This window comes from Cygnus olor, chromosome 12 (assembly GCF_009769625.2).
Source record: "Cygnus olor isolate bCygOlo1 chromosome 12, bCygOlo1.pri.v2, whole genome shotgun sequence".
Taxonomy (NCBI): domain Eukaryota; kingdom Metazoa; phylum Chordata; class Aves; order Anseriformes; family Anatidae; genus Cygnus; species Cygnus olor.
In genome coordinates this window covers 18,171,283-18,240,994 of record NC_049180.1, presented here as the reverse complement: position 1 = coordinate 18,240,994, position 69,712 = coordinate 18,171,283, and the positions used below count along the sequence as shown (strand labels likewise).

Here is a 69,712-nt window from a genome sequence, read left to right as displayed (position 1 = left end):
GGGGCCGAGGGGCGGCCGCCCGGCGCTGTGCCCGGCGCTGTGCCCGGCGCGGAGCTGGGTGGGCTCCCCGCCGCCGGCCGCGCTCGCCGCCGCCTTCCCCTGCGCGCACGCACTTGGCGGCCCGAGGTGAGCGCCGCTTCGCATCGAGGCCGGGCCCGCTAGCTGCCTCCATGGGTCATCCGCTGCGAGGCGGCACCGCTCCTGCCTTCATCGCCGCTGCCGCTGCTGCCCTGGGTTTTTATTTTCTTTAGCTCTCGCCAGCCTCCCTCTCTTTTCTTTGTCCTGGCTCCTTTTCCTCCTCCCGATCTTGCTGCTGGGGCTGCAGTGCAGACACACATAATAAAGCCAGGCTTGGCTGGAAATGTAGCTGAGTCCCAGCAGGAGGATGTGAGGAGTGGAGTCCCGGCGGGGGAGCGCTCTGATCCCGTAGGGAGCCCCGCGCAGCCTGCGCCGATCAGACGGAGAGAGAGCCAACAGCACCGAGCCATGGACGGCCCGGGAAATACAGCGGCCGCCCGCAAAACGCGGACCCGCCGCCAGCGCGGACCGGACTCGGCGCCGCCGCCGCCGCCCGCGGAGCTGCGCGGAGCCGGGGGAGCTGCGGGAGCGGGGGGGGCCCCGCCCGCGGCCGCTGCGGCTCCTGCCAGCGGCGGCCGGGGGGGGCCGCCCGGGCTGGCTCGGCCGGGCTGGGACGAGCGGCGCCGGGCAAAGTTTGCGGGGCTCGCCGGCAGCCCCCTGCCGCCGCTCCGCGGCTGCGGAGGGGGAGGAAGGGGCAAACGGGGCTGCTTCGGCCGCTGGATGCGCGGGGGGCTGCGGGAGCCGGGGCGGCCCGCGCCTCGCCGCCGGGAAGGCGGGTTTTGGGGGGGGGTCGTTTTGCTGTTCTAGGAAAATCCGAAATGGTTTAAACCTTGTCACGCTGGGCGCCCAGCGAAGCCCCCGGAGTCGGGCAGCCCCGCAGCCCGCTGCCACCGGGCAGGGGGGTGCCGGGGCTGCAGCCTGCCCTCCTGGTAGTCCTCGGCGCTTGGAAAGCATCTTCCTGGGGGCTTTGTTTGGGTTCGGGGCTTTCTTTGGCTTTGTTTTTCTTTTTTCTTTTTCTTTTTTTTCCCCCACACCGAAAGAAACCCAAATAATTCCGGAGTGAGTTTGTCGTTTGACCCAGTGAATTCAGAGTGTAACTGTGAAGACGTTTGTTAGCACAGCATCAAATTTCGATGGATGTTCAGTGGTGATTTTCTGCTTTCTTAAGGTTTGTCAGAAACTGTTGGGTTTATTAATGTTATAATAAAGGTTTCCAGTTCCCTCCTACAGTATCACTCCACATTACCACCACGGACTGGACATACAGTAACAAATGTTTCCTATAACACCACTCTAATTAAGATACACTTCCTCTACATCACTGCACTAAGCATCATCAAATTGTGGGGTCAGGAAGGCAAATCCAGGAGAAAGAAGGATTTTTAAAGAGCCTGTGGCCCCAGTTCTGACACCGATACAAAATGGGGATAAGTCTAGTCAGCAGAAATTCAGCATTACAAAAGCTGGTGTGATACCCGTCTCTATAAAGACATAACCAGAGCTGACGGGGAAAAAAAAAATGTCATGATATTTGTATCCTGAAAAAAACAACCATAATCATTGGCAAATTTGGTCAACATGACCCTAGATTCATATCCGTTCAGCATCTCAGTTGGATCAGGAACTGAATTACTTCTGTTTCCTCGTCTTATTGGAGAGCCTTACTCCCCAGGCTATCAGATTGTTTCTGTTCTCTCACTGGCCCAATGAATATTTAATTATTCTTACAAAGCAGAACAGCTTCAGCAGGACAGATTCTCATCCAGAATGTGCCGGCAGTTGGGCACTCTCGGAGGAGTTCAGAGACCCACATTCAAATCCCTGTGCAATCAGGCAAAGAGGGGATTTCAACCTTAGTTGTACACGTTCCACTTGGCGAGTAATTCACAAGCCCCGTTACCGTCCTCAGTCCCTTTGCCATCCATGGCGCTGCCTTGAAATTCTCCATGCTTTTTTAAAAATATTTGTAAATGCCCTGATTAAAATGAAGCGTTTCTACAACTTCTTCCTTTTTTAAAAAGGAAAAAAACCACTAAGAAGCCTGTATGGTTTTGTTTTAATTGAATGAACAGAAGCATTTTTCACCTTCTCTCTTGCCAGAGGGCCAAAAAGAAGGTTTATTTGTGAGCGAGCCCCTACCTGGTTCGGAGCAGCTGCTGGCAAGGTGAGGAGCCCTGATCGGAGCATCCCAAGCCCCTCCACTGGAAGTGGTACGCGTTTACTCTCACGTCTGTCGTCAAAGCTGCAGCACCCTTGGAACTGCTGCTGTCCATGCTGGCACCTCCTGAAAGGTAGGCAGTTTATAGCTAGAGAGAAAGAAAGTGGGAAAACAGGTTCAGAATTTTCAAAAACTAAGTGTAAATCCGTCCTTAAGTATAGCACTTGTGTATATAATTATTAATTCATCCCTCTCTATTATCTTCAAACCCAGAAAACACAGCCTTCCTCTAGGCCCTGCTCTGTAAGCACATCTTTGTCCCACAGAGTTTGTCAACACGTGCCTAAGCGGTTTGCAGCTTGATTTTTGCGACGTGCCAGTCCCGTGTGCATCCCCTCCAGATGTATGTATAGGGCGTGGGTTCGCTTCCCCCCCGCCTTGTGGTCCTGCAGCAGCTCCTGAGCAAAGAAAGCCCAGAACCATGCCATGGCGCCCAGAGGAATGCAGAGCTCACCCATCTTCGCTCCGTTCCCAGCACCAGCACTTAAAATCGTATCGTCACTCAAACAGGTACATTCCAAAAACACTAATAACAGGGGAAGGCTTCACAGATTTTATTAAAACATTGAAGGCAAATGACACCAGCCTGTGTGCTAATTTAATGAAAATACATTTAATAATTCAATTTAAATATGGTAATTTAAGAGGGCAGTAAAAATACATTTTGAACCTACTATCAATCTTGCTTCCTCGCAGGTGCCTTCCCTCTTTATTCCGGGAAGTTTAATGAAAGCACAAAAAGCGGAGCTGATCTCTCTGGGAGAGAACCGAGTGCCTTCCCCCGGCTCTGGCCGACTTCCGTGCTCGTTGGGGCAATTTGGACGCCACTTTCTGCTCTGGGAAACCCTCATGGGTATGCTGCTGGTGAATATTATATACGATGCCGCTGCTGGTGAGAGGAAACCCATCCTAGAATGTGGGGGGACCCCCGAGCTCAGCACAACTTGTCCAAAGCCGGGGTTTGCTGGCGGTGGCTACTGACACCTTCCCAACATGCAGCACCTCCTCCATTTCCCACCAAAGCCCAGCGAGGTCCCACCATGCTTACACAGAGGTGCTGAGCCCCAGTCCGGGGGGACGTGGTGTGCGTGCATGTGAGTTTTAAAGTTTGGTGACATTTTCAGGAAGATGCTATCCGCAGCACTAGTGAAAACCAGCTCTTTTCTCTTTGGAAGGCCCTTACAGCATGCCAGTGTCTCGTGATATTATTCCACCCACACGTGGTGGAGAGCATCCAGAATATTAGCACTTTGGCTTAAGTTTTCTCAAAGCAATTATGCTTAAGACAGAAAACATCAGCTCAGGTAGTTCTGCCCTGGCAGTGGTATAGGAAACTGATGGCAAGGCCATACAGTGGGGCAATGTAGGCAGTACCCCCAGTATCTCTGCAGCATATAGAATTATTGGCATTCAGGACTGAGAGCAAAAACTTACACATTTCTTTATATAGGCATAATTATTTTAAAAGTCTGTCAGAATTAGCTTGAAATTACAAGTTGCATAAAAATAGCACAGTTGCGTGAAAGCAAAAATAAAAACTTCCTGAAAGCTGGGGTCTTCACGGAGGACCTTAGTTCCCTTAGTCCTGGAGTTAGGCACCCAATGGGCTGAGCCTGCTTCAAGAAACACAGCCCCAGTCAGGATTTAAACTTTCTAAAGTTGAAAAGAGGAATATTTTCAACCCATAAAATGACACTGAACAAGCAGGCAGCACAGGGAAAATCATCGTAATTGTGAAGCAGAGAATCAACCTTGAATTAAAGAATGTGTCACACATGTAGACATAAGAGATGCTTGTAACACCTAGGAGAAATGTGGCAAAATGCTAACACCCCCAGAAAAGCCAGACAGCGCATCTGATCAGAAGGTTTACAGGCAGACAAAAAGACCAAGCAGAGCATGAAGGGACAGCAGCGAGAGCCGGTGGGGGTGCCCATCTCCAGCCTCAGCAGTGCTCGAGGGGCAGGAGGCAGCTGGGCAGAGCCGAGGTGGGCGAGCACCTGAGCTCTCCATGGCAAAGGCAGCCAGGCACACGCAGGAAGCTGTTAAAGGCCTGGATTAGTTCTTAAAAAGAGATAATGTTTCCAAAACACATGGCACAATGCACTCATTCAGCTGAGAGTCGAATGTCACAGTGGATACAGCTGCAAGACAGTGTCGCTCTTTATTTACAGTAAAATATGTCAAATGGGGAGCACAAAGGCATCGTCAGGATAAACATGGGACTGGAGCACACAAAGGCAGGCGGCATCCACAGCGCATCAGACAACCTGAATAAAAGCCCCGACTACAATACCAGCCCAGTTTCTATGGTGTTTGTGAGTTAATGCCTCAGAACGTTTTACATAAATAAATAACCGGCATCCCACGTTTCAATCACAGCAGAGGACTGACACAGCCTGAAATTCAGGCTACCGAGAGTGGCAGAGGCAGGAACCAGAGGCGCTCCGGAGGGAGGACGAGCACAGGGAGGAAAGGCTTCATCCGAAGGGCTGCTGGTGTGGCTGCAGGCAGGACCCAGCGCCAGTGAGCGTGCCACTTTGTGCTTTGGGAACTTGCAGTAAAAAAGGATCAAGCTGTTATCCAAGAGAGCTGAAAAACAAAGGGGAAGTTACACTGCGAAACATTTTCCCATGCACAGAATTACGCGTGCCACGTGTACCGGCATTACAATTCATACATTTGTAATGATGATGGTGATTTCAAATTCTTTTTCACCAGTGTCTGGCACTTACCTCTATCAATCATTTTTCCTTCTATTAAAAAAGACATAGGACAGTCTAAAATCAAGACAGAGTAAGTGGCGCAGTTAGTGGCACTTTCTGAAAAATACTATCATACGCTGCCGCTGAATTTAGCTCAAATATCCCAAAATACCCATCTGTGGAGGAATCGCACATGCACACTCCTGCACAGTTACAGGAAAACAATCATTACCGATAACAGTGCTAAAGATACAGCCCATGCAGTACCCTACAAACACAAACAGGTATTTTTCCCCTTCCATCGCTCGCTGAGCAAAGTATTCATTTCAGCCTCCCTTCCAGTTAAGTGCCCCAGGAAACGGTGTGGGAGTCAGGCAGAGGATCTGTGCTTCATGACAGAATCACCTTCAGGACACAGGATTTTCCAGGCTCAACATCTGCCTTCTGAATGTTCCCATAAAAATAACTTATAGCCTCATAATGTTACTTACCAACTTATGATGTTTACTATTAAAAAAATACTGTGTTTCTGTACTTTTAATCACAACTCAGAGAAAGTATTTCTCTATCATCTACTTATTCCGGATCCCTTCCATTTCTGTTGGACATGGGTCTGCAGTGCTTCCCAGAGGACTTGTCTTAAGGAAAAAAAAAAACAACAACTTCGCAACCTGGGTTCATGAGAAGGGCTGAAGCCGCCATGTACAGGGGTGTGGTGGGCTGCCTCCAGCTGCTGGCTCCTCTGGTCTTGGGCCATCCACTTCAGCTCTCCCCATTTCTGTTTCCTCGTAAACCAAACAAAACCAGCAGTCTTTGGCCATTATTCTAAGCTGCCAGCATTGGTCTGTCAGATGCTGCTATTTCTTCTTAAGAAAGCACGCACCAAGTTGAGAGGCTGCCCCTCTGCACAAAAACCTTCTCACCATCAAGAACATCTCTACTGAAGAAACCATCACCAAGGAGCTTTTGGCAACTTCTTGTGGTTAACCCCGGCGGTACGAGGCTGATGCTCACCACCACGCTACAACACATCCCAGTACTGAGCCGTCCCTGCCAGAGGACGAGCGGTGTCCCCTCTGCTGCGGTGGAGGAACGCCAGACCCAAAGAGCAGCTTCGTGTTCCACCAGGGGACTCGGGGACGGGCCGGCAAACTGCTGCCGTCACCTCCTCTTGCAGCTCCTTCCCACTGCACCAAAGAAAAGAAAACTGAAACACAAATCAAATCCTATTCTACAAAATTAATAGCTTTCACTTGCTTCTTTCCTGTGTCTGCTTTCCCTCTGTAATTACACACGAAGACACGGCGTACTGCACGGTGCTATTGATGAACAAACCCCGCAGCTGCACAGGCAGACCCCCAGGCAGTTCTGAAAGCAGCGCTTTAAAGAAAGTTGGTTCTTTAATATTAAGATATTTATGGTCCCCCCTCTGAATTGATGTGATAACGGCGATGAGCTTGTGGTGGGGAGCAGGTGGCACTGTGAGAACACGCAGTTATTACTCTTGTGAAAAAGTTCTATAGGAACTAATAGAAAATTATCTCCTTACTATTGAACGATGTCAGATGAAGCCAAAAACCCAGGGAAAATATCTCATTCTCTACTAAATTCAGTAAGATTTGTCAAGTAGTTTCCAAAGAATCAGACCAGATTTTTACGGATTTCTCTCAGTTTCATCCCTCCACAGGGTTTTTGGAAGGGTCACAGAACACTTGCCTATTATCAGCCCTACTGGTGCCCTGTTTAAAATCGCGTGGTTGGCAGCATTTGCTCTTTTCTTACTAGGGTTCCTTTCCATCTATCAGTGATAACGGCTTACAGTCAGCTGGGCAAAACAGGAGAGGCCAGGGGATATTAAGAGAGTGGGGTTTGTTTACATTTATTTAAGGGACTTTTCTTTACGTCCTAAAGTACATTTTTAAATGCAGCAGTGCAAATTCTCAAAACATACATAATGCCCCTTGAAACAACCGACCTGCTGTTCGTTTCTTTCTATTCGCTTAACTTGCTGCGCTGCTCACAATTCTTGCTGTAGCCTCCAAAGAGGCCCTGAAATCTCAGGGCCCTGGCGCACGGCACTTCCCAGAGGCAGACGGCGAGCTGCCGAAAACCCCACGCTTGGGCCCGCGCGGTGCTCAGGACACCGCTGCTGCCCAGGGACCAGAGGGTGCTGCGGGGCAGCCCACCGGGGACTGCGGGGCGGCGCTGGGCTTTGTGCCCTTGTTCCACAGTTCGGCACCATCACGGGTATCCTCGCCTCGTGCCAGCGAGGCATGGCACAGCAGGGCACGGCACGGCGTGAGGCCAGTCTGAAGGCCACCCCGCTCCCCCCCAGGACACAGCGGGGCTCGCTTTGGCTGGCGTAGGCAGCCAAGCCCAGCGCAGCCTCTGGCTTGTGAGCCACCTCCGTGAGGGACCAGCACGATGTGACCAACTGGCGTCTCTTCTTGAGAGGGGAAAACACACCCCGGTGAAGAGACGCCGCGGGACAGGAGCCCGGTGCCTTTCTGCTTTCGTGCCCGCCAGGGCAGCGCGGGGGGGCTCTGGGGGCAGCGCGGCGGGGAGCAGCCGGAGGGGCACGAATTCCTGCCGGCGGCCAGCCTGGCGGGTCATGGCAACCGGAGCTGGGGGAGGAAAATGAAGCAGCGGGAGCTGTGAGAAAGCGGCGGCACGGCGGGGGGAAGAGGAGGGCGGGAGAGCAGCACGCAGCGCTGGCAGCTCTAGCTTTGCAGCCGGCGGCAGGGAGCAGCGGCCAGCCCCGCTCACGCGAGCGCTGCGCCATCCCGCCTGGCTCGGCCGCGCATCGACCGCCTTCATTCACGCCAGCGACAGGAGCCCGTCGCCTCCGAGGCGCAGCCTGCTCCGAGCACAAAGGGGCTCGGGGATTCAAGCAGCACACGCGGGCTTTAGGTTTGCGAACCCCAAACGCTCCCAGCACGCTCCCAACAAAAGCCGGCGAGGCCGAGAGCCCGTGGCGGCACCGCCTGGCACCAGCCCCCTGGGGCCGGGGCACTTGCTGTGCCCGTGCTGGCAGGGACCCAGCTCTCCCGCGGGCACACGCGTCTGGTTTGAACCACACGGGCAGCACAGCGACCCCGCTGCCGCACGGAGCCTCTGCTGCTCTGCACAGGGTGCACTGCCTAAAATTAACCGGTCCTCGCTAACGACGATCGCACTGCCACTGGATTTTGGGACAGAAAACTGTTTTACTGCATGCGAGCGTCGTTTCTCTGAGTGAGGAAAATTGTTAATCAAAGTGCAGAGCTGCTACGCTAGCCGTACAGGTACATTAAATGTCCAGTTACTCGGTGATGAATCTTTAATGAAGTTAATCTATTTGACCACACTCTGCTGGAGTCATACCCTCACAAGCCATCAATAGCAGAAAGATGCGAGGTTTCCACTAGCCCCCTTTTGCAGAGTGCCGTGTGAGCCTGGCTAAGCGAGGACTGGCTCCTCCTGGCGCCGCACGGGCCAGCCAGGCCTCGGGGAAGTTTTGCTCACGCCGGGGATCCCACGTGGGCTCTGCGAGGCGCTGCCACCGTGCCTGGCACACGCAGCAGGCACCGCACTGGTGCTCTCCGATGAGGTCAGGCCAGCTCAGCGCTGGGCTCCTGTCGACTTCCCGTGGAAATGAATTCCCAGTGAGTTCGGGCCTTTTCAGAACCTCACCCTTAGTATTTTGGGAGCTGCACAGATGCAGCGCCAGTTTTCTTTTTTAACATACTTTCCTACTTTTAGCCATGAACATGGTCCTCTCCTAATAAGAAAAATGGGTAAGAACCCGGTAAGAGCCGCAGAAGATGGCTTCATCGCAGGAAGCCTCCAGAAGCACCACAGCCTGCATTTCAGCCCAGCCAGCGTCAGCAGGCACACGCCTCACAGCGCTCTCGGCTCCAGGAACAGGGCCGGCCCCGCTGCCCCCTGGCCCCCAGGGGCCGGGCCGGGCCCCAGATGCTGCCCTTTCTTCACAGCCACCTCCCCTCCGAGCTGGGGCCCAGGCTGCCAGCAGCCACAGCTGCGGCAGGGGGAAGAGGAGGAAAAAGCTGCCCAAGGCGGCTGGTGGCAGAGCTGGCCGCAGCATCGCCCCTCCTGCCCCTGCTCCAGGGCTGCCCTTCCCCGCGCCGCTGCCACGCGCCCAGGGCACCATCCCCAGTGCCACGGCTGCGCGGGGGCGACTCAGCCGGAGAACTGCAGGGGGAAGAACTCGAGCTTTGTAGAAATAGGTATTGTTACATCGGAGTCTGTTTTACAAAAAGTCCCACCCGCCGTGTGAGGAGAAAAAGAGCCCTGTGGGCGTTTCGGACAAACGCACGCTACTAATGCAAACCGACGTACTGAGCGAGCGGGTCCGACACAGGAGCTGGGAAGGAGGCACAGGCCCACGTAAAACCTACCTGGGGCCGGGGGTAGAGGGGGCAAGTGACAGCAACAAAGGTGCTCGCGAGTGTGAGTGCCTTCGCCAGCTCTGCTCGCGACTGTGCCGTGTCGGCTTTTGACGCACTGTTCCAATGCCGTGAGCAAACCGTGCCATAGCCAACGCGGCCTGGATGTGGAAATTATCGATGGCAACTGCTGTGTGCATACACCTGGAAATCGATGGGATCTACCTGTCCGGCTGCTAACTAGCCGGTGTGGTGCTGGTGTGAAACTTTCAATCATCCAGTGTATGGCTTCAGGAGACAATGATTTCTGAATAACCACATTTCAGAAATTGTCGGTGAAATGAATTCCCAAGAAAAGAAACTTGAAAACGTAAAGCCCAACTCAGGGAACAGCTTTGTGCTTGCCCAGTTCTCATCAGCATCCACAGAGCATGCAAGGGCTAATAAACGCTGCTTCCGAGCCATCCAAGCAGCAGTCAGCACAGGGAGCTGGTGGCCTGACAGCAGGCAGAAGGCTGGGATGTGAGCAAGGCTGTCCCACATGAATACAGTCGGTTTACTCGGATGGCTGGCGTGGGCCGTGCAGGCGCTGATGGTTTCACAGGGGAGTCCAGGCCCCAGAGCCCCCCTCGGGACACAGGTGAGGGACACGCTGGGTCAGGTTTCATCACACCCCAAAAGCTCGGTGCCTTTAAGGTCTCTCCATTTGAGGTTAGCAGGGATATGCACACATGGAACAGGACCACAAAGTTCTGTGCACCCTGCCATCACTTTTAAAGCTCTTCCTTCGATTCTTTCCCACTCTCAGTATCTGCATGGATGTTGGGATACACTGACAAGTGTTGCAAGCCCAGTGGGGTCCCACCACAGGGTGGCCCCGAGAAGGTGTGGGTCCTTCCAGGCTGCAATGACAAACTGTGTCCCTGACGAGCCCAAGACCTTGCGATGGGCAGAAACACATCTGAAAATGGTGGAGGAGGCTTGGACACCAACAGAAACTAAGACATGGAAAGGGCTGGCAAAGAGTGAGTTACTACATGTTGCAAGTCAAAATAAAACTGACCTTTTAGAGGGCTCTAGTCCATTACTCTTGTGCAAATTACATGTGCATCCTCTGATACATACATCCACAGCCATAAACCTGAAACATGAGAGGGACGGAGAAAGAGAAATCTTGCTGAACAAGGGAGTTACACACTGTAGGAATGCAGGAGTGTGTGATCTGCGTTATTTCTTTGCTTAAGGCCACCTAGCAACAGCACACAGGTTAATCCTCCACAGACTGAGCAGACAGCATCAGCCAACAGGAAAACAAAACATCCCTGCCAGAAAAAATCAGAACAAGAATTTCCCATTTGTGAGAGGGTTGTAGAAACAGGTATACACGGCACTCCTGCAAAAGGCAGATTTCCTTGTAAACAGAGTTATTGTCCACCTCGTTATTAAAAATACAAAAAGAGCTTCACAACCTTTCCAGCACACCCCTGCGGGAACCGCGGGAGTCCTGCTCCGCGGGGAGCTGGAGGATGAGCTGGGCCGTGCTCGAGGCTGGTTGCCATCTCAGAGTGCTGCCATGCCCTCTCCAGCAGTGGCTGGTCCTCTGAGAGTCGTGCCCTCTGCCAGGGGCCTACAGAACCTGCAAGGGCAGGGTCAGGTTTCTACGAGCATCACCTGGATGTTAACACAGGCCGATGCCTTCTTAAAGCCACCGTTCGCAGTGGCTTGGTCCCCCCTGTGGTGGTCATCTTAGTATTTAAGATTTGGGACATCTGGCCAAGCAGTTTGTCCTAGCTAAAAGGGCATTCCTTTCAACAGAAGCACGGCAGTCCGTGCTTGTCCCCAGCTCCCCACTTCTGTGCTAGCACTGGGTGCACCAAGAGCCAGCTCTCCACGCCGTCACTTCGTTCCCTGTTTGATTCCTTCCCGGAGCTCTCGCCATTAACACGGGCTGGTACCCAGCCCTGTAAATGTATCAGTGACCGCCTGCAGCTCATCCCTCTGGGATGGACCAGCTTTGTTAGTGTTGCAGTGATTGCTTTTCCTCACCTCGTGCTTTTTCCAGGAGGACTACATCGGTCGGGTCCCTGCCATCACTGCCAGAGAACCAGGGAGCAGAGGGGAGATGCCGGGAGATGCTTCCCAAGCGTTCCATCACTGTGACCGCAGTTCCTAAACCTCCTCTCAGACCCATCCTAAATGGCATTTGTGTCATAATATGCTTGGAGACCCAGAATTCTGACAGCCCTTTGGGACCGTCCCCAGGGACATGTCTGACCCAACCCTTCAGCGAGGTCCTGGCAGCACCCTCCCCAGCGCCACGCGGGATGCGAGCTACGGACGGGTTTGTGGTCGCTCCCTTCCTGCTGCTCACCAACAGATGGTAGCAGCACCGCTGCTGTCACCCGCTCGCAGCAGGAGATGACTGCTCCAAAACTCTCCCTGGGTACGGAGAAGCCTCCCTCGCCTCACCCCATGCCCCACACCCCCAGAGCCTCCTCGCAGACAAGAGCATCTCCCAGTGCAGCGCACTCGACGCAAGGCTCTGGCAGGAGCAGGCGGCAGGGCTGCAGCTCTGTGCACCCGGTGGGATGCTGCCGGCACCGAGGGGCTCGCTGCCTCCTCCTGCCCGACGAGGTCTGCCCAGGGGGGAGGCAAGCACCGGCCTCAGGACCTGCTCCACGGCTGCAACACAACCACATACCAGCTCCGCTGAGGGCCTTCCCCCGACTCTGCAAAGTGCTTGGAGGCTCGCGAGTGTCTCACTGCAAGGGAAAACACTATTAACAAAAATGCATCTACCTCTGATTAAAACAGAGTCCGTTGTGTATCGCAGAAATGGCCGCATCGCTGCTTCTCTGATCGGAGGCAGGCCTTTCCTAGCGCCATATAATTCTTGCTCAAATCGCAGCAATAAGGCAGACTTCCTTGCAGCTGTTCGGAAGTCTTTGGAGGCTGCCATTACACTTCACCTTTTTAATGCTTTATGTATTACAGCTTTATTTTCACCTAAGGCTGTGATCCTAAGCTTCCTCACAGCCTTATCTACAACTCGTATTTCAAAGCTTAATTTTCCTGCCCCCAAACGTAGAATAAAATAGCTTGCAAAAACAGCTGCAAGGAAGCTGCAAGTTCTGTGCTTTCACAGCCCATCTCCATAGGTCCTGTACAGGTGCTATTCCTCACGGATCCAAAAACTTCCTGGAGAAGTACTGTAGCTAGAAGATATTTCTTGACCTGGCATAACACTCTGTCCACCCTGGCTGGTGGAGAGATTATGAAATTTTAATTGGTCTGAGAGCAAGATATCACTATAATTGGAGCCCAAGTGTCTATGCGAGCCCAGAGCCTGCACTTGCTGGAAATCCTCAGCCCCCGGCAGCGGCCCCAGTGCCCAAACGTGCCTGTGCCGCTGTGCAGAGGCAGCGCGCGCCCTCCCCTCTGCTTGCCCCGCAGCCACCGGCTCCCTTCTGGAACAAAAGGTTTCGCAAAGGAAGGATGCTCGGGCCCCTCTGGGCTTCCACCTCCCCGCAGTGCAGCCCGCAGCAGGGACAAGGGGAACATCCCAGCCCTCGGGTGCAGACGGTCTTTGTCACCAAGGAGCGGCCGGGGCAGAGCTGGCAGCGATCTCCTGCTCTCTGAGCTGTGGTCGTCCTCCCCATCGTACGCTCGATGGGGGGACACACCGAGCGCTGCCTCCTTCCGCCTCTGGGAGCAGGTAGGGGCTGTCGGATGGAGACAGGCACACTGGAGGAATGCAGATGACGGGATCCCAGCCCCGCATTACCACACCTCCAAGCCTGCCAGCTCACCACGGAGCCCACGGCGGCCCCAGCAGGGCCACGCCCCAAAGTTCATGCCCAGATTACCCTTGTTCACACACACAGTGCTTAAATCTCTGCCAGGCATGGTTAGAGATCTTTCTGCACCTGTCACATACAAAGTAAGGTCTCCATTTTACTAACAAGCCCACGTTGAAGAATTGTCAGGAAAACAAGCCTACACCATAACAGCCCGAACGCTCACAGAGGTGGTCTCTAGCTGGAGGCCAGCACAAACCTCCCTCGCATAACCCAGGCTTTCCCAAGGCAGGCCCAATCCTGGCGGCGCTGGAAAGTGGCTGTTGGTGAAATTTGTTGTTTAGGCCAAGGTGAGGTTCAAGAGACCCACACCGCCCAGCCCCTGGGGTCTCCGTACCACAGCATCACTGCCCAGCATGCGCTGTTCCTGGGATGGGCTCCCCATGGGATGGCTCTGAAAATACCGACCAGCTGCGGGGTCATTCCTTGTTGGGAGGAGAGGAATGGTTTTGGAAATATAATAATAAACCAAAGATGCAGATGGACAATTTAAAGTGGCTGGGTAGAGGCATCCTAGGGAACACCTGAGCATGCTTTCTGCTGCCATTTGCTGTGTCATAACCTCTGCACAAGTCCCTGGCCCCAACTAACGGCAATGGTGAACCTGGGCTTGGCTGCGGGCAGGTTGTGCCCCGCAGCAGTGCTGGAGCACACACCGGGACAAGGACAACGCTTCACTTGGTTTGTGCTCCTTCAGAATTGGGATTGCTCAACAGAAAACATCATTACGAAATAGATAGATACAGCATTCATCGAGGTGGAGCTGGGAATAGCATGCCTGACCCCGAGGGACGCCCTGTCCCGCTTAGCTCCGTCCTCTCCCCTTGGGCCACGACTGCCCAGCGCAGCCCAGCGCAGCCGGGCCCCCAGCACGCCCGCACACCACCGCGGGAAGGCAAACAAAGCAAGCAGGACTGAAAACTCTTGGCATCGGTGGAGGGGGTTTTCATCTGAACAAAGCGCCTTGCAAGCCACGCTGAACAAAATTACTGTAGCCTTCATTTCTTGATTCATTAAGAACCAGGCTGCTTTATGATCTCATAATCGAAATCAAGTTGTAAGATACTGACTGTATTAACTTCTCTCTTTTGTGAGAAAAATTAATAAAAAGGAACATTAAAGTCAGTCCGTATTGAGTGAGAATGGAAGGAGACCCACTTTGTTACAACAAGCTATCTGCACTTCTGCTAAGAATTCTTCCGCTGTGCCATCCAGGAGCAGCACCCCATGCGCCTGGCCCCAGCCCCAGGTCCCTGCCCTGGACAGACCCCGTGCAACTCCGGGAGGAGGACGAAGCTCTGCAGCCAGCCCGGGGGGACGGGACGGTGCGGGACCTTCCCTGCCTGAGCAACCCAGGGCTGATGCCAGGCAGTACCAGCCCCCGGGTAGCGTAAATAACACCACAAGGGCCCTGTGGCTGCTTGCCCACCGAGGAACTCTGTGCGACTAGGAAAATTAAAGGTTGAAGGTTCATTACTGGGACGAGTAGAGCACGAACTTTTGCAAAATGCCTCATCGATCAGCACCATGTCTTGACCTAAAAGAGAAACTCTAAGGAGACCTGATAGGAAGCTGATTCCTGCTGGGGTTTATTGCTATTAAGTACTATCATTATTGATCTCACCTCACTATTTTCCTTTATTAAAAAAAAAAAAAAAGAGGAAATAAAGTTCAATGGGTTTTCCATCAGCCTGTCTCTGGGTAAGGCTATTCATATTGCAAGGCAAAACAGAGTTGCGCATGCAGATGCTATTAATACTTCTTTTCTAATTAAATTCCACAAGAAATTGTGCAGGATATTTCTGTCCCCATACTCATTCTAGTCCCATCATCTCCTGATTAACCACACTCACGCACTAGGAATTAAGGTGTGACCTCTAACTTTTTTAGAGGGAGTTGTGCTGGTTTTAATATTAACAGCTCCATCCTTCCATTGTTCCTTGAGCAGGCTGGGAGGAGAAATATAATTACACACTATGGGGGTATAATTCATGCATTAGAAGTGACGTTACAATGATAGGTAGCGAAATGTAACAGCACAACAGCTTGCCCGCCGCTCTCATGGACTGCTGGCACCCTCCAGCCCCACCACAAACCAGCCCCGGGAGCGAGGGCACCACCAGCACAGACCCCACGGTGCCGGGCTCTCCCCTTCCTGCTCCCCAAAAGGGCACCAGTCCGTGAGCAGACTGCTTTGTGCACAGCCCCAGCGAGTCACAGCACCCTGACACCATCAGCTCGGGCTGAAAAGAACTAGAGAACGCCCACACCAGTGGGAGCTGTAGGTCCCTCCACGAGCGGGGCTGGTGCTGGAGAAGGATGCTGCTGCCCACTGCAGGTGTCCTCCAGCGCCGCTGGTTTCAGCGCACAACCACCAGCCTGCAGCAAGCTGCCTTCTGAGCACAAGACCCTCAGTTTGCCATCACCATGCTTCTTCAAGTAGGAAAATTAAATGAACTTCAGCATATGCTTATATCCCGCTGAAACCGACCCCTCAGTCACTTCAAATAAAGAGAAGTTTGTGGTTACTCCTCTCTCAGTAAACCTTTCTGAGTGAGTGATTCTCAGCCCTCAGGTGCACTCAGTGTTAAATAAAATTGCTTTCCATGTCACCAGAACTTTCATGTCAGACAGTAAATTGTGATCACATGGATTAGGGAAGTCACAAGTGTGCTGTGTCAGAGAACACAAATATAGAAACTACAGTGAACTGGTATTGCACCGCATGATAAAAGATGGACGAAATTTATGTAAACCTTCAAAGTTCAAAAACTAATGGACTCCCAGAAAATGTAGTACAGCCAGGGCCGAGTACAGGTTAAACATCGTGGCTTACAGCAGCTGCTGCTTTACGAAGCCTTTGAGTTAGGTTTCCTTGGACCACTGGTGACTGAGGCCCGATTCGTGCTGGCCAGAGGCAGGAGGAATGGTGGCTCCTGTTCCGAGCCTTCGTGGAGCCAGCTGCCTTGTAATTAAGGAGAATTTCCATCACGTAAAGGGTTTCATGTAGAGAACCAAACTAATCCTCCTCCAGGTCCATGGCGCCAGGGTGAGGATGCTCAGCTCTGATGACTGGGGAGATAGGAGTCTGGCCTTGAGGAAGAACTTTGTAATTATAAGCACTGGAACAAGCTGTCTCCAATGCCACTCCAACACTTTTTCTCTTTTTTTTCTTTTTTTTTTCCTATCAGGTGAGCAGAGAACTAGCAACAGTCTGGATACACTGATCCCATTTCACAGCAGGAGACGGACTGAGCCATTCCCGAAATCCCTTCCACACCCGCATTACTATGCTTATCTGGTCCTAAAGCTTTCCAAATCCTTTCGTGTCAAAGTTCACCAACAACTGCGTGAGCTTCAAGTGGATAATCCGCTCGGAGCTGCCAGGCCAAGCAGCCCATTTCAGCGCGTTAAGGCTCCTCGTCCTGCCGCGCTTGGTGCGGGCAGGCTCTCGCGCTGCCTGGGCCAGCAGGGCGGCATCACCAGGGACGAGCCCAGAGCCCACAGGTTTTCTGTGTTGTGGCTGGAAGGCGCAGTACAGTGCTTCTCCCATGCTGTAGGAACTAGTCTGTATTTCCATGAGGATCACTGTGAATGAGCGGGACATCCGGAGCAACCAGAAGGGTCAATGGCAACTGCAGGCACTGGGCTCCTCTGCACATGGAAGAGGTTCTACCTTTCCTCGTGCCAGGGCAAGAATTAACAGGGAAAGTCCTTACACACTCTACAGTGCATCGCAGCCTGGTGAAATGTAGTGAGCACAGAGGGCTCCCTGACTCCAGGAGCTCCCTGTCCCACCAAGGAGGTGCCACAGCCGTGCCACCACGACGGTCCTGCTGCCAGAGAGGGCACGCTGCCACTGCAGCTCTTGGCACAGCACGCTGCTTCTCAGCTGCCTGGTCCATGGACTAGCACAGGCACAAACCTATCAGGCGCATCCTGCCACTTCTCACCACAATTACTCTAAAAATACATTTTCTCTTTACAGAGCTGTTCAGTGGTTATGAGTATTTACTCCCTGTGCTACTCTTTCCCATGGCTTTAAGAGCCCGTGGCTTATGTTACCGCTGTCCACCCATTAGATTTCCTTCTCCTCAGGAACACAGGTGTCCAGAGAGGAGATGGTGCAGGCCGAGCAACTATGTGAAGCGGCAGCAGCAACAACTTGCAGCAAGTTTTCATTTTCTGCCTTCTTGAGCCAAGTTTCGGGAGCACTGACAGCCATTTGTCAAAAGGCATTATTATGAAGCGATACCTATGAACGCAGATATCGACTTGCTGTCTGGGCGAAATGTCTCCTCGTCTCCTTCCATCAGAGCTGAGCGCAGTGTGGGCACCGTCTCTGTGGAGCAATCCGAAGCAAGTTTTAAGCCGGTTGCCACCGTGGCAGGAACATTTCCTCCGCCTTTTCCCTTGTCCTCTCTGTCTGCCGCGGTCCCTGCTCGCTCCGCAACGCGGAGGTCAGCCAGACCCACGCAATTAGAGAGATTGTCTGCCGCTGACCCTGGCCCGCCAGGCCCTTTCAAGCGTGGGCAGTCTTTATCAGCACGGCACAGAAAACACAGCAGAGACATGCGGATAGGCGGGAGGATGAGGTTGTTAAGATGTTTTTCTCTCACTCTCTGCAAACTAAGACAGTACCTCTGCCACTTGGGTGAACTTAGGTTATTCCCACTCATATCTGGCAGCCCGTGGCTTCCTCCTTCATCTCAACTGCTGCTATTTTCATCCTGTGATGTCTGTACTTTGGCACTATTGGGAGTGGATTGTGTGTGGATCACTAACTTTTGGACAGGTCAGCTGTCTCGGCCTGAGCACCACTAGATGGATACTAATAAGAGGAAACGAATACATCAAAGAAAAGCCTCTCTTTTTCTCCTCATATCCCTCTCGCAGGCACACTGCTTTCTTCTGCTCTTGTTGTCGCTGCCCTTTCTCGCTCTGCACTCACGCTCTGATTTCTGCAAACGGTACTGTACCGAGGAGGGGGACAACTGACTTTTTAGATCTCCTGGAACCACCCCAACAGGGCTGCGTAGAGCCTCCCTTCAAAAGGGAGGATGCAAAAAAAGGTAAGGGATGGGACAAAACGCAAGAGAAACATAACAAAACAGAGCCATGGCTGGCGGGGTACGGGTGGAGGGGCTGCGGCGAGCCCTGGCAGCCCTCAGTCACTTCAAGGCATTGAACAGCCAGACGCAGCTGCAGCCAGTACTTGGCCGGACGGACCTGGGCAAGCACACCACCTGTGCTCCTTGCCTGCTTGGCCAAGGACGCGGTGCAGGAGCCCCGTCGGAGCTGAGCAAGCAGTGCTTTGCTCAGCACAGCTTTGGGGGACCCAGCACTGCAAACCTGGGAATCACGGCGGTCGCTGTAGCAGATGTTCTGAGGACATTGTCCAAGAGGATCGATTCCCCTTTACTTTGCAAGTAACGAAAGCCAATACCCATCACCAACCACGATAGCTGTATGAGGCTGCGCACTTGCCCCACCTGCCCATAGACCACACATAGCTCAGCCCAGCTAGGTGGTCACCCATATGTGATGGTGCAGCACTGTGCAGAAGCTCTGGGCATCACAGCCACACCGATCACAGCTGGAGACACACACACATCCCAGTGGCATTGGCACAGCTGTCTCTGGGGCCTAATTTGGGCAGAAAAGTCTTTGCCCCCAGTGGCAATGCCTGAAAAGGACTTGCTCCAGCCTGGCTGGCAGGCTGCTCCAAACGGCTGCAGTTGGGCTGACGCCCCTTCCCTGGTGATGATCCGGCACATTGCAGGTGGTCTGGTGCTCTGGACCTGAAGCTTTAAGGTAGCTGGGTGCCAGGAGCTCTGTGGAAGCATAACCATACTGGGAATCTCTCCCCAGAGCTGGCTGGTCACCCCCTTTGGATATGCATGAAGCCCAAAATTCCCCACATGGCAAAGGCCTGCCAGGCCATGGAGCACTTGGCAAGGCTCAGGGAGCAGAGTGACAAACCGCTTATTTCCAGGGGCTGAGTCAGTCCGTGGGGTATTGAAGGATGCACAGCATATTTGCTTAACTAATTTTGGTGATCCCTGGCTTATTTTACCACCCCACTTATTCCCCCTTCCCAACTGAAGTTGCAGCAGCAGCAGCAGGGTGGCACACGGAGCAAGGACGCACAGCTGCACCCAGCCCAACCCAAAGCACTCCCCGTGCCCTGGCGCTGCTGCCACGCAGCTGCTGGAGCTCCTGGGAGCTGCACAACACAGCCCTCACCAGCAGAGCTTCCCAAGCTGTGATTAGACACAGTGGGGAGAAGCAAACCAGGAATGCATGGTAAATCAATGGCTTTGCAACTTGCCACTGCAGCAACGCAGCGAGGCTGGGTGTGCGGAGCAGGCTGCCTGACACCAGCCTCAAGGCACGCTGTGCAGACACCGCATGCAGCATGCTCTTGGAAGACAGACTTTCAAAAATAGCTTTCCAGTCTGTTTTCAAGAAGTGTGAGCCTGCACTAAACTAATTGTTTGAATTACTCGTCATTTGTATTACCTTAGCAAAGGAGTGCAGAAACACCAAGCTGCAGTGCCCAGCTGCTTCTGGAGCCCTCCCCAGCTCCCACTCTCACAGCCCCAACTTCGCTCCGTGCTCTCAGCTCGTTTCTGTTTCCAAATACACACTTCATGCACTATTTCAAAGACTGAACACTGGTCACCTCCGTCACTATTTGTTTTTAAAACCTCACTCCGCATTTGTATGTGAGGTGGTATTTTCCCCGATGGCTGTACCAAAAAACTATATTACATTTAAACTCTTCCAACACAAATATTTTCGTGAATGCTTTCTACTAGCTGGGGGGGGGGGGGGGGGGGGGTGCGGAGGGCAAGAAGAAAACCACAAACTGCTAACAGCAGCAGGTTAGCAAGTACCTCCTGCACAGCAGGTCAGTGTCCAGGAGCTCACAGCTGCCCACCCATGGCAGACATCCCGGCCCAGCCCTCTCCCCTCAGTCATCAGACACCACCCCTGCATCAGGTGGATGCCCTGAGACAACCCCAGGAAAGCGATGCCCAGCTTTGCCAGCAGCTCTCCAACATTTTCCATGCATGCGTGCGCTCCTCCCTCCCTGCAGCAGGGAGGTTGATGTCATCCAAACACCGCTGGTGCGAGGTGAGGCAGGTGGACACACGATCTGAGATGGTTTTGGTGCAGGTGACAAGGACCTCAGACAAACAGCCATCCCGAGCCCAACAGAACCCGCACGAAACCCTACCAGCCTCAGCTGTCACTGCAGCCAGCTCCCAGCCACTACAGTTCCTCACCAGGCTGGCGAGCTCTGGCTAATGAGAGCCTACCCGGGTCTGTGCCCCAGAGAGGAACAGAGAGCCCATACCCTTCCACCTGCCAGCAGGGCCCCCTCTGAGGGGACATGGTGGAGCAGGAACACTCCCCCCCCCCCCCCAAGGAGATATCACCCGGGACTTGCACCCATCCCACCAACTCGCAGCTCACCATTTCCAGCAGTATCAGCTCTCCTGGGGCCGCCTGCAGCGAAGCCCTGTGGCAGCACAGCCCTCCTGCCCCACCAGCCCCACGTCACCCAGCTCCCCAGCCACTCGCATCCCCATTAGCTGGTAATGACAAACGTTTAGAGAACACACTTCCTCCCACACGCTTCCAGAGGGGTTTGCGAGCTGAGCCATGAGCGCCCACCGGGGACTGCCGCTCTCCCCGGGGCGAAGCGCCGCAGCGGCAGGGTCCCCACGCGCCCGTGCTGCCCTGGGACATGGCGCTGCCAGCCGGGGACGGGCACAGGGGACGGCACACGGAGCTGTCACACCAGCACCGACGGGTGCCCAGCGGGCGCAGGGTGCCCAGGACCACCTGGCACCGCGGGGGCTCTGCAGCAAGTCAGCAGCCGGGGCAAGCTGCTGCTGCTCTCCTAATTTTTTCCTAAACGTCCGGCCATTATGCATTTATTTTGAATTCCTTGCCACGGAGTCATTACGCATTCAGGTGGAGAGGAAAGTGAGCTCGGCGGGAGCCTGACAGTAATTCTGCATTAGTTAAGCATTAGTTGACAGATGTACAAAGCAAAACCATTACTCCTGTCATACGTTGGGCCCTGACTTTCTTTTCCCCATTGTGGTTCTCCTCCAATCAACAGCTCCAGAGCGCTGCACAAACGCCGAGACGAAAGCCTTGCAAAAGCTGTTATTGGAGGGGTTTTCAGCGGTAATTAGAGGTGAATGAAAGGGGGAAAAGGATTTTGTCTGGAACACAGTTTGGCAAAGTGTTACTGTTGCATTTATTTATTTCAGCGCTTTTCTGATAAAGCGATGTCAGGGGTACAAACCTTTGCAAACACACACGCGCCGTTTAGAGCCAGCACGCCAGAAGTAATGCCCACAAACTTCAGATTGCTGAATATTAATCAAATTGGAATTTATTTGAAATTCAGTCCATTAGTACTGATACCAAGAAACCACAAGAACTCCCTAGAAAATATGGCCTCCAAATAGCTTTTACTAAACCACTTACTGCATACTAATTACTAAGTCCTATTAATAGTGAAAGAAATACACGAAGAGATGACTGGGTGCCTTGCACTGAAACAGCCAGGATCCTTAATTGCATAAAAAGATCAATGTTATGTTTCTGCAGAGCAAACTTGAAAACACGCTACATATATAGAAAATCAATGCAAACTGCAATTCCCTACGATTACTCTTGTTGGGTGCAAAGTCAAAGATACGGGGAGCAAATAATTTGGTGGTACTTCTGTACACTTCCACCATCAGCCTGCCCGAAACCGCACAAGCCCAAACACCTCCCACCGCTGCAGAGACCCAGCAGATCAGAAACACGCTCAAGTCCATCAGGAAGAAATTTTCAGTACAGTTGAATCAAACCGGTGCCTCAGACAAGACCGTCCTTCCTGTCACATCCTACCCAATGCACAATTGTGTTCAGGAACCTACACAGCATGAAGTGCTTAAAGATATCGTAAGACAAAAAGAACAACTCCCACCCCAACCCTCTCCTCTTGGTGCTTACCAGATGACACCCATTTTAAAAGCCTTTGCACAAGCAGATGCCCAGGGAGTACAGGACCCACACTCCCTGCATATCAGCCTGCGTGCATATCCCCAAGAATACAGCAAATACAGTTCAGGAAGAATCAAAATGTACCCCTCTATGATCCCGATGAGACTCAGTTGAGTATTTATTGTCAAACATCTGAACAAGATCTGCTAACGCTCAAGTGTGAAGACAAGCTCCTGCTGTCAGCTGCTGCTCCTCGCCCCCAGTACTGACCCTGCCACACAGTGCCAGCCCACTCCCTCCCCGAGGACGGACCGTGCCAGCAGGGAGATGTTTCCCACCATCACCCCTCGCCGCCACGCCGACCCGGAGTGGCGAGGGCTTTTCTGATGGGGCTTTTATCCCCCAGGGAGCCTGCTGGGGCTCTGGTGTGCAGCGATGCCTGGGCAGCCGTGTGTGCCCAAAAGCCCCAGTGCCACACTGCCCGTGGGGCTGCTCTCTGGATGCCCAGCAGCCCCGAGGGAACCCAGCTGGAAGTGGAGGAGAGAAGGACCATTTTTGAGATCTTCCCACTGTACCTCTTCAGTTTTAAGGTTATATTAATTCCCAGAGGAAAGATCCCATTAACCCACCATCTCCTTTAGGATTTGCATGGAAAGGCACAGAACAATGCTCATATCCACTGGACTTTCCAGCAGTCCATGATGCTTCTCACCCCACGCTCGAAGCCTGTCATTCCACCTCTCTCCCATCTTTAACAGCTCGGACATCACCCACCTTTTAATGAGTGGCTTTAATATTTCATTGCCCTGTACTGGTTTCTGTTAAATCATCCTTTATTATTTCCTTCCCACCCATGAGAGGCTCCCCCTTACTAAATTATTAAAGCATTTATTTAGATCACAGAAGCAAAGAAATTAGATTACATTGATCCAGGATGATTTGCTCCCACACCGTTTCTTCATGAAACATCCCTGCCACATTTTGTTCACATCAGGCCTTGCCATTGCACTCCTGCATCCAACATCTTCATCAGCTTTTTTTTTTTCTTGCAGCATTTTTCTCAGACTTTCAGACTTTCTCAGACCTCAGACTTTCCCCAGATAAAACTTTAGATCAAAACTAACTTAAGTCAAGAAAAGGAGGGCCGATTTTCCTGGCCTCGTGGCATTAAGGAGCCTTTGGTGCCGCTGGTTGCCACAGTCCCAGGAGGCATCACGCATGCTGCAGCCTCCTGCTGCCCCCAAACTGTCCCAAAGCCATGACCACCAGAGTGCTGCTCACAAAGGGGATGGAGAGAGTACCCTCGGTTTGGGGAAGAATGAATCCTGCCATGCAGCTCTGCTTTCCCTCCCTGTTCTTTCCTCAGTCACTTGCCAGAAGACGCTTTGTACTGAGCAGGTAAAGGCACTGCAGAATGCAGCATCCACTACAGAGCGCTGTCAGGGAGAGAGCTCCTAGCATCCTTTTGGTGTAACCACCCCAATCTGAGCAAGACTCGGGTGCATTATTTCATCTTCTCTCCTTGCATTTCCCTCTTCTCCTTCCACAAGCCCCCAGCAGCAGGCTCTCACCCGGGACACCAGGGTCCCCACAGCCTGTCGAAGGCAGCGTGTCCTTTGCCTGCGTTCCCTCTCCTGGCCTCCCCTCACACAGCTCAGGGAGCTGGTGGCCCAGGGAGACCCCTCGGACCATGGGGCTCCTGCCCCTCCTGGGCCCTCCCCAGCTGCGGTCACAGCCTTGGGACAGTGGTTATCCCCGCGCAATGCCCTAAGGGCACTGGTGGTCTCCGGGCTTCATGTAGGAAGCTTTGCTGCCAGCAGCAGCCGAGGCACCTCGGAGCATCTCCAAGTTTTACTTTAAAGCCACTTTCCCCTAGCTTCCCGAGCCCTTGCTGCCCCTTCCCATGAAGGTTTAGAGCCTGTACCTGCACCTCCACCGACAGGCCAGAGGGAAGCAGCATGCAGGAAGGTGCACGGACGGGGGAGCAACTCAAAGAACCACCGGGGAGGGTGAGGTTGCCAAAGTGTTGGTTTTCCCTTATGTCACTGCGTTGGGACTCAAGACACAAAGCACGTTTTGAAGGAAAGGCTCAGCTCTGCAGGAGACAAAGACACTGAGCAAAGTGTTCAGCGAGCTCCGGAGAGGTGGAGAAACACCTGAGAGGAGAGGCAGGGAGCTGCAGGCACAGGCACTAGCTGTGCCTGCTAACTAGTGGCAGCAGTAATTAATAATGCCACCCCAGCTACTGCCGCACATGTAAGCCCAGAATCGCTGGGTTTTCTGCTCTACCCCCTCATCCGGATGACTTCTGTACAGCAGTTAACGCCTTGAAGCCCTAACCTATAGAAAAAGCATTGGAGAAACCAACATATCAATGGTGGCGTCAGCAAAGGCATAAGAAAAGAGCTGTTGATTCACTGGGTAAACACCTGGAACCTGGGGCACGTTACATCCTTGTCAGCAAGGGCAAAAAGCTTCCCAGTTATCAGATGTCTGTCCTCTGCTGAGGTACCTGAACACTCATATCGCCTCCAATCATCTTTCTGTGGGACAAAATAAATCTCATAAAACTTAGCAGCACAAGGCTTGTTTTCACGGGCACGGCTCATTTCTGCAGCCTCTGATAGGCTGCAACATATTCCCAAATCCTCCCTGAAATATGGGCTCAAAACAGGCGATTCTATTTTTTTCTCTGGAAACAGCACCAGTAAAAACTTTCTCCTTTCTGCTAACGGAATCAAAGAAAGTCATGCAAGGACTGTATTTTTCTTTCGCTGCAGCACAGCGCTAAGTCCTCAAGCTGCTGCATCTCCGACCTGAAACACAACTTGCCTTCTTTGTGCCCAGACGTGCGGCAAGAGCCAGCTCCTGCCTTGAATCACGTTTGCACATTGAGTCCACTCAGCCAGCTGAGTCAGACAGAAAAAGCCTTTGCTATTTACTACCTCGCTGCTTCGCTGTTTGAAAGTTTTGCCAGGAATAGGGCTTCTACCACTTAGAAGTGCCCTATCTATGGCACACAGGCTGTGCTTGGCTTGACAAACCAACTCGTCCTGTCCACAGCCTGTCCCTGGATCAGACCTTTCCACCCAGTGGCAGAATTTCGGTAAGATTTAACCGAAGAGCTTAAATGCACACAGCAAAAGATGAAGAGGATTGAAACCTCACAGCTTCCATGGGAAACGTGTCTGCTGTTGCAATTTCAGCATAGCTCACAAGAGGCAGCAGATACATGCCCAAGAATTTCTACTTTCATTCATGCCATTTGTATCATATTTGTCTTGCTTCAGCACATCTAATTTCATTACACAAATTACAGTCTAGCACTCTTCCCTCCACAAGTCAGACAGAAGGCCTGAGCAGACGTGACTAAACTATTCCATAGCTGCTTTGCACTGAACTGCGTAAGAAGTTGCTACCAAACGAAGTAAAGCAGATGTAAAGCAATACAATGATGCTTCTGTTTGCTCTTTTGCCCATGGAAATAAAAGGCAAAGTGAGGGCACCATTTCTTCTCCCCCCTCTGTTGGGCTGCAGCAGCCACTGAGCTCTCCCCTCCCGCAGCACCTCGATGTACTCAGGTGAGAGAGCAGCTTTAGCTCTTCGTTGCCCTCCATTATTTGTGTTTAATCCCCAAATTCTTGCTGAATGGCTGCAAGTGAGAACTGTTTTTTCCCCTCCCACAGCAGCTCTCTAACCAGTGAGATGCAGCGCAGCTGCCACCACAGGGGCACAGCAACTTCCCTCTCCCCAGCACTCCTTTTCCCTCCTCTGCAAAGCTCAGCAGGTGGCACGATGGATGGAACAAGCTGATACACAGCCTACAGGGCATGATGGTGGTACACTGCAAAAAGGTTACGGGCCCCAAAGTACATATTTTAAATTAGGAAGTCACTTTTTCTTGCCTTGATTACCCAAACTTCACCGGACCACAGGAGCCCCTATACAGAATCACCTGAAAATCAACATCATCAATTTTTTTTTCTTTTTCACCCCAAAACCTCAAGTTTTAAGGTAGGTCAGAGCAGCACCGGTGTTTGTCTGAGAAGCACTTCAAACCCAAGCTTTCTGTCAGAAAAGTAAATCCAGCAAAAGATGCAGAAGTATAGGATGAAAAATACAATGCATTTAAAATCTATCACCACAGGTGCCCCAAGGACAGCTACATCAACCGCAGCACTGGCAATACGAAAGTCATTCAATAATTCAAGCACCCTGGGCCATGTGTCAGCCTTAACTACACATGAAAGTTATCTTTCCTTTTTTTCACTTGATCACTAGAGCGGGTTTCTGGTTAAAATCTCATCTGATATGTTTTCTTCTTTGTAAAACATGACACAGGTCTCAAGTGACTATTACAAAACGAAGCAGCTCAGAAAATAAAACAGCGTATTCTGGAAGTATGAAAAGATTGAACGAAAGCTCGAACAAATGACGTGCTAAGAACTATTAGGTGTCCATAACATGTCTTCTGCGGGCCTCTGATACAGGCCACAGCTTGTGTTTACTCTCATCTTCACGTTTAATGTGAAGTTTTAAAGAATAGGAGACAACTGGTAAACTTTCAAACTTCTCCCCCCAGGTGGCTTCAGTAAGGTAGCTGCATCAGAGCTGCACAACTTGTAGGGTTTCTTTGTTGTCGTCGTTTGTGGGTTTTTTTGAGAATATGGGAATCTTCAGGAAGCCACAGGTGATTTAAAAAGGTTGTGAAAGAAGGTAAACAGGAATTTGAGCTCTTTTCTTCACTTTCCACAAATGAATGGCCTAACATCATTTGCACTGAGTATCTGTACACACACCTTTGATTAAATACCTCCCATTTCTGCTCTCTCTCTCACACACACACACAGTACTGTGAATGTTAAGGACAATTTGCCTTTTAGCCTGTTTAAGCTGATTACCTGATTTATGAATGAACATACATTACTTACCCAAGCATCCCATTTAAAAGTCAAACAAACATTTTTGTCTATAATAAAGTTTGAGAGCCCTTTTGAGAGTTTGCACATAGCAGACCAATGAAGGAATCTGAGCTACTCTAAGTTGCTCAGAAATATCCTTAGGAAAAGAAGTTCAAAGTTCACACACTTTAGCTGACAATTCCTACAAAAGGCAGTGGCACTTTTTTTGTCATGTTTTTTTTGGGGTGGGGAGAGAGTCAGGTAACGTTTGGGTTGTGTGTGTGTGTTCTCCTATTTTCAAATTTCAAATACAATTTCTTCTGTGCACAGGCATGCAGAGTTTAGAACTTGTTCCCCTCCCTCTAATTTCACATCAGTAAAGCTGATAACTTAAACCTAATTCTCTTGAAAAGCCAGCCTCCAAAGAAATGTCCCTCTTATCTCCAAATGCAGATGAAAACTGGTTTTGCTTTGATTAGCTTCCTTAAATTTCGTTATCATGCTTCAACTCAGAGGCTCAGAATGACTCCTAAAACAGCCATGTTACACCATTTTTCACTTTATTTTACTCTCATCTCCGTTCCTTACAGAAAACAAGTATGCACCACTTTCACCCTCTGTTCTCTGAGAACGTTTAGGTTAGCCTCTCCTTGCACAGAGGGATCAGGGTTTTTGTGCCCAAGTACCAGCCCTCCACCCAAGGCAGGGGCTCACATTGTGGGGCCAGGGAAGGCCAGTCCTGATCAGCTCCAGGCACAACAAAGCAGCACTCAGCATCTCAGTCCCTGCCTGCCAGAAGAGATTTTACATTATGACAGAGAACTCTTTAGCAAAGCCAACCTCAAAACCTCAACCTCAAGTGTTAAAAAAAAAAAAAAAAAAAAAAAAAAAGAAAAAACTTAAATGATACAAGTTATTACATTTAATCCCTTTGGGGCAAGTGGGGAATGATTTTGTGATTAAGGACCTACTATGGGGCTCAGGAGAATTAGTTCAATTCCAGGCTCTGAAACAAGCTCCCAGGTCCCCATGGAAAAGCCTCCTGCACTCTCCTACTCGTATGGACACCGACAGGGTAATTTGTAAGTGCTCACAGTCCTCAGACGATGTAGTACCAACAGCTAAATAAACGCCTGGGTAGGTGGGCTATAATAATTCTGAGGTTAGCTAGCTACCCAAAGAGGACACTGCCATTGGACTATCACACTGCCACAGAAGTCATATTTACATATTTAAAAACCAATATTAGAGGGAGCCTTGACAAAAAATAAGTTATAGGCTTACATACTCTTGGGCTGACAGCTAGTTCCTGATGGTTTTAGCTAACCCATTCAATGAGCGAAAAAAGCTGCAAGACAAAAATAAGCTGGCAGGCCTTGCAGAGAGACACCACTTTGTTCTCAAGCAGAGGGCTATTTTCCACAGCTTGCACTGCAGGGAAATTAAAATCTATATTGGTATTGTTTCTCAGCAAAATTAAATTTATGAATTGATTTAATTCATATAATGAGCAAATTCAATAATGAAAACTCATCTGTCAGCATACATTATGATAGAGCAAATCAAGCAAGCACCATCAGAAAAACATAACACTGAAGTCACCGTGTAACCTTCTAGATGGTGAAGTGCTACAGAAAACACAGTGGAAAAAGCATTATCCTGTTTTGCAAAGACAAAAAAAGTCATCACTCTGATATACTGATAAGCACACACATTAGTCAGTTCTTCACTATTCACTATAAGCAGAAATTTGTTATCTTGAGAACTACCAAGAAAAGTTATTATGGTTGCAAGTAATATCTGTGATGTATTTAGTGCAATTACAGAAGTTATTTTTGGTTACTGAATGTACAATTTTCTCTATGCAAGTAAATTTTCTCTTTTAGAAGTTAGAAACATCCATATAGCGCTTCAAGGTGACTGTTTCTGGCATTGCTTCCTTACGTGCAAGCTGTAGTCAATAATTTAACCTTGATATTAAAAACTTTTGGAGAGTAGCTGCTGTTTATTTTTCATGTATTAAATCCAAGTATACTTGATGTTTCAGTAGAATGGCTATTAAATATTTTTTAAACCTGGTATTTGACTGGCTTGTAGGTAACTACATATTAAGGTGATTCCTCATAACCAAATGGCTTTTTTAACTACAGTTATTTCAATATTTTCCTTATTTTTTTCCACTGTTACAACTTCAAGTTACAATGGAAATAAAAAGAAATGAAAATACAACAAATCATTTTCAAGCAAATTAAAGACATGAATTTAAAACTTTTTCAAAGCCGTTAGTTATGTGAGAACACCACCAGCAATTTTAGTTGAGGCTAAAGTCAGTCCTTTCATCTTCATCTCTCTCTAAGAAAATACAAAAAAAAAAAAGATCAACCTCACACATTGAAAGAAATTCCATCCATGCTCTACTATATCCTGAAAACAACATCTGACTGGACCTGCACATCTGAACTTGAATAAGTCAGATGAAGTTCAACCACAAAATGAAACTGATGACAACTACGTAAGGTAGGCAACCTTATTTTGTGACTGTTTAACAGCTTCTACTTTAAAATTATGTAGCTATGACACTGACACTCATGAACAATGGTTTTAACGAAAAAGCCTTCTTAAATTTTCAGAAATTGTCATGGGATGGAGTACAACAGAAGGTGAATGTACTCACAGTAACAGGACTTCTACTACGGCCAGTTGTGTCAGTGGTATCTTCTTAGTTAAGTAAAGACTTTAGTTTAGCTTCCTGTTGGTGCTGCACTGGTTTAATGTGAATACCTGTGAAAAAGCAAAAACAAATACTGTAAGACAGTTTGTGGTTTATTTATCTGGTCACCTTCCCCACATCTATTTTTATCTGAAAATCAACTCCCTCTTAAATCAGTGAAAGGCTAATTGACATTTCCATTTTACTGTAGTATCAAAACTAATGACTTGCTATAAACTTTTGATTGTTCCAAGTCCCCAAATATGTAATCTAACATCTAACTGCTCATTTCGATGCAAAACGCAGTCCAATATTCTTTTAAGTATTCTGCATACATGCGTACGGTGAGGGCCCACTGCAAAGATAATATTCTCCTCCAGCTGATATTGTCTAATCCTAACCTAAATCTTTATTACAAATTAAACCAATTATTTATTATTCTACCTACAATGGACATGGAAAAACGTTGTTTTCTTTAGAAACTTTTACATAATTAACTTTTACTATCATTTTTCTTTTCCATTTTCTCTTTCCTAGGTTTGAGTAAAACTAGCTTCTTCAACTATTCCTCATAGGGCAGTTAAAAAAAAATGCTGTGGAGAAGGGCACCAAGCCGGCTACACTCCTCTCAAACTGTTATGTAACAAGCTGGAAACTGAACTCCTGTATTGACACTCCTATCCAAACATGACAGAACGAGATGCTCTTTTTTGTTCTGCAGCATTATATCAGTTCATTCACGTCATCTTATATGTAAATATATTGCCCATGTTCACCCTTCTGGGTATACGAAATTGCTATTGATATTTTACAATTCCTTAGTTCAGATGTTCAACAAGGTTTTTTGTTTGTTTGTTTTTTTAATTCTGTTCTCACAAACTGACAGTGTCAGGACTAAGTATGCTCTCTATTCCATCCCATCACACTTACTGAAAACACCAAGCAGTACCTTATTTTCAGCTAGGCCTCTAAGGGTCCTTTCAGCAATGCCCTGAGAGTTTGATTGCAAACAAGTGACAGCTACCGTCTTAGAAGGACTCCAAGCTATTAGACCTTACCTATCGGAACAGACTTATCTACTCTACCCCCTACTCGCTCCTGTAGGTCTCTGACAACCCAACATGACATCCTTCCCGTGAGGCACTGCAGGGATGAGTAAAGTTCCTACTGCACATTCTCATGATTATTAACCTTTTCTCGAGACTCTGCTGACACAACGCCAGTTGATCAGCAGTCAAGCCATACTCTTGAAAGACTCAACCCATACCAAGAGGAAGAGCTTTGAAGAAAAAGAGAAAAAACAATTCCTCTAATGATCTTCTGCTCTTCTGAGAACCCCTTTCAGTTTCTGTCAGCTCACAGCTACCGTGCACTCAGGTAGCTCCATTGCACCACATGCCTAATAAGCTGTAAAAACATTCATTTCCATTTCATGACCAGAGAATAGCACCAGTTTGTTTTTATATATTCTAATAGTAACAGCTACACAGACATCTGAGGTAAACATCCTGGTTATTAAGAAAAAAGCCAAAGAAATCCACTGAACTTGAAATAATTACAAACTGCTTTCTAAAACATTCAATACAGAAACAGTATCCTTTGAGCTGAGAGTGGCTTAAAGAAGGCAGGCCATTGCTTTCAATTTTATTGAAGTTAAGTTCTTTAACCAGAATGGATGTACAGCTGTCAGCATCAGGAAGGTTTGAGCTAGACGTGATGCATGGTTATCAGCACAAATGGTCACAGAGGTGGTGTCAGCACAAGGCCGGGTTTCTCCAAGCAGAGCCCATTCTGCAGGTGGATGTGGAGAACATCCTAGAGGCTCAAACCCCTTAGCAGGTGCTAAAAGAGGTGGAGGTTTACCCTCCACATCTGAGGGTCCCATTTGAAAACTGGTTTTGTTTTTTTTAAAAAAGTGCTCTTACCTATGAGTACATGAAAACACTGAGCTTAAGCAAGGCCCACTACCGGCCTGAAGCGTACAGAAACCAGCATGGCAGATGAAGCAGCTTCACCACACACCAAGTGACGAATGAGGTAGCTGTTATCATTCATAGTGTCCTACTTTTAAAGACGTACAACCACTGAGCTGCAACAAAGCCTTCCTGGATGTATTTAACAACACAGAGCTCACTGGCCTCCAGTGTTACTAAACTTAGCATGAGCTACTACAAAGCAAGTCTTGCCCCGATACTAATGTTAACCTTGCACACACAAGTTAAAACACAAACTGACAAATTAAATACAATTGTCATGGAAAGTCAAAGCCAGATTCTATTTCTGACTGATGGTTCATGACAAACATTTTAGATGACATCTAAGGCTTGTTCTAAGCAAGGTTTTAATCCATGACCATAATGTAGGTCATGAGTCTCAGTTCAGTTTGTGCCTAGTGTTCATGCCAAGGAACCAGACTCAGCACTAACACCAACAGCTGTCAAGAGTGTACACGCAGCTTCTTTCTACACTACCATTTGATAAAAGAAAATAGTCCAATTAAGCAGATTTCACACTTTTTTAAAACTGATTTGCCTATTTGTTTCAATCATGAAAGCAGTATTTAATTGACGAAGCACCATACCTTAATCCTATGCATCTAGGAATATTCATGTTTAAAACCTGAACCGCCCTCACTGTTTCTGCCACCCTTTTGGTTTTCAATGAGCTTCAATAACTCAAAAGAATTGCAACCAACTTGGTAACTAAAAAAGAAAGCTTTGTGAACGGGAAAGTTCACAACGGGGGAAGAAAAAAAGCCTTTCTAAAATAGCCAGGTGTTCACCTCAACCCGTACCAACTTCAAACAGATGCAAGGACAGTAGTTGAATCCGATTTCAGACTAAGGACATAAAAGGTAAGCTTTATATTCCTATGCTTTTATAATGTTGGAACGAATTCATTTTTAGATAAAGAATAGTATACTCCCCTACTCTCCTATCCTTTCACATAAAGTTTGCTCTGAAAATACCATTGCTGAGTTCCAGTCTTTCAACTGTTATTTGATCACTGCTAAATATTTGCAAGTTCAGATTTTTTCAAGTCCCACCTACCTACTTGATGTAATTCACATAGTATCTACTATGCATTGTTCTACTTTTACGAGCAAACATACTGTGGCAAGCAATGAAGTCAGATGTGAAAACAGAACAAAATACTTTGAAATGGTGTTGGAAGACCACCCCCTAACGGCCTATTGCCCAGTAGTGCAGGTTTAACCTGAGAAAGGGGTGACTGGCCTGAGAGCTTTCCTGCTTGGCAGTGGAAGAGATGGCAGTTTGTTTAAGTTGATGATTGTGTCATCAACTTCAGCTGAAGGATCAGTTTGTTCAACACAGCCTAGTTTAAATGAAGAGGAAAGAAATTCTTCAAAATACATTAATAGCACAAGTAGAAACTTGTAAGAATCTCACTATTCCCTTGTCACAAGGGGATCCAAGATGTTTCCATAGAATAGCTCCTAAGATAAAAATAGCACAGATATTTTAAGTCTCTAATTTATGGGTGATGTAGCTGGTTTCATTTTTATTTTTTAGACATGTTCTGCTAGATTTTAAACTTTGTCAATAAAATATACACACTATTAAATTACCGAACTCTTAAATCAAGAGTTGCTTAACAGACTGCTGGACATCACTAGCTGAAATGCATTTATGTGCATACAGTGTTAAACACAACAGCAGTAGCAGATGATCAAATACTTGCAACCATGCCCTGTGAAAGAGCAATTGCCAGTGAGGGTGTCTGTGTATGTCCTTATAGTGTTTCCAGATATGTGAAGAAACATATACATCCTACTTCAGGATGTACATGCCCACGAATATACACACTGGCATTTTATACATACGCTTTTGATCTTTGCTGCTTTCCTTTATTTACAGATTACTGACATGGAATGTACCCAGGCTTTCTTTATATCAGATTTAAAAGAAGCTTGAAGTGGTATTTCAGGGGAAAAAAAGTGAATACTTTCAATCATACTTTTCCTGGTCTTTGCATAGTCACTTACTGAGCTCAACTCCTCCAAGAAAGATTCAAGTATCTTTCCTCATTTAACAGAAAAACATCTAATGCCCAGAGGCACGCTAACTGTCACACAGCTCCTGTGCTAGATAGCCATCCACCAGATCAGCTGCCTTATGTGAGATCTTGGTATACTCCTGGTGCTCATGCTCAGCAAATATATTCCCAAATGCTTTAACTACGATAGCCAGTGCATTTTCTACAGGCATATTATGATTTACTGCGGAGAAGAGCGCATGCTGGTTTTATCAAGCTTATGTTTTCATCTACTTCACTCATTTGCAAAAAGATAGAAAAATATAGCTGTTAAGTCTGTGTGTAATAAAACTGAGTGAGATTTTTTTATACCTCCAGTTCAGCATTGACATAACCCGCCCGTAGCTGCACAGGTATATGAACTTCATTGGAAATATATATGAAAAGTTGTATTTTCTCCTTCCCACTGCCAAAACATTACTGGCCACTCATGATCTAAAGTTGAATTTAAGATAGATTCCCAATTCCATACAGACTTTCACAAATGCCTAAACTTGAAATAGAAATAGTATTACCACAGATTTTTCTTAAACTCAGAATATTTTTCCCTAACTGTAGAACAGAGCAGTTACTTTCCATTCAAGAGAAAATGCATTTTTACTACTGTGATCTTGATTCTAAAAATGATACAAAATTTAAATATACAATAGAGTTCTAAAACAGACCAAAAAAAATTGGATTTTATTTTGATTAATTTACATAGAATCAATGCAAGAAAGAAATTTCAACTAATTTCTATGCAACTTCCTACCATTACTTACTCTAGCTGACATACTGACTATATCATGTTGCACGCATGTCATGCCATTTAGGAAGAAGGAAACCAGGACAGATGTTTAATCACTCCATGTATTATGAATTATTAGAAATTAATTCAGTGAACTATTTCAAAGCTGTCTCATTTTAACTAGGTCAAATTTTGTTACTAAGTGCAGTGAATCAGTGTTTAAAATTTTAATGGGTTGAAAGAAATTTAAAGTGCAGTTCTGAATGGGGACTACTTTAAGCAACATCTCTAAACCAAGCTAAACTTAGTTTTGATAGAACCTTGAAGAATGATTACAAACGAAAGGGCTGCTTTTGACTTTTCAAAAATATAAATGCATCATTTTTAACGTCTTGGAATGCTTGTGTGAAACCTCACTTGTGTATTACTTCCACCACAAGACCACATTATTGTACCTGATTGTCTATGCCTCTAGCATATTCCCCTGAAGAAAATCTTAAAAAAAAAAAAAAAAAAAAAAGCTTCAAGGTGGCCTTTAATTCTTAATAATTATTTTGTTGTTGTTGTTCTAAGTCTGATTTTAATCCAATAAGTCACTGTTTGGTTTTTGTTTGTTTGTTTTAAGAACCTATACCTGTTCCTCATTGTTGTCATACTCGAAAGCCCATGAGAGGCGTAAGAAATTTTATTACCAACTAGAAATATTTAGGAGATTCAGAAACTTTAAATAAGCATGCTCTTCAAGTATTATCTACATATTTGCAAGGTTACACCTTTCTAAATTGGGTAACACTTACCTATGTAACTATCCTTTCTGTAAGAGAATTAGCTGAAAGATTGTAATAGAAACTACTTTTGCTCCTTGCTGATGGCAACAATGACAGTCAGGTCTCTCTCCATCATATTCTTTCTGCATCTGTTGGTAAAACCGCAGGTATAGCTTCTCTTTACAATCATCCCTGCTGCAGTCATCATCTGCAACCAAGTGAAAAAACAATTAAGCAACAGCAGACTGCAAAACCATATTAGAACATCACTATTTTGTCATTCAATACTGCCAAAAATACGATAAAAAATAGTTCTTTGAAGCATGGGTTTTGTTCCCCTCCCCTTTCCCTTTTTTCCCTGAGGGAATTTGTTACAGACATGCAAGAAGGCACAAGAAACATGGTTAAAGCTGGTTGCAGAGTTCTGAGAATTAAACTCTTGGAAACAGACCATTCATCTATTCCAACCCACAGAGGATTATTTTTGTCCCATTCTCTCCCCAACTTGGTGCCAGTATGATGCTGGGACTCAAATCTTACTCCAAAGGGAAGCAGAAAGAGACTAAGAAAAGAAACCATTTGCCCAGTTCGTCTTGCCGAAGATAAGATGTGATAACAGCACCAATTACAGAACCCGGTCCCTGCAACTCACACAAACTCATAGTAACTCCAGCTTTGATTTTGCATAACCACCTAGTTGCTTCTTTCTCCGCTGTTCTGCGTGTTCTTCTACTCCTAGCATCTCCAGTTATCTCCTCTGGATATCTTTTAACATAAGTGCTCTGGGAGGAGTATGAGGAAATAAAGCATCCTTTCATTACATATAGACCAGGCTAATAAAATGATGTTTTTGAAATCTATTTTGTGCCTTCCTCAAAGGGTAAAAGGCACATAAGCCTGGCACAATGCTTTACCCTTTCCTTAGAGGATAACTTTCAACGATGGTAGCTTACAAAATCCAAAGACTTTGTTAAAATTAGAAGACTTAAAACAAGCGGAATAGTCATTAGCTGTACTTCAAGAGAAAATATTTTGGCAAGGGAGACTGCTCCAATACACTTCATACATCAGGCATCTGTGGACTACCCAGTTAAGCTGCTAGGGGGAGTACATATCTTAGTACGGTCCTTTTGATCTTGAAAATAAAGTATCCTATCTTGAAAACCATTATTGTACTTCAGACCATAAGTAAACTAAAATGCTTTGGTAAACAGACAAGATGAAGAATGGGCAAAATAAACCTTTATATTATATTCCAATTTTTTACATTATGTATTTTTATTTCTATCCTGTAGATTGGACAATGAAGAGCAGTAATTGATAGTTATTTGTCCATAGTATTACAGAATGTAATAGTCAAAAATTGAACACGTATTTAATTTCCTACGGCTATTCTTTCATTTAAAGTTAAATTTTGAATGACAGTTTGATTTGAGAAAGCCCATGTAAAGATGTAAAGTCATAAGAAAAATACTTTTCATCACAGGTTAGAGTTCAAGTTGCAAATGGAAGGCCAACCTGTTAAAATCAGGTCAAATGCAAGTTAGTTTTGTACTCAGTACAATAATATTCCTGTCAAGCTGTGCATCTCTCATATATTCTTTTAAGTAACTCCCTAGTAGTTCATTAAAAAAGCCTCATTGTTACCTTCCTACAAGAGTCACTATAGCCACAAATGTTCTTAAAGGACCACACCACTTAATCCCATTCCAACATTTTTCTAAACTGTGTGAATATCAAACTAATCACATGAAATTTACTCATAATCATAGCCTAATCTGAGATAGAAGGGGTGAAAACCTTGAGCACTTTTCTTCAAACTTATTTAAGTATAAGCTATGAAACCCAAAAAGTTAGAAAATAATAATTTCCAGGTAGTTTGATTATGCTGTTTTCCATACAGCTAGATTTTGAATTTTAAGTTGAGAGTCAGTTTCCCTGACCACTTACGGAAAGAAAAAAAATCATTTAAGGAAACGGGCAACTAAAATTACAAAATCCTCAAAAACTGCAGGATGATTCCAGAATAGATAGAGAATGCACGTTTTAAAAAAGGAACGGGGAAAAAAAAGCCCTGTTTGCTCCTGAAACAAATCATAACATGGAATAATATAAGCATTTCAAAAAATTAGGTATCTAGAATCAAGCTTGTACACCACAGAAGCTGGCAATTCAAATCACTACAAAAGCTCAAAAGCACCATCAAGACCAGCTGAAGAACATTCACGCTTTGCCCTCAAACTTAATGAGAACTCAGCAGTCAGGCACCCATAAGGGACAGTCAGTGCCCTGGAATTCAGCCTCTGAAGAGCAGAGCCTGGAACTTGATAGGCTTCAAGGGACAAAACATTTTCCTTCCCTGTTTATTTCACCTTATTTTATACTCCCAAATGAGTACTACAATTAATATAGGTTTATTAATTAATAAACTCTAAGGAGAAGTGAAAAGGTCATGTTTCCCCAAACTACTGAATGCCTGATGATACACTATAAGGTAGTTCAGTCTGTTCCTCCTGAAGTTGTTTAACAAAAGTCTAAAGAACAGTACACTGACATCAATCATTGCAAAAGAACGCAACCCCAAGGGGACATTTAAACCAAGAATTCTGCTTACACAGTATCTTTCCAAAGTTTTTGCTTCATTTATTTTCCCTTGAGTAAAAAGGTACTGAACAGTTTACAAGAGAAAGCACCTTCATTAAGCATCAGCAACCTGAAGGATCTCAAGTGACTGTAAACGTTTCCCTCTATTTGCTTCCCAAAATAAGATGTGGCACTTGCACACCATTTGTATGCTCTAAATTAAGGATGTTCTTTGAATTAGTGTCTATGCTTGACCTGACTGAAAAGCTGCTTTCTTAACTTGCCGTAAGACCCCAAATCGTACATACTGGCTTACTTCAGCCTGTACCATGAGATGTTGTCCACAGGCACAGCCTTGTGTAGAAAAAAAAAAAAAAAAAGATGTCTTTCTGTTTTTTCGTCTTTTCATGGTTACATTGCAGTAGTTATCAGGATTCTCCAAAATAGAGCTGGGACATGCTGTGCTCTGTTTGTACTAATTGTTGGACTTCTCAAAGATCCCATGTTCTAGGACAAGTGACATACAGAAGATGATGGAGATGATCTAATGCATGTCTTAACACAAGCAAATGTGGTGGTGGTGGTTTTTGTTGATGTTGTCTTTTCTTTTCTTTTTTTTTTTTTTTTTTTTTTAAAAAAGGCTTGATAACTTAACTGAGCACAAATAATTAAAGGCAAAGAATCTATCCAGTTTCCATATTCCATTTAGGAACATTATATCTTTATAAGAAAAGATGTTCAACCAAAAGCCTCAAAAGAGATTATCTCCCACTTCTCTACTATAACTGCAAATTGATAGAGAAGAGCAATGAAAGTTCACTTTACAGAGCAATCATCACGTTCTTCCAGAACATGCTCTTTTGGAAGCAGGTAAGGGAAAGAGCAACGCAAGAGACAATGAACAATAACCAGACTTGTACAGTTTTGGTTATTTTGTTTGCTTTTGCTTTTAATAGACAGAACCTATGCTTAGAATGAATCTGTTTTGCAAAAGTAGCTTCAAACATTAGGAGTACAGGACAAGCAGATGGCTGAATGCAAACAACCCTCAAAGCAGCTGCTACAAATAGGATCTGAAGCTGAATAAAAAAGTTCCCAAAAATGTAGTTGGGAAACGGTAAGCAATACAGCATACCCCAGCAAACCCCCAGGGTATACGGCTCACCATTTCAAAAGCTAACAAACTTCCTGCTCCTGTGCCTAGCACAAGGCAGACTACGTGCAGACGAGCTCAAGCAAGTGATCAGGTGCCAGCGCTCAGGGTGCTGTCAGCCATCTGAACATAGCTGAAACTGCACCGCTGCCTGTCCTGTGGTGCTCTGCACCCACCACAGCTGCTCTTAATACCTTTGGGCTGCACTGCTCAGTGGCAGCTGCCAACTGGGGAGGGAGATGAGGACATAGCTACCCACAGGGAACCATCAGGCAGATGGGAGCAACAGCCTCACCACCTCGCAGCAGGCTGGTCTACCAAGAGCAAGAACATGAAACTTCTGTACCCAAAAGGTAAGAATCTACTTCTGCTTTCAGTCCCAGATTCCCCAGTTCATTAACAATGGTTTGGTTTTCCTATGAGCCATTGTTGTTATGGTGCAGTATCTTGGCCATAAATCTAAGGTTGTTAAATGCATTACCCTTATTCTAAACACACCCTTCAAAGCTGAAAGTCAATAAAAATGCAACTTTGCCACTCAGTATTATCCTATGTGGAACAACATTTGAAGAACTAAAGTACCCCTCAAAACAAGGAAAAAGCAGATAAATGCACGGCTTCCCTGTCAGGTAGGATTTTTTAGTTTGTTTTTTGAAAACCAAATACAAAACCATGGGAGATCATGAGCAATAAGAGACTGAAAAAATACTACTTGGGAATTAAATGGGAAGGACTAGGAACTGGAAAAGTTGAATACATGCTATTCAGGACTGAACAGACATTCTATTATGGTACAAAAACATGACAAAAAAGCAAAGAAGAAGTTGCTGAGGGAGTTTTTTTCACCTTGATGTTATATGCCTAATAACCAAAGATCCACATCTTTCATAAACTCTTTCATATCGACAATTCTGTTACATATTATTTACTTCAGAAGACATGGAATCCACATGGGCCTGTGACTGGGCTGAAAATCAAGAAACTTTGGTGATTAAATATTGAAGACATACAGCAACAAAGAGCCACCATAGTTTAATTAAACACTGTGCTAATGAGAGCACAGAACTTGCGCAACACGCTTTTAGACAGCTATAATATGTGTTAAGAGGAACGATAAACTTAAAAGTTATCTTGGATGTAAGAAGCCTGATTTCTGAAGCACTATAGGGGATAAGAAAGGGAGTTTTACCTCTACTGTCCTAATTACCTTAAGGTACATAAAAACCTTGCTCACCTCTGTTCCAGAAAAAAGAGTGGAAGATGAATTAGCTTTATAGACAACTGAAATTCAAGCATCGTTTAGTATCTCAAACCAAAACTTATCTTGTGTTCAATGTGGCAGAACAAGTCTCAAACTACAATTCTAAGAATTAAAAAAAAAAATTAATCAATCTTCTATTATATCAAGACACACGCATTTTTATAACACACATGTATTGAGTGATTCATGTAGATTTTGCTTACGTGTCCAAAGGGCCTTCTCTTTTCTACTGGATGTGCTTCTACTTGATAAAGCTGTTCTTCCAGGAAAAACTTCAAAATGTTTTCTAGAATCCCACTGGAAAAAAATAATATTCTGATCAGATTATTTTTGGCCAAAACAAGAAATACTGAATATGGATTTCCTTATTAAAAAAAAGTAGTTCTGCGGAAAAAATAACACTTCTCATAGAAAATGACATGGAAGGAAAAAAAAAAAAAAAGACAGTTTCATGATAAGATTTTAAGCTTCCAAAAATCCAATTACAGAAAGAATATAAAGCATGTAAACACTATCCTCCTATCACTAAATGTAAATTAGGGTAATAATCACCAAGCTTGGGAGGTAGTTACTACGATAAACTGATTTATAAAAATATAGGATCAGTAAATTCAAAAAGACTGAATTTTAACAGCCCCAAGTGTTAACACAGTATCTCTGCAATCACATGTTGCCTCAAGAGGGAGGGACTGTTAAGAGAAAAATGAGCAGGAAAAGGGACTGTGTAGAGGAAAATGTGCAAGAGAAGGCTGGAAATGCACGCAAAGTAAGAAACAAGTGACCCATCCTAATTATCTCTGATAGCAGATGCTGCTAACAGATGCTCTCACATTATGCTCGAAGTACAGCTGTGAGAACCAGAAATAGATACCAAAGATGCTAAACTCAAAAAGATGCATCCCTTGCACCTCAAAAAGAGATACTTAAAATATTATTCTAGGCTGACAAAGCACATTTCTTCCAAGTGCCTCTGCATTATGAAGCAATCCAAATGTATACTAAACCCTTTGCTCAAGGAGTTAATATTAAGGCTTCGATTAAGGTGTCGGCAAGAAAAACATCAAGAATTATTAACAGATGCACAACCCTAAGAACCGGTTTATTCAAGCCATATTTGTAGTATGATGACAATTACTGTTTGGTCTCATTTACCTTAGCCAGACTCCAGTCAATGGAATTGTACAGAAGACAGAGTAAGCTACTTGGAAAAATCAGGGAAACGTAAGCATTCTGAACCACCCAAGAAGTTTTAATATTAAAAATAAAGGAATTGCAATTGACTTTAGTTATCTCAAGGGGGCATGGCTCTCATTGTTCTTGGAACTATTTCCCCCAGTATAGGTTCAGCATTTGTGTCACAAATCATGAAAGCTTGAACAAAATCAGTTGTAAAATATCTGTATCTGTCCCAAAGTAAATAGCTAGAGCAAAATAAAAGAGAACAGCAGATCTGTACAGGAACAAGCTTACAGAAGTATAAATAGCCTGGTACAAATTACAACTTTCTCATACTCTCAGGATGCTAGAAATCTTTAAGGATTTCTCCAAGCATGCCATTATCCAGAGTAGCATCAAACTTTTTGGTGTCTGATGAACTTAAGTGTCTGCAAGACTCTACTACCTCATGTCCTCTAGCCAGAAAGCACGTTGGAGGAGGAGAGCTCTCAGCCTTCCTTCCTGAAACTGTTCCATACTTCAGTGAAGATCTTGGAAGACAAAGATCTACATGGACAAAGACAAATCATAACTTGCTTAGTGCCAAGATTTGGGCAATCCTCTGTGAGCGCTGCTTTCACTGCTTCAAGGACTTGTTATACACCTTACTTGAAACAACCACCTCACAAAATGCACAAGTATTCTTCAACAAATAGAACACAAGGTCTCCTCTGCCCCCTGTAAAATGCAGTGCTGCAGCTGCCCACAGTAAGCAGTCAGTAATTATACCCCAACTGACTGCAGCCTTGAGCCATTACTCTCAGAATAAACTGATGCTTTGACTTTTCTTTGGAATCTGTGAAAAGAGCCAAGACTATTAATTCAACAGCAGATTCATTCCTTAGTAATAAATAGTAATAATTCTGCAGTGCAATTATTCCTGTATTATTTGTCCTTTATTTCAGATTCCCCCAGTAACTTCAGAACAGCCCTACAGCCAGTCCTACTTCCCTGACTATTCCTATAAATGCTGTAATAATGAGCAGAACAGATGGGAGTAGCACAGTGTCAGTTATCACTACAGAACGCACCACGGAGAAGCATTTGCATGCACAAGCATCACACTTTTTTTTCCTCTTGCATTCAATACCCATTGCCATCGGCATTCAGGAAGAAGAGAAGCAAGGCCAGAGATTTGGTAGCTTCTACAGGGAACATAATTCTGTAGCCGTGCAAATCAGCTGAAAAAAACAGCCTAGACACTAAATCCTGGCCTTGGCAGGGCTTGCACCAATGCCTCCTGCCCCCAAAGCACCTCCCAGAGCCCCTGCACCATGGCACCTCGGTGGCTGCTGATGCCAGCTCCCTGGCCAGCCCAGTCCCACAGCCCCAGAGCCCCGTGCCCCCAGGCGAGCCCAGCAGCCTCTCCGCTGGGGTGGGCGCGTGTCTGGCCACCAACACGTCCCCTTTCCTGCCAAACCCCAGCTCCCCACTGCCGTCCCCAGCTGCACGCCCTGCAAGTCGGAACAGTGCTGCCAGGGAATTGCTCGTAGGGTGGGTTTCAGTAGCGTGAGGCTTCCGAGCAAAGCTTAACGCACGCAAAACCAATTTGGTAATAAATAAAGAAAACTGTGAGCTTACTACAGCTTGCTTTGGTCAAATCTGATGGTATTTGATGATCGTCTTCCTAAGTGAAACAAGTACCACGCTGAGATGCCAGTAAAATATCTACCTGTGCTGAGGTGGGAGTTGTTGGGTGATGATGAGCGGGCTCTGCTCAATAAATACAAATTGTTCAGAGAACAGCGGGCAGCATGTTGGCGTTAGGGCAGGGGGAGCTCCCTGGGGTCAGGTCCAACTCTGCCTGCTCCGTGTGCTTGTGGAGGGGAGCCTGGGGGCGCACAGCCCCGTGCCTGGGCCACCACAGAGCATCACATCCAGCCTCCGCTGCCACCGAGTTAAAAACCAGGGGGCAGCGTGCCGAGCCTCCACTGCCTGTTACCTAAAAGCAGGGGGCGGTGCGCACATCCTCGGTCCCAGAGCACCTCGCTATACGCAAACCCCTCTGTAGCTTAACTCGCTGTTGCTCAGGGAGAACTAACAGCCTGGTTACCTGAGCACCCCAGCCAGGACAGTAGGAGGCAGCAGCAGGGACCTAGGGCTCAGGGCTGCTAACTCGGCGTGATAGGGGCGCCTACAGGGAGCATAGGACGCCATCAGGCGCTGCTTTGGGGCACTCGCCCGTTCTGGCAGCGGCCTCACGCAGAGCGGCCACCGGCTCTGTCCAGGGACCGCAGCCCAGGGCGAGGCGCTCTGAGGCGCCGCCACCCCGCGGAGCTCCTCACCCGCCCCACAGCCTCCTCTGTCTGACCGAGCCCCCGAGCCCCGCCCCTTTTGTACCCGCTCGGACGAATGGGAGCCGCGCTTACTGAAGGGGGCGTGGCGAGCGGGAGGGGGGCTGCCCAGTAGGGCGCGGCATTGTTGGGGGGCGGGGCCGGGCCGGGAGGCCGGTGGCGGCGGCGGGGCGCTGGGGCGGGGCGCGGCGCCGTGAGGGGCGCGGAGGGGCCACCGGGTGCCCGCCTGCCGCCATGAACTCCCTGGAGCAGGCCGAGGGTGAGTGCCTCGGGGGGCGCTGCCACCGTGTTCCGGGGCCGGCCGGGAGGCCTCGGCCCCCCCTCGGCCGCCGTCTCTGGTCCGGCGCCTTGCCTGCCCTCGGCTGGGGTCGGGCTCTCGGGGCCCGTCGGGGAGCGGGGCCGCGGGCAGGGGGCGCTGCCTCCCGGCCCCCGCTGTGACAGGCCTGGGGGGATTTCGGCTGGGTAAACCCCGCCCGTGCTGCCGCGTCGTCCCCGGCCGCGGGTCGGGGGGCTTTCCTGACAGAAAAGTAGGGTGTGAAAGGCGGCAGGGGCTGAGGCTCGGCGGGGGCGAGGCAGGCGCGTTGCCGACCCGCGCAGCCCCGCGTCGTCAGGGTCGCGTTCCCACGGCCGGGCGAGCCGCGGCCGTCAGCTCTCGGGAGAGGTTCCTAGAGCGCGGGTAGCCACAAATAAAGACGTTAACGTGCCCGTTCCCCGAAGGTTTTGTGGATCCTCGCTGTTATTTTAGCGCTGTCTGCGTTCTATGAGTGTTTTGGGGGGACACGATTATCCATCACCTGCCTTTGTGCCTGCAGGGTGCTGTTCCTTAAAGTTCTTTGAGGAAAGCTGTTCTTTGGAGCAGGTTTTCCCGTGACATCTTCTGGCTTCGGTGAGCAGTTGCAGGGAACAGTTAATTAGCTGTAATTGCTGGCATGGGCTTGGCTTCCCCAGAAGAGAGGTGGAGGACTGACCGTAACTACCGGGATGTTGGCAGCAATTAGGAGCAGTTAGCTGTGCTACGGCTCAGGGCAAGGTGCTGTAATCTCCCTCCACGAATTCAGCTCCAAACCTCCTGGGAGTAAACTTAAAATTTGAAAAAATGCCTTAGTAATGATCATAGCAGGTGTGTTTCTTCTAATCTTGTTCTCTAATTGCTTTATGGTGGCACTTTAAATAACTTAGCAGTAGTTTTAAGTTGAAGGAGAGGATTTTCAGAGTGGTGTTAACTGAAACGTTTCAGCTGAAAGCCTATGTGTTTATGCTATTAAAAATTTAACTCCAGGTAGAATTCTGTTTTTGACTGGAATGTTGTTAAATATTGACCTTGTTTTACAGAAGCTTGAATCTAAAATAGCCTGCAGGTGAAGCCGTTCTTCGTAGGCAAATGTTGGGTGGTAGGCTAGGATTTTTAGACAAATTAGAAGTATAAATTTGAAGTGCTGCTCATCTTTTAACAGCAATTTAAATGACCTTGGGAAAATGATGGTGATAAGGAGAAACATCTATTTAAAGAAAAAAAGAACTGAAGTAAGATCAGTGAGCTAGTGTTTGCTGTGGGGATTATATGTATATTTGTATCTCTCTCTTTCTCTGTCATATGGCATTAAAGGTTCCTACAAAATGAGAAGGCATCAAAGCCACACTGCTACAAATAACCCCTTGAACAAGTAGCAAATCGCCAACCTCTTTTTCTTTTTTCACTGATATATAGATAATAGAACTTACCGGCTTCCTGATATACTTAATATTCTAAAATATGTTACTTCTTATTTCCGTGGAGGGGCTGTTTAAAGTATTCTAAATCTAACTCCAGGTATTCTTAAAAGCTGTCTAAAATACTCTGGTTTCTTAACTACATTGATTTTCTTTCCAATAAGCGGGAATGTTTCTTGCATTTAGTGTGCCTTCATCATTACAAATTTTTGCTAGAATTGTGTGAAGCTACTCTGACTTTACTTTTATTTCATCTGAATGATCAATGCGTTGTTTTCTCTGCCTGTTTAAGAAAGCGGTGTGCACAGGGAAAAAGTCAATTCCTTTGATCTTTTACATCACAATTTGACTAAATAGATGAAGATCTAATTATGCTTGCTGTGTATCCTCCTCAGATCTCAAAGCTTTTGAAAGAAGACTTACTGAATATATTGCATGTTTGCAACCAGCTACAGGACGTTGGAGAAGTAAGTTTGACATTCAAGGGATGAATAAGATTCTATTTTATAAGCATTTTAGATTTGCCAGCATGTTTCCCTGACTTGTGCTTGTCCAAACAAAAATCTGTGCTTACAGTCCCTTTATGGTTTCTGTGGCATGCGTATACTCTGCAACAAGGCAGTAATGTGTAAACCTACAGTTAAAATTTAATGTTTGCCTGGTTATTGTTCTTCAGAAACCGTGTAGTGGGTTCCAATGACAATTTCCACTGTTGCCTGAACACAAATGTGACAAATCAAAAAAAATGTTGTATGAATTAAAGAAGTGAGTTTATATCTAATATTCACAGTGCCAGTTGTCCTGGCAGATATGTTTTTAAAACTAATATTCTAGCCAGAGGGCAAAACAGAATGTGCTCAAGGTTGAATTATTCTGGAAGGAGTTGGGACATGAATTTGTGTTTTTTTTTTTTTCCTGTTTTATTTTGGATTTTTGTTGGGTTGTGTTTTGTTGCTTTCTCTTTTCTGTTATTGTTGGGTTTTTTTGAAGGCTTGTACTGCCTAGTTAGTCACTTCAGTTACCGGAACCAAACATGATTGAGTTAGATAGTCCCTATAAAAAAGAAGGTGAAGAAATTAAATCAGTGAGGGTCGAAGCAGAAAGAACTAAGGGCAGAATATGTCCTCATCTGTTCTAACAGAAAAGTTTGAAGTAGGGGGGTGAGGGAAGCAAAACGTTCCCGTGATATACTGCCAATTCTGGGGGTCAGTAGTCCGTGGTAGAAACATAGTGCTTTTTAGTTCTAAGATTCTGCTGAAGTTTCCATACAGAAATACGGAAATACAGAATACAGAAATATTATTCCATAATACAGAAATATATTCTGTACAGAATACAGAAACTTTTTAGTACATATAATTAATTTAAAATGTAGGAAGACTGAATGACAATACTTTTACACACACACAAAAATATGCTTCAGAGCCACCGTTGAAAAATAAATGCTTTTCGATAGGGGTGACGTAGACTGCTTATGGCTCTCATTCTTTCTTTTATCAGTGATTCTGATAGTGGTATCGGTCTGCACAGCAACTGGTGCTTGGAACTGGTTAATAGACCCAGAGACACAAAAGGTAAAGATTGTGTTAGTCCTGAAGCTGATCTGCTTCGTAGCTTGGTGCTGCAGCTAAGTGCTGTAGTGCCTTGAAAGGCAAAAGGCTAAAGTTGGTTCTCCCATGACACCGGGAGATCGTTTTCAGCTTTCGAGCTGGCTGGGCTAGTTGTGGAATATGTCCTAGGACAGTGCCTGCCAAAATGCTACTACATGAATCTGTATCTAAAGAATTGCTCACGAGTGTGTAGAAATGCCTAAGAGCAGTGTTTTTTGAATTCATTGAACAAGATAGCAGCTTTCTGTATGGTTTAAGAAAGTATATGCTAGGACTAATCTGATTTCTTTCCTAGGTGTCCTTTTTCACATCGCTTTGGAATCACCCATTTTTCACAATTAGCTGTATTACCCTAATAGGCTTGTTCTTTGCTGGAATACATAAAAGAGTTGTGGCACCATCAATGTATCCTTTGATCATGTTTGTCAAGTTAAATGCTTTAGTTATTAGTCAGGGTATTAGCATATGCTAATATTTACCGTGTGCAAGCGTTAGCTGCTTTCCTTGACACACTCCACCCAGTATAGCAGCCCGATGTCGAACCGTTCTGGCAGAATATAACATGTCCTGTGATGATGTAAGTGTTCGTGGTTCACTGCCTAAACCCTTTTTCTAAGATGCCAATAATTCACAAAGGCATGCAAGGGTTTTTTTTCTGCACAGCACTTACATACGCCATATCCAGTTGTGTGGGTGTGTGTAAAGAATATAGAACACTTAGTATTTCATGTGTCCTTTTAAACATAGCCTGTAAAATTGAAGTGCAATTGTTAGGCTCAACTTTCAGGATCTAAACTTTATTTTTTTTCTGTCTTGCAGACTGGAAAATTAATTTTGAAACCTAGGCCTCATGTTCAATAAGGGCTGTCTTCCTTCAGTTTTTTCCACTGCCATGGAAACCAAAAATGACCTTTTTTCTAAGGTAGTATGACAGTAAAAAACAAAACCACCCAAACAGGACTGGTTGTCACTGCCTAGGAGTGACAGTCTTACACAGTTGACAGTGAAGGTGTGCAATATTACTTTCTTGAATATTTATCCAAATTCTTTGTTATCATATCAGTGCTTTTGCTACTTCTGATTACCTCTTTTTCAGTATTAATGTCACTTTTTTACTTCAGCTAAAACAGAAGATACAGGAGAAGTATGTTAATTGGTTATAAAGTTGAACTTGAAAATCAAACCTCATTTATGTTATGTCTTTGTAAGCTGTTGTAAATAGCAGACTAATGCCAATGTTCAGGAAAAAAAATACATGCTATATGGACTTTTTGTTGTTCTCATGAACAGTATTGAAAGGAACACTTAGCATTCCTGTGACGTTTTATTAGCACACTTACTCATTACAGCTGTCCTTATCTCCTGGTCACCTTTTGGAACTGGCTAAAAGGCTCGCAGAAAGTCTGTCCATCTGTGCTGGAGAGAACTTGTCTTACTATTTAAGAACTTTACAAATATATTGAGGATCACATTTGTCAAGTTGTGTGTATATATAGTGCACCAGCCACTTTCATTGTGGTCACATGCAGCTCATTGATTGATCTGGTCACAACACCGCTATTTTAACGTTTTAACGTTTTAAGAATTGTCTTAAATATGCTTGCACCATCCAAGTGATTGTAAAACTGTACTGTATCTTAATTCACAAGACCATTCTGGGTGGGTTTTATGCTGTGGTAGTCCGAGTATGAAACTAGTATTCCAAATGTGTTGCTTCAGATTGGGTGAAGAAAACATAAACAGTGCCACAATTAAATAACAACGTGTTATTCAGAGTGTTAAAAACAAGGTGTGGATGCTACCTGCGAAAAGTGTAACTTTTCGAATAGCTTAGGCTGTGAAGAGTTCTAAAAGTTGTTTAAGGTGCCTTTTTACTTGTTTTGAACTCTTTTAATTGACTGAAAGTGCACAGCTGTCGCAACTTCAGTAGCTCCAAGCTGGACTGACTTTTAAAGGCAGCCTGTTGAAGTACTCTGTCAGTGGTGACATGAAAAATCATCTGTGCTCCTTCCTCTCATCCTTCTGCCCGTCCGTGCTTTGTAACTGCTGTATATTTTGTAGGTAAAGGTGTATAAAATAAACCCTTTGTACAAAGAGCTGCGCCCTCCTTAATGCACCGTGCCGCGGAGCAGCGCCCGGCCCCAGCGCCCCGTGCCCGCTTCGCCCAGCGCCGGGGGGGGTGGCTGCAGCCCGGGGCCTGGGGGGGGGCGTTGGGCGGTGGGGCCGGGCCGTGCCGAGCCGGGCGGGGCCGTGCCGAGCCGAGCCGCGGCTGCGCCGTGCCGCACACGTGGGTGCGCCGGCGCCGAGCGGGCGCTGAGCCATGGGGAAGAGCCGGGCGCGGCGGTTCCGCAGGCCCCCCCCGGCCCCCAGCGGCCCGGAGCAGGCCGGCCCCGAGGAAGAGCCGGCGGCGGAGCTGCTGGAGAAGGTGAGCGCGGCCCGCGGGAACCGGCGGCGGCGGGGTGAGGCCCCCGGTCCGGAGCCGGCTGCGCCCGGGGGGGCGGGGCGGGGCGGTGGGACCGCGGAGGGGAGCGGGCGCGCCCCCCCCGTCCGGCCCCCCCGTGCTTGCCCCGCTCCTGCTGCGGCGGCGCTGCCCGGCCGCCTGGTCCCGGGAAGGCGGGCGCTGCCTCCACGCCGGGCCTCGCTCCGGCGCTGCCCCGCCGGCTCGGGGCGGAACGGGAGGGGAGGCTGCGCTGCCACCCCTCCCCGGAGAGGCTCTGAAGCCGGTCCTGCTGCCGCCTGCCTCGTCCGAGGGTTTCGTACAGGTAGAAAGAGCAGCGAGCATCCGCCGCGTCTGAGAAGTCTCTGGCAAGATGCTGAAAATGGCTGGCTGTAGGCACTTACTCGCCACGTTCCTTTGGTTTGGGTTTAGGCATTACAAGTGAAAACTGGAGCTTAAACCTCCTTGTGCGTGCTTTAGGTTGATATTGTTAAAAAGCTGCTTTCCCTTATGTAAAAAAATCCCCTTTGGTCACTTTACCTGAATGATAAGATTGAACAAATCACTGCTTATTTTTCTGAAATAATCTTGTTGCTGGTTTAAAACAAAAAAAGTACAAAAATATACAAATGCATGGGTGAGCGTGAGATGAGAGGTCTGTGGGGTATGATATACCACTCTTTTCCACTCTGCTCTTCAGCAGGTGCTTATTTTCTCTGTTTTGTTTTCTGTAATCCCCACGGCCTTCCAGGTAGTCAGTTCTGCTGGTTTATTGTTTCCACGGTTTGCAAATCTGACAGCTTGTCTGAACCTCTGCTACGTTGCGAGCTGGTGTTGTCTCGTGGGTATGGAGAACAGTTGCTCCTTGTATTCTTTATCCAGATGCCTTTAGCCTAAGGGCTATTATGTGTTTGCATATTTTTTGATTCTTCAGTTCTTTTTGGTGTTATTTCTTATGTCCATTATACTTCTTGATGGTATTTTTCCCCTAGTTCTGTGCGTGTTTTTTTAAGCATGGTAAACAAAAGTAGATACAAGGTCTCACCAGTGCCAGCTAGCGTCAAATCTCTGTCTGAACTACTGCTCTCTTGTTAAACACCCATAACAAGATTTATCTAGTCATTATAGATAACCTCATAACCCATATGAAGATTTATAAACTTCTGTGGAAGCTGAAAGCTCTCGATTCTCTTCAGGACCAGTAAAGCAGGAGCTACTGTGCTGTGGTCTGCAAACTAAAAGGCAGATGAGCCTTTTCACTTGATTAAAAAATTCCAGCTACTTCTCCCCTTGCCCTTGATCTGTTTATGTCTCCCCAGCTACAACATCCGAGTGCTGAAGTGAGAGAGTATGCCTGTGCCAGTATTTCCAGGTTGCTGCAGCAGAAACACGTAATCCCAGCCTTTTTGCAGAGAGATGTTGTCCGGTGTTTAGGACCGATGCTGCTGGATCACAGTTTAGCTGTTCGCGAGACAGCTGCGGGCGCTCTCCGGTAAGCAGTTGCTAACATTCAGAGTTAAAATGAGGTGTTCTTGGTGTGGTAAATAAGAGAATGGGTTTCCCCTGTTAAAAGCCATGACCTTAAATTCCCTCCCTCTCTTGCTTCAACTCCGTTTTGCGTAAGTATTCCTGAGTCAGTCGAAGTCTTGGAGAGAGAGAGGACTCTCTTGCCCTGATGGGGCACCCTCAGGCTTCAATGTCAGGAATAGGGTTTAAGTTAGCTGCTGCCAGTGGGATGCATTGCTTTCCAACCTTACTTCAGGAAAGAAAACCTGTTACGTGAAGAAATCTAGAGAACTTGAATGCTGCTGGTATGACATTTTGTGTTTCCTGATAACCCCAGGAGTAGTGGGTTAGCTGGAGTGTGCACATATGTCGCTTTTGAGAGCCTTTTAAATACTAGCATCATTTTGAGTTGTCATTCTGTATTCAGACTTGCAACTTGCTGTAATTGTACAGAAACATAATGCTAATACTTGATAACATTCAAGTTGTATCTTATACCGTATGAGTAATTAGCTGTCAGAAGTTGTGTCTTAGACTAGATAAGCCTCCTAGCTATGCTAGACAAGTAGATAAATCATTTTTTTTCTAACACCAAACTTAAATTCTTTACGTTAGGAAGGGGTAGAAGACTAAAGATACTGATTAAGCAGATCCTTTTTAATACAAAATATACCGTTACCTTTACAGAAAAAGTATTGAATACAGGTTTTTGAAACGCTCCTGGAAAGTACTGAATCTGATCCAAAGTATGTATTTTTTCCCAGAAATCTGAGTGCTTGCGGAGGGTTTGAAGTCTGTGATGACATGGTGACAAAAGACGTCATGACTCCTCTTGTTGCACTTCTGAAAGAGGTATGTTTATATTTATTCTGATTTTAAAACTGATCTAGCCATTTAATTATCTTATTTTCCACAATAGTTCGATTTTTTTATATCTGTTTTCAAGATAAGATACTTGCAAGATCTTTAAAAGAATATTTCAGGAGATGTATCTCCTCTTTAGGATTGTTAATTGCTGTACGTTTGAATATCACCCAAGTGAATTTATAGAATACATTGCCTTTTCATCATAAGGATTTGCTAGTAAACCTACACTACTACAACTCTTGATATGTATAACTCTTTTAAAAACACTACAAAAATCAGTCCAGAGATTTCAAACCGCTTGCTTCTGCCTCCTGACCTGCTAACGTGGGTCCATGGAGAGAGGTGTGCTGCGTAGGATGATTTTTGCATAAACAGGCTAGAGATTTTGGGTCTGGAGTGTCGTTCAGGGCAAGTCAGTTCTGTCGGTCAAGATTTAGATACAAAATTTATGTTGCATCATTATTCTAGTGAGGGTTTTTGGTAAATCATTTTGTCTCAATGAAAGCTTAAATTTACGGTTGAATAGTTACTGCTTTTGTAGAATAATCTGTACTGAATACCTGTTCTCTGTTTGGTCCAGGTTTTGCAGTGCAGTTTGGAAATTGCATTGAGTTCTGTCACCTGCTGTCTTTGAGCAGTCTTGAGAAATACCATCATTTTCTGTATGTTTCTTCCCCATTTTAAAATAAGGGTAATAGTATTGTTGTAAAGCACAGCAATATAGATAGCAAATTAGCCTTTGTGATTAAAGCTGCTGAAAATTGCATACCAACTGTATTAGCGAGAAATGACATTTCAGGTTCTAAAATTGCTAAGCATTTGTTTATAAAAAGAAAAGTTTCTGAAGTCTGAATGCGAAGCAAGTACTGTAAGAGTCTGTTTCTACAGGAGGAAAAAAATCAATGATTCAATTCCATTGTGGCTCAGTTTTCATAGAGAATAGAAAACTAGTCAGGTTTTCTGATATTAAACACTTCATGAGAGATCTCTCAATTCCCTCTACTTCAAACATTTTAAGTTTTTGCTTTTGTTCTTGGCTTGCTTCCCAACCCCGGTTCTCTTATTTGGTTGTAGTGTAGCACTGGACTAGATGCTAACCAGCTCTCTCCAAAGAAATGCAGAGAGATGAACAAAAATTACATCGAAGACATAGCCAATGAGGCTATTAACTTGCTGTGGAATGTATGGTAAGTTCGATGTTAACACTTGCCTCTCAGAAGAGCTAAATGAAATTGCTCCTGAAAGAGCATGGTAATCGAGGCAGAAGAGAAATGGCTGTCCTTCCATGAGAAGATATGTTCAGTTGCAGATTCTCATTTCTGCCTGTGTAGCTCCTACATGTCTTGCTAATAAACAGCGAGTCCACAACTGAAATGCAAAAGTAATCTATGATAGAAAATAAATTTGTAAGTGAAAGATTTTAGAAATGTACAAAGCTGCTAATTAGTTTCAGGAGAGTGACAAAGTTTTCTTTCTATTGATCCTTCTAAGTTCAGATACTGTTTTCTGAATGTGCTCTGTCATGGTTTGTTTGAAGACACTTGAACAGCTTGAGTTTTCTTGTGTTACATTCAGCTCCTGTAGATCCATACTACAGTAAATGAGATGGCTTTTAAAGGAATTTTCTTATTTATTTTATTCCCTCTGCAGACCTTATCGAAAATTATATTAAATAGTTGAACAACTACCCCACAGTGACTGAGGCACTGATTATAAAAGGAAAAGTGTGCATAATTCTGTGAGAAGAGAATGTGAATAGCTCAATTAGTAATTTACATTGAAAACACTGGGTAAAAGAGATACGGCAACGCTATTCATACAGAAAGGGCTATAAATACTGAAGTGATAAAAACCCCTTACAGTTCTTGAGTTTTGTATTGTTTCTCCTCACTTTGTAACAATTGCACATCATTTTGCTCTTTGGTCCATATAGAATTGTGGTTTGTGTTATACAGTATTTCAGTGGAGTTGCCTCTGTATGGCTGCTGGCTTGAGGCCTTATTTTTAATTTTTTTTTTAAGGGATTGACATCTAGAACAGTACAGAAACTGCTTGCTCAGCATCTTACACAGAATGTGACCCCTTGTAACTCTGAGTCAACTAAATTTTTTTGTGTGTTCATTTTCTTTAATTGCCTTTGTAGACATAAGTGCTTTGGAACAGGAACTGTAATCATTAAGCGTGCTATAAATCACTTCTGTATTTGAACTCTGTGGCTATAACCGTGAACTGTTGGCATCAGTGCTAAGTTTGGTACTTATAAAATTGGAGCTGGTGTTGCTAATGAGATACAGTATTTTCAAAAGTAAATTTTTGAAGAACACTTTAGCTAGTCAGGTCCAATGCTGTTCTAGCTAGAATTTGTCTTGCATTCATATTTTGGTTAAAAACAGAAATATCTGTGGAAACTTGAAGAAATACAAATCCCACAGTTGTTAACTGAAGTAAGTGTTGCGTTTAATACTGATTTAAGATGCATTTCTGAATGTCAAGCAGTGGTCATTTTCTAGATTAAATGACTCTTTTGATATGAGAGGCAGCAGCCCCTTCTGTTATCGGTGTGTTTGTGGATGAAGTCATCCACGGGTGCAGAAAGCCCTGGGCTGGCTCGTAGCCCGCAGCTGTAAGCTGTCTTTTACACACAGGCTGGCTCTGCTCACAAGAGAATGCACTTAGGCTAATAAAATCCTGAATAAGGTGTACGAGGAAGCAGCTGACAGAAGGCAGCTTTCCTCGGAGGTATTCCAGCCTCTTTCTATTTTATGTACAGTTGACCATAACCTCAGTAATGAGGGGCAGTTCTTTGGCTAAAGTGTAAAGTTTTAAAAAATACAAACGTGAGAAATACTGAGTACGTGTTACTTAAGATGTTGTTAAAATAACTTTTTTTTTTTCCTGGGAAAAGTATTTTATTGACCTTTTTTTATGCATTAGTGAATGCAACAATACAGCAGTGTCCATATTCAATAAAGAAGGGTGTTTGGAGGCTGTGTTACATTACATGAAGAAATTTTCCACAAATGTGGACCTGGCTATTTCAGTAGGTAAGTGGTAAAAAGAAGATAAAGGTCTAAAGATATTTTTTCTTTACAATCTGAATGTAGTACTGATGTCAAATCGATTGCATAATGCACCTGTTACTTAAACTGTGCACTGAATATAAGACTTTGAATTCCTTTCTGAACAGTACATCATTTAGAAGTTGACATCTTTTCTCTTTGTTTTCAATCTGAAGGGGAATGGAGCATTGATTGTTACATGGGAGGAAAAATTTTGTGGAAAGAAAGTACGTGAGGGAGGATGAAGATGTGTCTTTCATTTTGTTTTCTGTTTTTTGTTTGCTTGTGTTTTTTTTTTTTTTTTAGAGCAAAGTACATAGGCCATCTGAAAAACAAAACCAAATGACTCCTACCACTGTGATCATATTTTTATTAGTAGTGTTGCTGTTATGGTCTTATATAGAGTCTTGGTTGTGTATGTACTTGGAATGTTTTTTCGTGTTTTTCCTAATCAGTATATGGCGGAGAAATTGAATTTTATGTAGCTGAAACTGGTCCAGCTAGTCCCGTGTCTGACGTGGTACTGTTCTCACCTGTATTACATACAGGTTTGCTGGAGGATGGCTGTTAACCTAAAACAAGTTGTGAAGGACAGTGTCATACCATTACAATATGATGCTGCAGCACATGTTTTTTCCTGTTTGTATTTAATTACTCCAGCTTTTAGGAGTACAGTGCATTCTTTTTAGGAGACTGAAAGCTACTATTGGGTTTGTTAATTATCTTTTTTTTTTGTTTGCTACAGCAAACTGCTTACAGGCAGTGACGGAAGATAATCCAGATCTTCTTTCTTCATTCAATGCTTCTGCACAGCAAGTATTGGAAACTGTGATGTTGTGTCCAGAGACCACAATGAAGCATGTACTTCTGAGAACACTGATAGCAGGTATTATGTTTGAGGGCATTCGTTTTTTTGTGTTGGACAGCACAGGAAATAATGGAGGGTGGGAAAGATGTGAGATTTAGTCCTTTAATCTGCTGTCATTGTGATATCCAGTTGAGGTGCTGTGCTATCACCTAGCTATAAGCAAAGCCTGCATAGACAGTTCATAAGGTTATTTCTGCCTCTTGGGCTTGTGTTCTATGGTGTTTTGGAGGGAAAGATAGTTCCAAATGTCTGTAGATAGTTTAAGAACTGTCTCAACTGCTTGATTCTGAATTGGTACCTCTTCGGCATGATAACCTATTTTAAAGGTTCATTTGGTTTTCACCAGTAAAATGAGTCAATAATAAATAGTACAGGAATTGTTTAGATCATAACAGGTTATAAGCTTTTTACCTCATGTTTTATATCTTGTGTCATCCTTTCTACCTCAAATGCTTAACTACGGTGATTTTTAGTATGGAAATGTAATAAATCAGTTTAATTTTGAGAATCCTTAAAATGTGGTAATCTGGATTTTTTTTTGTCACAAGTAAAAAGTGTCACCAAGATTACTCCTTAAAAATACTGCGTGTATTCTTACCTGCTAGAGTTTACTTGAGCTTATGATCTGGACATTATTACAGATATAAACAGGAAAAAATGCAAATCTGTGGAGAAAGGACTTGAAGATTCATACTGAAATATAAGCACTGAGTATTGTAACTTGTGTAAGCTGTGTCCTCACTAAATACATGGCTCTTACAGAGCTGGGAATTGAGTATTTTAATGCATTTTTACGTTTCAACTATTTTGCATTTAGGCACCATCTGGAATATCAAGGACACAATTCCACCAGGCAGCCTGGGAAGCATGGTTAATGCAATCCTGAAGATTTTTTCAGAATCATTAGCAATAGATGCTGGTGAAACAATTATTCGTATGAATGAAGCTGAAAAAAACAGGTTAAAGCTTGCTGCAGAGGCAGAAACTGAGGAAAACATGAGTGATGTTATAGACAACTGTGCTGTAAGTGAAGATGATGACATGGAAGAAATACCAAAAGGGAAAGTCAGACGAGAACATGACATTTCAGACCTACTTCCAGTAAGTGTGGCTGGCTGGCTCTGAGAGCTTAATGCATTTGAGCATCTGGCTGTTGTTGACTAGCGTTTGCCAGAGTAACTGACTACTACTGCTAATAATCTGAACTCCAAAGTGGCTTGTCTGTTTAGTTAAGACTTCAAGGTGAGCATGGAGAATTTCAGCACAAATTGTTCAAATGTGATCAAGTTGAGCAACACATAAGGAAAGCACATTTCCATCTGTTTCATCTAGTGGGAAGTATATGCTAACCTGATACTTTTACCTGTAGCTAGCGCAGAAAGTTCCTGATCTCTGCATAAGATGAGTGAGATATTTAATGGTTGTAACCATTCAATCGTGAGTGGAGATTGCTGAGAGTTTAACAAACGCGTTCGCTGTTGTATGTGAAAAGAAAACAGAATATTTTTGTTAGGGCTTTAGGTAACACGTTAGTAATCTTTTCTGTTATGATTTTAGTGCAGTTGGCATTTTTAAAAGTAAAATTTGTTCGCTAGTACAGCTGGTCATCTGAAACATCTGACAGAAAGATGATAGATAATGCCTCTTAGCTCCTTTTAAAAGCTTTGGTGGGGTGTGAGAAGAGGAAATGGCTGGGTAGTATTTTTCACTGACAGTCTAGGTACTTGAAATTGCACTGAAATGTTGTTTTCCAAAATTAAATTTTGCACTTTTTTTTTTAGTCTGATAAATGGGAACTGAAAGAAGTGACAGCCTTACTGATGGCTCAGCAGACTGCTTTGGAAATCATTGTTAATATGTGCTGCAGTGAAGGTTTGTAGGAATCTCTTTCATTGCAAGTGTTAGCGTTGCTTTTGTTTCTGGGATAGGTCATGTTTAGTTTGCTATTTGGTGGTCTTAGCCTTTAAGGGTGAATGCACATAGATTTGTCTCCCTGATGTCCTCATCTGATTGAGAATCGCAAGAATTAATTTCTATTACTAATTTAAGTACTTTTCTCATTTAAATAACATCTATTGCTTACATGTTTTTTTTGTATGTTACTACAAATGCCATATGATTTAAAGAGGAAGGCTTTGTTCTGAGTACTTTTGCCAAAGATACATTTCCTAAAAAATCTTGCAGCAAATTCTTTGTTCAGTTAGTCTGGTCTAAGTGCTAATCTGATAGAGTATGGGTGTGAATCCTATTACAGAACTGGGGCATCGATTTTTTTAAGCAGAGAAATGTACTAGTTTTGATTTAGTTTTGGTATTACAAATGTGGCAAAAGAAGAAGAGATGGCTTTTGCATGAAACTGGCAGCAATGCAGATGTAGACTGTTAAGAGTTCTGCCTTCAAGAGGTTTTTTTTTTTTAATGCTGTTATTGTGGGTAGGTGGAATAGGGAAAAGATATTCTATATTCTTCTGTGAACTTTAAGTTTTGATGGCGTTTCTCCAAATCTTCAGGAAAACAAGTGATTCTCAAATTCTGTTTAAAAACGCAAAACCAAACATTTTAATTACTAATACAATTCATGAGCCTGATGCAAAAGTAATTGTGTAGGAGATAGCTTTGTAAGTAAATCTTTCAGGTTCTAATAATAAAATCCACAGTAATACCCAGATATTCCCAATGGTGATTTTTTTTCTCTTACAGCACAAGGAAATTCTGCACCTAGTATATGAAGCTCCTTTCATAACTGCATTTCTCATCTAATGAGCTGTAATTCATAAGCTCTCCCCTTTAATTGGAAAATCTCTTGTGAATAAGCTGCATATTCTGCCATTCACTCAGTGTAATGTAAGGTTGATTGTGTTGTATTTCACTATACTACTTTACCCATTCATGGGCAGACAGAAGTATAGTTGGTAGAAATTAAGAGGAATCCAGAGGCAGCTGTTCATTTAATTTTCAAGTTATTTGATGACTAAAATAGCTTTAGCCGTTAGGCTGAATTCATAGAAACACTCAGTTTGCCATAGAACTAAGGGAAATAACTAGGCTGGTGAAGAGATGTTCTGAGTGCTGGCTGGCGTTTGGAAGGAGAAACAAAGTGCTCTCCCCCTTAACAGGGACACAGGAAGGAATCAGGAGACTCTGGCATCACTGTCCAATTTGTGGTTCGTAGGTTGCCAGCCCTAGTTAAGATAGGATTGCCATTGGAAATGCTCCTGTATTTCCAAGAATGTTACAAGAAACCTGATCTTAGTTGTGGGCTGATGTTCTGGAGTCCAGTTTCTGCTCTGCCCTGCTCGCTGTGAGCTGTGATGACACTGCCATTGTCTTTGCTGAAGCATGGTCAGCTAGTATAGTGGTCGTTTAATTTTCAAATTAGTTTTTTTTTCCTTTGCTCTAAGATGTAGATGAAAACTTGGAAACTTCTTTTTTTTTTGTAGAAGCAGCAAGAGGCTGACTAAAAGGGGCATGTGGGATTTGTTTTCATGTTTGTTGTTCCAGTGGGGCTGATGATGTTTTCTCGTGCAAAGACTAGCTAACACCAACATGTTATGGGGGTGGAATTAATTGGGTGTTAACATGGGCAGCTTCTTTTGCTTATAGTATCAAGTGGCCACAGCTTCATAAGTTAATTTGTATCACATAAACAGTCATCACCTTGAAACAAATTCTTAAAGTACTGCACAGTGCAGGTGACATGCGTTCTTTTAGACCTATTACTGTATTTTAAGTGAAAGAATTTACCTTTTGCCACAGAAAAAGTGCATGGCTATTTTAGTAACTGGATCACACATGAATTTGTTGTCAGACAAATTACATGGAGGTGAATATATTTTTTTTCACAGTAGTTAAATATCCTGACTTCTTCATAGAAGCAGAACTTTCATCCCTCAGTGAGGAGGATCGTTCCAACCTGTAGACTTGGGGCTTGTGTAAACACCAATTTTGCACCAGTTAAAATGTAACTAGATCTACAACAACTTTAGATAAATCAGTGTAAACCCTGTGGACATGGAAATACCAGTTTAAATGTAGATGATAGACTTAGATTGTGCCCATCAGGCCAAATCAGCTTTTAGCCATAGGCAGATTATTTTCTTTGCTGTAGCTGTGCCCATTGATAATTCTCTTCCTATAGCTGTCCTTCCAGATCTGCTAGGATAGTAAATCTTATAAGTATAAACCCAGTTTAGGTTAACAACTATAAACTTGGTTTAAGTTACTTAAAATGTGTTGCCTGAAATGGCTAACAGAGATGGTTTGGATTGCTTTGCCTTGCTTTGTTGTCGTGATTTCCTTTTCACTGGCTTTGCTGTAGAGACGGCAGCATTTTCATCCAGTCCAGTTAGCACCCAGTTACAGGATATCTGTCTGTGGCTTCAGGACTGTGAGAAAAAACAGGTACCTTAAACTGATTACAAGTTGTAAACAGGTGAAACTGGGGTATTTTCATGCTTGAATCTATCCCAAAAAGTAAACTGGTACAGTCCAAGTTAAAAATCTTAGTAAATGTTTTATGTTTCTTATGAAGTGCTTCTTTTATACGTTATTTGATATCTCGAAGTAAAGCATAGTTAATACCAGAGAATGAGGTGTCTGTGTATGGAGAACCTCTTTGATAAGAATACTTGTTCCCTGAGTGAATATAAAATAAGTAATTTTTTTTAAATGAAACAATTTAAGCAAAAGTGGTTCCGTATTTATACCTGTTGCTTAATGGTTCTTGGGTTATGTGCTGTTCGTTAGAGCACTAGAACTTAAGACTCTTATACCAAGAGCTGGAGCCAAGTATAATTCAGAAGTGGGGTACCTATTGCATGAGTACTGTCACATTTACAAGTCTCTCTTCTGTTTTCAGATCCCTCCGATGACGAATGGGAAGAACTGTCCAGCAGTGATGAAAGTGACCTGTTTATGGAAAATTCTTACAATGAGGGCAGTGGGCTGCTGATGTCACCCCTATGCCTCTCTGATGAGGTTCACTCAGCATTTCTGAACAACCTTATTCCAAAGAAGGTATCACCTTTTGTGTCCAACACATGGTACAATCTGGCATTTGTGCCTGTCTTGTATCCCAGGTTAGGCAAACAAACTATCCCAGTCCATCTGAAGAAAAGGAACGTTTTTTTTAGAGACAGTTTAGCTTATTTTTTCTTTTGTCCTAGAGGTGTAGCATCATTACATCAGTTGTCTTGACCTAAATAACGTAAGTAGGAATGGAACATTTTTGTTTCTGAAGTCTTGCGGTTTTGTCTTTTAATTAGTTTGGCTTTTCCAAAATAACAGTGGTTATTTCTTGATTTGCACATGGAAAGATGACTTGCAAAAAAGAAAGGGAACTCTGAGTAGAAGCTTGGGTGCCAAATTTCCATAATATCTAATGCAAATGGAAGTAACCTATGTGAACAACAGCAGTCAGCACTGAAAAATGACAAGTTCCTCTTTTACTCCATTTATACGTGGGGTACAGTATTTGACACCAAAAAAATGCAGGTGTTCTTGTTCCAGAATTGTTTTGGTCATTCTTATCTGGGGTTGTAAAGATAACTGATTCAAGTCAGGAATGTTACTAAGGTAGTTCAACATCGTGATAGAATTCTGACACAAGACTTGAGGTAAAAACATTCAGGGGTTTTTGTACTTCATAGCAAGCAGTCTAAGATTCATGTCAAGATCTTTTAGATTTGTAGCTATATGAAAGTTCTGAAACAGAATCTGTGAGAAGAAAGATTTAAATAAATAAAAAATATAGCAGAGACCTAGAAAATTATCTTTTGTTCAGTACAGTTAGATACTTAAGATATGCTGTGATAAACCAGTGTATGATTGCTCTGAGTGTTTGAGGAAGATTCTGGCAGTTTTAGCAAGTGAGACCTTTGCTGCCTGCAAAGTTTGGAGGATAGTCATGTATGAAATACATTGATCTGAGCTATCTGTTTGACATTAAGTTAAAACTTCAGTCTTCCCCCTCCCCATGCTTAAATAAATAAATAAGCTTTATTGCTAAACCTTTCTTTTTCCCCTCCCCAGATTCTTGAAAAAACTGCTTTTCCGAACAGTGTTGCTCTAGACATCTGTATGCACAATCCGTCTTGGAAACCATTAATTAAAAAGTAGGAATTTCATTGTCTCTCTTGCTATTTTTAATGTATATTCAGTTGTTTTAGAATTCTTAGAAGGATTGTCCATCTTTGGGTTGCTTTTAAGATCTGGAAAATGGCAGATCTGATAAGTGATTTTCAATAAGGAGATAGAAATCTTCGTGTAAACTGCACACCAGTTCACAGCTTTATTTACTTAATTCAAGATCCTTCTTTGTATTTCAACTTTTATTTACAAAGATCTGCTAAGTGCATTTTTCATTTGTTTGTTTCAGACTGAACACAGTGCAGTGTAGAGCTTTAACATGTCTTCATAGCATTTTATTAGTGTCAGATGTGGATTGCCTTGGAGGAGCTTCAGCACTTCAGTCACTTGCACAGCACCTTTCACAGCTGGTCTTTTCTAAAACAGGTAAGATGTTCCAAGATGTGCTTAACCTATTGTATAGATTAAAGGTAGCTATGCACTTTAAGTTTTATTGCCGTTTTATTATTAAATTTATTCCCTTGCCGTTTCAAAATAAGGATTCTGAATGCTGGAAATGTGCTAACAGAACAGTGTATCCTGACACGTGTTCACCCAAATTGAATTTTGAGCAAGTATGCTTCTAATGCAAGGCTGGCTTATGTCTGTACGTGCAGGAAGAAATTCACTAAAGCAAATGAATCCTGCTATGCTGTGAGACCAGAACTGTTTGCGTGATCATATTTGTTGGTAATAGCAGTTTTTCCTTGATAAGCCAAGTCATGAAGAAGAGACATTTTCCTTTTAAATGTGGAAACTAACCTAAAGAGCCATATGAAAAAAGGGTATCTGAAACTTCTTTACATCATTTTTTTTCTAGGAAACTTACAAAATTATGGTAGAAGTGGCTATTGCCAGGATCTCCATAATGCATGTTCTTATTACAGTAGGGAAGATAGCAGCCTTCTTGTTTCCAGGACATACATTACGCGTGTGATTTGCACAGTTCATTGAAAATATATTTATAAAAAGAAAGTGAGCAAAGTTTTTATGACTAAATATGAAAGCTACTTATCTTCCTGTTATGATGGTGATCCAGTTTGAATGGAGAAGACAATAAATTGCATAATTTCATTTTTCTAAAAGTGATATTGGTTTAGAATATCAAATATATCCTGGTGATCACTATAATGCATCCACCGTAATTCCTCCAAGGCACGTTATTTTCTAGAGATACTGTGTTGGTCTAATGCAAATATGCAGCAGTTAGCATTTCCGACTACCTCCTGTAATCTGTTTCGTTAGATCACTGTCATTCCAGTAATACTGCTGGACCATTTACTCTGTGGTCTCTGTTACTAACAGTAGGGAAGCTGAACTGAGTCTTTAAAAAACCATCTGGTTCCAAGTCAGTGATCTGGTTCCCTGATAGGCTGCTTCATTCAAACTATTTTACTAATGTGTTTCTGTTTTAGGGTCAGTGGTATGGCTCATCAATAAATCAGAGATATTCTTAGAGGATGGAAAAGCCTGCCAAATCTCAAAAGTGACAGAAAACATTTTTCCTCAAGTGGATCTGTTGAAGCATAGCATATGCATAGCTTTGTCATTTCTTGTCTTTTAGAAGCTTGAGAGGCTTGGTTTTCTTTTCTTCCTTCAAGTGTCTTCATTCGTAGCCACAAATATGGTGTATGCAGTCCTTGCTTGTATAGTATGACGCTGCATTATTGCTTGGAATGCAACTGCCTGCAAGACATGCTTTTTTAAATCAAAGTGTCACATTAAAAGGATGTGATCAGAGCACAGTACTTGAAAACAACAAAATGCAGGAAATGAAAATAAATATGAAGATATTTTACTTTGCAGTAGTTGGAAAGTTCTTAGATGGAACTGGAGAAATGATTAGCTGAACACAGAAGATACTAATAAATTAGCTTAATGGCCCATGTCCATTTTCATTAACATTTTTTAATAGTTAAATGCTATCTAATGGAAACTGCCAGTTAGAGCTGATCAGACACCAACAAGTGATTAGAAGGAATTTTGTGGTTTACAGGGTGAAAAAAAGGCATAACGATCTAGTTGCATACATGGGGATGGCAGAGATGCATAGTAAATTAACGAGAGTTTCTGGTTCTGGAATAGTCCAGAAAATAAAAACACAGAGGAAAATAAAAGCTTCAAGAAATGCAGAACATGCACTGAAGATGCTTCTACTGATGAATTTTTAGTTGAACAGGAAAACACTGTTTGAATTGTACATTTCTAAAAGGTTATTAAACCACTAGAAAACAGGCTCTTTACATGAATTGGAAAGAGTCCAATCTTCTGGGTGTCTAAAAAAGCTTACTTAGAAGAAGGCAGCTAAAGTACTCAATCAGCTTCTGTGGTTTTCTGTTCATGTAATACGGCCCACATGTAACACTTGGTTTTCAAGCTGCTATTCTGAGTGTGGTGGTTTATACTGTATGTTAGGTCATGCAAATGTCTTAACCAGGGGTGTGCCTGAAAATAAAGACCATAAAGAACTGTGATCTATCTTCCAGATGCAATTAATACTGAATTTAAAAGTTCACTATGGTTACAACCTACAAAGACCAATCTCTGAAAATCTAGCTCTTCCTGTTTGTGGTAGCATGTAGAGGAACAATTAAGGAATTCATATTTCTTTGCTTCATATATCCTTTATCTTTGTGATTAAGTTTTGGCTTTGGGTTCAATTCTCTGACAGAACTCCCTGAAGACGCAGAATTCCTGGAAGCCATAACCAGTGCTTTGAGGGCTCTCTTACAAACAATGGCATCAAAGAACATCTCCCAGGTAAGAGGTTTCAAGCTCAATTGCTGCGGTAGATTAAAATTAATGTAAGATTGTGCTGAAATGTTTTTGAAACAAAATCACTTCTATGAGATAATCTGTAATTGTGAACACTGAATGATTTTAAAATCTGTACTTTCAGACTTTATATTTTTCCTGGACCTTACAGGAATACTTTGCTGTATATATTCTTCATAACACTTAAACAAGTGAAGTGTATTTCAAAACCAAAATAGCAATAAAAACCCCAGGTGTAGTATCTTTGAGATGAGATGGATATAATGACAAGTATTTTATCTACTAAATTACCACCTACACGTACTGAGTCTTTATTTCCTGATGTCACCCAGTTGAAGCTGATTGTTCTTCTGTCTTCTAGAATCTTTGTTGGACGTAGATGTCCAATGTTGAACATGAGGTGAGCATAGAAACGAAGCAAAATAATTTGTTATAAAAGAGGTAATACTAGGTGGTCTGCAGGTCCTTTCTGTCTTTAAACTGAAAAAGAGCTTCTCTAAGTTATATTGAGCTAGAGATAGCTATTGAGCTAGGTAAATTTGTGAAAATCTTATTGGGCTCAGAACCATTTTTTCAGCTTTGTAATGGCCTTGGTTATGTTCTGGAAGAAACAACTTAAGAAGTTGAAAAGGAAAGCTTAACTTTATTGTATTGTTGATTACACTTTCAGAATTTGTGTATTTTTCATAATATAGGAATTTCTATTTCTCTTTTACAAATCTGCCTGTGTGTTCAGTAGAAGCAGATTACCTAAATGTCATATTTGAAAATTTCCCTGGAAGTGTAAATTTGTTTTTTTAAATTATTATTTATTTTCCCTTTCCTCTCCATTGCTAAACAGTGTATGACTCCTGATCAGCTACTGGCTTTATGTGAAGCTGGTATTCACAGCAGCAATGCCAGCGTTAGAGTGAATGTAGTGAGCATCCTTGGAATTTCTGGCAGTGTCCTGGCAAAATTACAAGATACAGCTGAAACACTAAAGGTGAAAAAGCAAACTTTGTGTTGTAAGTCAGAAACTGTTTTGATACTACTTTAAATTTTCACAAGTACTGTTTGAAAAATCTTTTTTTTTCTTATTTCAGATGATTGGAAAATTTCTTCTTGAGGTTGCTATGAAGGAATCTTCTCTCGTAGTAGCAGGAGAAGCCTTGGATGCGCTTTTTGATGTATTTGCAGATGGTAAAGAAGCAGAAAAAGCAGCGGTACAGATGAAGTTGCTCCCAGCACTGAAAGAATTTCAGCCAGTGTTCAAATTGAGGGTAGGCATCGAATGCAGCCAGCTCAGTATCTCAACACATGATGTGGGTTAGGGTTTGTGGGCTGGCGGAGGGATAATTAAGCAGGACTGTGTGACTTCATAAGATCATGGGGGAAAAATGAAAACAAATGATTGAATTCCTGCTATCCTGCTTTAAAGCAGAAGAAATGTACTTACCTTGCAGTTCATGGAACCATTAAGGTATCAACACAGCATGAGCATTGCAACATCTGTGATACACTATCAGCGTTACTGATGTCCAAATGACCATTTTCCTGAAACTCTTGTAAAAATAATCCTTCAGATGTCTCTGGAGAACAGCTGATTTGGTGGGAGAGAGAAGTCCCATCTGAAGTTACACTGACATGTTTTTGACTTGATGTAGTTGCAGGTGGATATTTCTGTTCTGTTGCTGGTTAATTATCCTGTATTTTCAAGAACTACACAGATAAAATTCTAAGCTGTGTTTTTAATTAGAACTTCATCTTAAATAGAAAATGACCTTCAGCGCATTATTTTTCACTCAGATGAAGCCTGAGGAATGATTTCTGTAGTCTTAGAACTAAGCACATTTTATGTGTATATAAAATAAATACTTGACAGTGCTACGGGTGTTTGGTTAGTTAGATGTGCAAGGTCTTTAATTTAAAAAGCTACAGTTAATAAATGTATGTATCAGATTTATGAGCAAAATAGGATGCCAGTAGTAGTGTAGTTCTAGGCAGAGATGTATTGTAAATTACTTGCAGAAGTATTTGCTAGCTGTGAATATGCGCACGTAAATATGTGGGTGTTCTCAAAAGGCACAGATAGCGTGCCTTGCTAGAGAACCTCTATGCAATTGTTAGAAACTTCTGGTGATCTAATGGAAAAACTTCTCCATTAGTAAAATATGTATTTTTTTGGTTTTACAGATGCGAAAAGAAGGCAAAGAACAATGTAGTACGGATCAGCTTTGTGTTCTTGACAATGTGAAGATGAATTTGAGAAGATTCATTGCATATCAGGAGACGCTAGGCAAAAACCCAACTTGAAACATCGAGGAACTTTAAACTAAGGTTTCCTTATTGCAAAATGTTTTCCAAAAATATAACCATTTTGAACTTCTAAAATGTATTGAGCAGAACAGTTTGTGCTTTCATGTTCATATTAGATTTTTAAACGTTCAGTATTTTATACTCCTGGGTTGATGCAATATGTAAGTAACGTCAGCATAAAAATGCATAGCATACTTTGAGATTAAATGTTAGCAGTGATAATAATGTGCTTTTGCAGTCGTGAGATCTGTAAATAGCACCACTGTCATTGTTTAGAAACTGTCATGTATCCTGGTGGACAAGTACAATTGCATTAAAACGTAATTTAAAGAATATTGTCAGATATGCCCTAGATCAAGGTGGGGGGAACAGGACACTGAAGTTATTTTGAGGGAATTGAGCAGTGGCAGGATGTTCCTATTTGCCATTTGCTCTTAATTGTTTCTAGAATTGCACAGGCACTTATGGCAAGATTCACTAGAAAAGTGTGTGACAGCGTATAGATTACTATCAGCACTTGGATCTGTTGCTTCTTAAGGTTTATCAAAGAGGAAACTGTTTGCTTCATTTATGATAAATTTGGTATGATAGCTTTTCACTCTTGAAATCAGTCTAAGAGGATGCTATTCTTAAACAGTTCCATGTTTTTAATTTGATTAGTATTTCAGAAAATCAAGTCTCCCGATGTACCTTCTTCCTTGTAATTCTACATCAGGATGAATTTGAATTCAGGGAAGTAGTAAACATAATAAAAATATTTTGTTATACTGAGGTATTATCTGAAGTAATTTTATAACTGCTGAAAATCTTTTTAAAATATTTGTGATAGAGATTTTGAAGCTGTAAAATACAGAAACTATTTTCAAAAATGTCACTGATTCATGAAGAGACTGTATGTGCACTCCCATATATCCAACGTTTTGGTTTTGTATCTGTGAACAAGATACTCATATACTTCAGGGATTTTTATTTTTACTCTTTTAGGAAAATGCATTTTTTATGCTGGTTTTTGAAATGGGACACCCCTCCTCCCTCCGTTAAGATAGGCATCTAGTTTTTGGCAAGATTCTGCTCGTGGTGTTAGGCATGGAACGGCAAAGACCAAATTTACTCAGTTTGTTAGATATCAGTCTGTTAGTTTGGAAAGTAGGCTTTGGAACTGGCCAGAAACCTTGCAAATGGCTGAATTAAAAAAAATCTGACATACTGTGTTTTGCCAAGTGCAAGCAAGAGGGAGTGAAAACTGAGTTTTAAGCGGCTCCACAACATGAAAGTCCTGTTACTGCTAGTACTTTTCAGAAGTTTGATTAAGTGTGTGATGTGATGCCTGCTAATCAAGTGTGCAAGTGAGTGTGCACAACTGGGAAGGCTCCAGGGCGATTGGGCCTGGCTCTCAAAAGTCCGGGAGAAGTCCTGAGGAGATGGAGCTGTTGAAAAAGTTACCCTGTCATTCAGCAAGGGCAGCCAGTGACAAGGGCTGGAATGTAACAGCTGAGGGAAGAATAGTGAGGTGGATTAGGGCATAAGACTACACAGTGTGGATTTTAATCCCAATGTTAATAATATTTGCTGTTCGCTGAGGTTAGTATAATATTAGCCTGATTTTTAAAAAAAAAAAAGGGGGGGGGGGCATTAATACTAGTTTGAAGCATTTAAAAAGACTTCCATGGAGAAACTGAGCACAATACTCCAGGTATGATCTCATAAATGCTGAATAGAGGGAAGTAGTAGGTTCTCTTGACCATGCTCCTGCCAGTGCAGTCCAGTATTTGATAGCATTTGTTCCCTGTGAGGGTGTTCCCCGTGAGGGTACACTGCTGACTTCTCTTCAACTTGTTGTCCACCAGGACCCTGAGGTCCTTCTCTGGAACACTGCTTTCTGGTTGTTCAGTCAAGAGCCTGATCTGTTTCATGGGATTGTTCTGTTGCAGGTGTCAGGGCTTCACATTTTGCATCAAGAGGTCAGAATCTGGTTTCCGGGGGCCATTAGCACAATTAAGGGGGTGGGGGTGGTGATCTCTTAAGGTACAAATATGAAAGTTGCAGATAAACGCAGCAACTGGAAAGCCTGCTGTTTTAATATCATCTGTCAGACCCTATTTTTCTCCTTCAAATGAAAGTAAAGACTGTCATTTAGATATTAAGCTCTCCTAGTAGTAGGAATTCATGTTTTTTTTTGTTGTTTTTGTTTTTGCTATGCACTAATCAGTTAAGTACCTTAGAAAATCTTGTTTGTTTGTTTGTTTGCCATTATAAAATAGATTTATAGTATAAACCATATCACTTGTAGAAGTATATGATTTAGTGCTTTGATTTAGGGCTTGAAGTATTTCCTTCTGTCTTCTGGTATATATGCCATTTCTAAGCTAATAGCTGGAAGAGTAATGAGGACATAAAAAAAAAAAAAAAAAGCATTTTAGTTTCTTGTGAGTTTATACTAAAACTAATATAGAAAAGCTAAAATAATCCCTTCACCTCAGTTTCATCTGAGCAGGTCGAAGCACTTCAGTGGGCCTATTTGGCGGAGGG

General features: G+C 44.3%; 3 protein-coding genes and 3 long non-coding RNA genes across 15 annotated transcripts in view; 3 read left to right on the top strand and 3 right to left on the bottom strand.

The window, feature by feature from the left end:
- Nucleotides 1–512, bottom strand: part of ZNF423 (zinc finger protein 423) — a 214,601-nt gene extending 214,089 nt beyond the window's left edge. The window contains exon 1 of one of the 3 annotated variants that reach the window (XM_040570936.1): nucleotides 1–512. This exon is cut by the window's left edge and continues 723 nt beyond it. The gene's annotated coding sequence lies outside the window, so the exon portion shown is untranslated. The other 2 variants (XM_040570935.1, XM_040570938.1) reach the window with 2 other exon arrangements.
- Nucleotides 513–2,226: 1,714 nt separating this feature from the next.
- On the top strand, nucleotides 2,227–4,310 carry LOC121076806. The gene is made up of 3 exons (XR_005823732.1): nucleotides 2,227–2,369; nucleotides 2,563–2,806; nucleotides 2,993–4,310. It is a non-coding gene; the product is annotated as an uncharacterized LOC121076806 (long non-coding RNA).
- On the bottom strand, nucleotides 2,310–12,342 carry LOC121076804. Of its 4 annotated transcripts, none has more exons than XR_005823727.1 (4): nucleotides 11,433–12,342; nucleotides 10,450–10,527; nucleotides 6,016–6,188; nucleotides 2,310–2,384 (listed from the first exon to the last, which is right to left on the bottom strand). It is a non-coding gene; the product is annotated as an uncharacterized LOC121076804 (long non-coding RNA). The 4 variants fall into 4 exon arrangements; XR_005823725.1 differs by lacking the exon at nucleotides 2,310–2,384 and adding an exon at nucleotides 4,443–4,888 and having other exon boundaries at nucleotides 11,433–12,341; XR_005823726.1 differs by lacking the exon at nucleotides 6,016–6,188 and having other exon boundaries at nucleotides 2,311–2,384; nucleotides 11,433–12,320.
- A 16,343-nt stretch (nucleotides 12,343–28,685) lies between these two features.
- On the bottom strand, nucleotides 28,686–43,936 carry LOC121076805. 3 transcript variants are annotated; one of them, XR_005823729.1, is made up of 7 exons: nucleotides 43,307–43,936; nucleotides 42,239–42,430; nucleotides 42,041–42,141; nucleotides 40,623–40,716; nucleotides 35,453–35,630; nucleotides 29,837–29,943; nucleotides 28,686–29,514 (listed from the first exon to the last, which is right to left on the bottom strand). It is a non-coding gene; the product is annotated as an uncharacterized LOC121076805 (long non-coding RNA). The 3 variants fall into 3 exon arrangements; XR_005823731.1 differs by lacking the exons at nucleotides 42,041–42,141; nucleotides 42,239–42,430 and having other exon boundaries at nucleotides 43,216–43,936; XR_005823730.1 differs by lacking the exons at nucleotides 42,041–42,141; nucleotides 42,239–42,430.
- Nucleotides 43,937–44,064: 128 nt separating this feature from the next.
- On the top strand, nucleotides 44,065–49,344 carry CNEP1R1 (CTD nuclear envelope phosphatase 1 regulatory subunit 1). 2 transcript variants are annotated; one of them, XM_040571360.1, is made up of 6 exons: nucleotides 44,065–44,187; nucleotides 46,034–46,105; nucleotides 47,139–47,212; nucleotides 47,544–47,653; nucleotides 47,771–47,825; nucleotides 48,068–49,344. In XM_040571360.1, exons 1-6 carry the CDS (start codon nucleotides 44,163–44,165, stop codon nucleotides 48,107–48,109), a joined length of 378 nt encoding a protein of 125 aa, XP_040427294.1. In that variant the 5' UTR covers nucleotides 44,065–44,162; the 3' UTR covers nucleotides 48,110–49,344. The 2 variants fall into 2 exon arrangements, with proteins under 2 accessions (XP_040427294.1, XP_040427295.1); XM_040571361.1 differs by lacking the exon at nucleotides 44,065–44,187 and adding an exon at nucleotides 44,794–45,048.
- A 154-nt stretch (nucleotides 49,345–49,498) lies between these two features.
- On the top strand, nucleotides 49,499–67,951 carry HEATR3 (HEAT repeat containing 3). Of its 2 annotated transcripts, XM_040571358.1 has the most exons (15): nucleotides 49,499–49,673; nucleotides 51,005–51,177; nucleotides 51,956–52,043; nucleotides 53,133–53,245; nucleotides 54,993–55,102; nucleotides 55,863–56,003; nucleotides 56,803–57,086; nucleotides 57,767–57,857; nucleotides 60,843–61,000; nucleotides 62,015–62,097; nucleotides 62,361–62,497; nucleotides 64,782–64,870; nucleotides 65,727–65,870; nucleotides 65,971–66,147; nucleotides 67,061–67,951. In XM_040571358.1, exons 1-15 carry the CDS (start codon nucleotides 49,569–49,571, stop codon nucleotides 67,178–67,180), a joined length of 2,013 nt encoding a protein of 670 aa, XP_040427292.1. In that variant the 5' UTR covers nucleotides 49,499–49,568; the 3' UTR covers nucleotides 67,181–67,951. The 2 variants fall into 2 exon arrangements, with proteins under 2 accessions (XP_040427292.1, XP_040427293.1); XM_040571359.1 differs by lacking the exons at nucleotides 49,499–49,673; nucleotides 51,005–51,177 and adding an exon at nucleotides 52,639–52,720.
- Nucleotides 67,952–69,712: the final 1,761 nt, after the last annotated feature.

Excerpts from the sequence above, each read along its gene's own strand:
- CNEP1R1 (XM_040571360.1), top strand. The coding sequence starts at position 44,163 with ATGAACTCCCTGGAGCAGGCCGAGG. Across the intron at positions 44,188-46,033 it reads CTCCCTGGAGCAGGCCGAGG|ATCTCAAAGCTTTTGAAAGA; the intron begins GTGAGTGCCTCG and ends TATCCTCCTCAG. Across the intron at positions 47,654-47,770 it reads AGAGTTGTGGCACCATCAAT|TATAGCAGCCCGATGTCGAA; the intron begins GTATCCTTTGAT and ends CACTCCACCCAG.
- HEATR3 (XM_040571358.1), top strand. The coding sequence starts at position 49,569 with ATGGGGAAGAGCCGGGCGCGGCGGTTCCGCAGGCCCCCCCCGGCCCCC. Across the intron at positions 52,044-53,132 it reads TTGTTGCACTTCTGAAAGAG|TGTAGCACTGGACTAGATGC; the intron begins GTATGTTTATAT and ends ATTTGGTTGTAG. Across the intron at positions 56,004-56,802 it reads TCTGAGAACACTGATAGCAG|GCACCATCTGGAATATCAAG; the intron begins GTATTATGTTTG and ends TTTTGCATTTAG.